Genomic DNA, 60,948 nt, shown 5'->3' with positions numbered 1-60,948 from the left:
ATGAAAGAAATAAAAGGATTTGTTTAATTATTGCACTCAGGCTTTAAAGTAAGAACTATATGATACAGTTTTTATTTATACATTTTATACTAAAGTTATTTATATAGTTCTTATATTTATTCTTTTACTTTTTAATTATACTTAGCTGTATTTTTTTAAACAATAAATAAAAAGAATATTTAAAGCGTGTGTATGAGGGACGGGGAGGGCAGAGAGAAAATACAAGCATGTCATGAACAGCTTCAGCATTGGGATTGGATTGGAATCTGCCGAGGAGTGTCCACTTCTTGTTTTGGGTACTTGTTACTAACTGTATTTCCTCAAAGTATAGTTTTTGTTTGTTTGTTTGTTTGTTTTGCGGTACACAGCCCTCTCACTGTTGTGGCCTCTCCCGTTGGGGAGCACAGGCTCCGGACGCGCAGGCTCAGCGGCCATGGCTCACGGGCCCAGCCGCTCCGCGGCATGTGGGGTCTTCCCGGACCGGGATACAAACTCGCGTCCCCTGCATCGGCAGGCGGACTCTCAACCACTGCGCCACCAGGGGACCCCAAAGTATAGTTTTATTAGTTTATATGTTCTGCAGAATCTTGGCTGCCTAGTGTATTAATTAAGAGGAATGATTGTGTCATGCTTCCCTTTTCCCTCACAAAAACATTTTATATATGTATTCTCTTCTGCAGCTGTACTCTTTTTGCTATGACCAATATTTGGTGTGTGGTAGGACTTTTTTTTTTTTTGTAGGACTTTTTAAAACCCCCTTTGCCCTGGAAAGTCACTTCTTCCACCATTGAGCCAGAGCTGAAAATATCTCTGTTGCATGGCACCCTAACATTTCCTGCAAAATTCCATTAAACATTCCCACCCTTTACCCAGCATTGACTTGTAGCATCACTGCTATTATTTGTGGAGTACAAATAGGGAAGATTATATTTTCATAGGACTTATCATGAGTGTGAATCCACTCTGTTTATAGAGAAGCAGGCTGCATTGCCCCCTACCCTTCTTCAAAAAAATAAAATAATTTAAATAAATAAATAAATAAAAAGAAAAACGTAATGGAAAAGAATGATCCAGAATTTGGGTCCCATCTTGCCAGGTAATCAGAGAGAAAATATAACAGCCACCTGTAGTTGATCCAAACTTCTTGTCGTAGAAAAAATATTTAAAAGTAAATTTAGAACCTGTGTTTGAGGACATTTCCCTTTGGATAATGAAGATGTGGTTTTAATGTGATCAAAAGAGGATTTATAAGCTGACAGAAGGTGAACTATATAGGTGATATTTGGGTATAGAGATTGGTCAAAACAGATCATATCAAAACATGTCAAGAAATAACATACTTGTTCATGATTTAGTTGTAAGCTTCTTGTTAGCATTCATTTGCACATTCTTTTCCCCTAAATGTTTATTTGTAAACAGATATGCAGTTCACTGTATCTCATACTTTAGAGAAAAAAACATTCCAATACTTTGTTCCAGTGAAGTCTTAGGCATAGGTCAAAGGAAGTGTTATGATGCTATTCAACAGAGATATTTTATGTTGATGGGGAAAAAAAACCAAAGTAGGGTTGAGGTATCTGAGACCCACCTCTCCCCACTTTGGCAGAGGTGGGCAGTGGGTGCCAGGGATGGTTAAATACAGGAGTTTGGAACTTCACAGTTTGAAAATCACTCATCTAAGTGATCTATAAGGTTCTTCGGAAAAGTGTTGTCTTTTGGTATCTTATATGAGATTGTTTAATGCCTGTGAGTGTAACTTAGTTTATTTAGTGAAAGAAATTGTAACTTCTGACATGTTCCCAAGTTACTTTCATTGCTTATCTTGTTAACTTTGTTTTTTCATGGTGACTTTTTGGAATAGTCGATGTCCTCCTTTTGCATGATGTAATATTGTGGTTTATGTGGTTGAAATGTTGTTTTCTGCTACCTGCAAAATTTTAAGAACTTCCAGAAGTTCATTGTCCCCAGACTTTGTCAAGTGAGTTCCTTCGTGGGATATAGTCATATCCAGGCAGAAAAAGTACATGTTGAAACCGTCACTTTAAGAATTTGAGGATCTGATGGGAGATTTGTCCAGGGTTCTCTCCAGCCCTGAGACCATAGGATTGACCGAAGAGGAGGAAGGGTGTACCCACAGGATGCTTAGGAGGAAGCAGCATCAGCATGAACACTGGAAAAGGCGCAGCTGGAGAGACCTAAAGAGTGGGTCTGTTGCTAGTGCTTTTTGGCTAAGCTCCTTACCTAACTTTTTACCTCAGTTTCCTCAACTGTGAAATAGAGATATCTATTAATTGGAGGTATAGTGTGGTGATTAAGGACGCTTTGAATCAAGACAGACCTGAGCTGGTTTTACCCCTTAGTACCTTGAGGCAGTTTCTTAACGTCATTCACCGTTACCTGTAAATGGGAGTAGAATAATGTCCTCGGGGAATTGTTTGAAAAGATCCCATAGATGATGGATTCAGTTGCTTAATAGGGGTCCCGGCAGTGCTAGTTACCCTCCATCATCAGCACCATCATGTTCCTCCTCAAATGGGTGGTTAGGAGAGCAGGGGATTAAAAAGGTATTTTGAAAAGTACAAAGTGTTCTGTAATTTTATTATCATTTCTCATATATTTGTGGGTTTCCTAGTCGTGATTTTGAAAGCGATGTAAAGTAACTTTCTCAAACACTGTTTTTCTTCTCAGATTAGGGTTTAGAAAGTATGTCTTCTATCCACCTCACTTTTTCTCACTTGTACCATGTGCTGTGTCCCCAGGTGAAGCAGGCAGAGCGCAGTGAGGTACCGGTCGCTGCCGCCATGCCGTTCCCATTTGGAAAATCTCACAAATCTCCTGCAGACATCGTGAAGAACCTGAAGGAGAGCATGGCCGTGCTGGAAAAGCAAGACATTTCTGACAAAAAAGCAGAAAAGGTATGTATTTGGCTTTATTTTATATTTTTAATCTTTTGATTAGGAGCAAATGTAAGACAAGTTATGAGGTGATTTCTAAAAATCAGTAAATCCCACTTTGGGTTTATTTGGGGTTTTTAAAATTTAGTCCTAAAGTGACATTTGCTGGTGCTTAAACACCACGTGTTTTCTCCTGTACTACCATCTAACAAATACATTTTTAACTTTTTTCTCAGTTTTTCATTTGAGGTTTTCAATTTTATTTAAATTTTTTTTTCATTGTTGATGTAGTTTATCTCATTTCTGAAATCAGTGTTTCTACTGGTAGTCCTCTTAGGGAGATAACCTCTCCTGATTTTCATCTTCTTCTACCCAGTCACCACAGTCCAAAACCTGACTTTCATACCAGTCTATCCCCCCCACAAAAAAATCATCTTTCAATAAATAGTATGAACCTCTACTTCCTAAGGGGTTTATGAACTGATCCCGACTTCCATTCCTACTTCACAAAAATTCTCATGACCTTTCTTATGGACCTCAGCGGTAGCCTCTTTAGGGCTCTTTCTGAAATATCTCCCCTGCTTTAAACCTTCAGTTCAGCCTTCTCGCATAGCACATGAGACCCTTTGTGACCTGGCCTGTGCTTCTCTAGGTGAATTTCACCCGCTTTCTCCCTTTTTCTGTACGCTCTAACAATCTCCGCTTGTCTCTGTTCATTGAAAGCAATTAATAGCAAACAATTAGCCATACTGTCTTTGTCTTGTTTTCACCCCTGCACCATTCTCCCCTCAGCCCCCATTCAGTTTTCAGAACCACCCAATTCATTTTTTTCCCGTATGGCTTCCCAGAATATTCCCTCTCCTGGCCTTACCCTTACCCTCTAGAATGAATCTACCATTTGGCCACCTCCTTTGGAAATGGCAGGAGTGCTGCCATCTTCAACATGATTTTATTTGTGCCATATTTTTGTCTTCCTTACTAGACCTTGAGCTCTTTGACCCATGTGTCATTTCTGGCCCACCTGTGCCCTCCACAGTACCTGTCTCCCATGGGCTGGATGCCTGATGATTCATTGGATGAGTGTTTGATTGGAACAGGATTTTCCATCCTATCTTTTATTTTAGCAGGTTGTTTTTGTTTTGAATTGACACTTAAACTGCTTAATTTCTACCATCTTTTTAAGTCTAAGACTGTGGTTTACCTGTATTCTTATAAAGAAAGGAATTTCACACTCATGGGATTAAGATTTGTAATTATAGGCTATTTAGTTGTATCTTTCTGTCATTGGAAGCAATCTACAATTAGTGAAATTTTCTATAATTCAACTTTACTTTAGATCTTCCATGGAAATTCTAGACAGTTTCTTGCATACCTTAGTAAGAGATGTAGATTAATGTTAATAATATGATGAAACTAACTTCTTTTAAAGATGGCTGTTATGTTATTTTGGTTGAAGTATATAAAGAAAATCTGGCCTCATACAGATGCATAATTGGAAAAGAGAGGAGTATTTTAATAGCCTTTCAGATAATTTTGAGTGTTTTTTGATACCACAGCAAAATTCAACAGTTGATAGTTTCTTGGGTGTAATAGACTCAAACTGTATAAATGAACTTTCCGTACTCAGTACTTTGAAAAGGTCCTTTATCCATGCATGACTTTGTAACATGCACTGGTCATTTAGAAACTATTGGATCACTGAGTTACATACATCTTCCAAACGTTGACACATTATCCAATATCAAAAATTCACATTTTAAAATATCACCACTGTGATCTCATCAGAAAAGTTTTGGAAAGTGGTCAAACTTACTTATGTTGTATTCAAATTTCAAAATTCAAATCTGGCAACAAATACTGTTTGTTGGTGGTTTTCCTTAAGAAGACAGGTTCACTTTGTTTATTTTTGAGAAAATGTCTGCCAAATATACAAGCCGGAATAATTTGTCAGTTTTTCTTTCAAGGAAAAGTGATGTTCCATAAAGAAAATAGTTTGTTCAGCTCATGACCCAAACATTATCATACAAGTACTTTTCTTCAAGACAAGCAGTCATACTTCAGTAAGGGGCAGAAGGTGCTTTATGTGTACTTCCTATTAATCACACCAAGTGTTAAAAAGTTGTATGTATACTCAGGTCAAAATTTAATAAAATGAATTTTTTTCCTGCTTTCTCATGACACTCTTAAGTGAAACCGTTTTTTTAAGCTGAGTGCGTGATGATGAAAACTACAACGATAACTACTACAGTTTGTTGTCACTGCCTTGACTCAGGCTAGAGGTCAACACTATCAGTGCAAATGGCAACAGTGGAAAAAGGCACATTATGTGTTTACATCGATATGAAAACAGTTTTGACCTCATGGACCCCTTGAAAGGGTCTCAGGGAACCTTTTTTGGTAACACAGAGTTTGAGAATTCCTGCTCTAAACCTAAGCAAGAATAGACCTCCTGCTAAATAAAGCAAAGAAAATTATGAATTTGAAAAATAAATTTTATTTCAAAGGAAGGGGACAACTCTGAAGATTGAAGAGCAATCAATGCAAATTACTTATCCTGAAATAGATTAGAAATAGGGAGGAACACCCTGAACTTTCTCATTTCACTGTCTTATCAAGATTCAGAAGGAAATAGTACTAATGCAAATGGTGAAGAGGGAATGAGACCTGAAAACAATGGAAGATGAAAATATAACCTCTAAATTAAAAACCATGAAAAGCAACTTCGACATCATACTTAAGACTGAAAACTTGAATGTAGTCCCATTAAAACCAGGGTGCTTGCTATGACTTTTTATCTAGAGTTCTGGAAATTCTAGGCAATGCATAAAGAAACAGTTTAGAAATAAAAAACACAGCTATTTCAAATAAAGAGGGGAAATTACAATGTTGAGATATTCATATATCTTTACAAAACACAAGAGAATCAGTGTGAAAATTAGAGTTCACTAGGGCAGCTAAATACAAAATTCACAGCTTCCCTAAATACCATCAAAACGATCTAGAAATTGTAATTAAAAAAAAAAGTTTTATTTACAGTAGCAACAAAAAAATAAGGTGTCTGGGAATACTTTCATCAGGAAGTATGCAGAACCTATATGAAGAGAACTATAAAACCTTATTCAGAGGTACAAAAGAATACTTGGTCCATGTTATTGGATGGAATATAGTTGAGATGCCATTTCTTATCAAATTAATTTTTAAGCTTAAAGCAGTTCCATTCAAATCACAGCAGGATCTTTTTGTACCTTGACAAAAAATGATTCTGAAGTTGTGGAAGAGTTAATAAAATAGCTACAAAGTTGTGCTGGAATTTAAGGAATATGAATTCTACTTTGTTTTGAAGCAAAACACACATTTCACACATCCACTCACAGTCTTTCCAATCATGGTTAATGATACGCCATCCTTCTAGTTGTTCAGGCCAAAAGTCTTGAGTCATCCGTGACTCCTTTCACACTTCCCAGATTCAATTCATGAGCAAATACATCCACTTTATTGCGGGGGGTGGGGGGGAAGGGGGATGTTAAAAAGCCAGACTCTAATGACCACTTCACCCTGTTTTCTTAGTTACCACCTGGGTCTGAGCTACCATTATCTTTGCTCTGGATTACTGCAGTATTCTTCTAACTGATCTCCCTTGCCTTTCCACAACCATAGTGATTCTTTCAAAACATGAGTCAAATAATATTTTCCTTAGAGTAAAAGTCAAAATCCTTAACAAGGGCTGAACTAAGTTCTACAGGTCAAATCCTGCCTAGGCCTGTTTTTGTAAGGCTCATGAGCTAAGAATGGTTTTTACATTTCTAAAGGGTTGGTTTAAAAAGCAAATCTTGAAGATTATGCAACAGAGACTTTATGTGGCCTATAAAGCTTAAAATATTTCCTGTCTGGTGGTTTTACCAAAAAATAAATGCCCACCCTTGCCCTGGTCAGTCAGGCCCGTGACCTCAATGGTCCCTTCTCCTAGTATTCCCCCCACATTGGCTTGCTTTTCCTTGTGTACTTCAGTCACACTCCTGCCTTGTGGCTTTTGCATTGGGCTGTCCCCTTTACCTAGAATGTTCTTTCCCCAACTCTCTGCTTGCTAACTCCCTTATTGCCTTCAAGTCTTTGCTTAAATGTCACTTTTCACCCAACCCCCTATTTAAAATGCAGCCTATTCCCCGGCATTCCTGTTCCCCTGGTCTTGCTCTGGTTTTCTGTGTATCACTTAACACCTTTAATATACTTAATGATTTTTTTTTTTTTTTTTACTAGTTCTTCCCTCTGTTAGAACATAAGCCTTCCAAAGACAGCTCAATAATTCTTTTTTATTTATTGAAAATGGAATACAGAGTTAACATAGTTCTGTCAAGGTAACTCTTCTAAACTCTTAATTTCTACTGAATAGGCTAAAACATGTATTACTGAGAGTGTTGTAATAATTTGTATGTTGAGTTTATGACCCAATAAGAGGGTATCCCAGCCAGATATCTTCTGAATTCTATGATGGTGGCCAAGTATCACATTCCCTTGTAGTGCTACCACCCACAGAAATAGTGAGATAAATGACCCTTCTCAAGAGGTCTACCCTTTTGGTCCTAGTATCTTCCATATAGTTTTGTGTTTATTAATTATCTTGCCCTGTAGTTCAGGATGCTTAGTGGACACTTTTCATGATTGGATGAATAATTATACCCAGTGGATATGATTAGTGGATAACTCTGAGCACCTAGGCAGGGTTTTGGTGATCTGTTGCAGGATACTGTCCCCAACTTTAAACTTTTAATAACATTTATTGTCACTGATTTATCTGAGGAGAATTAAAAGGTTTAATTAGCAGAGCTTGTGAATGATAAAAATTGGAGAAGGATAGAAAACTCTATAGGTGACTAAATCAGGCACCAAAGAAGGGTCAATTAGCTGGGGGTAGTGGGGCAGGAGTTGGAGGAAGGACATGATTGTAACTGATAAAATGCAGTAAAGATAAAAGTATAGCTCTGTACTAGGGTCTAAACAGATGAGATACCAAAGGAGAAAATACAACATAATCACTAAAAATATTTGCTTAAACCAAAAGAAGGCAGAAAAAGAGGGGAAAATGACTTTAAGGAACAGATGGAACAAATGGAAAACAAAAAGCAAGATGATAAACTCAAATGTACCATATCAATAATCACATTAAGTATAGATGGTCTGAACACCCCAATTAAAAGGCAGAGATTGTCAGGTTGGACAAAAAAGTCCTATCTGAATGGACCTAGAGATTATCATATTAAGTGAAGTAAGTCAGACAGAGAAAGACAAATATCATATGATATCACTTATGTGGAATCTAAAAAAAAATGATATAAATGAACTTATTTACAAAACAGAAATAGACTCACAAACATAGAAAACAAATTTATGGTTACCAAAGGGGTATAGCAGCGATAAATTAGGAGTTTGGGATTAACATACACACATTACTATATATAAAACAGATAAACAACAGGGACCTACTGTATAGCACAGAGAACTGTATTCAATATCTTATAATAACCTATAATGGAAAAGAATCTGAAAAGGAATATTATATATATGTATAACTGAATCACTTTGCTCTACACCTGAAACTAACACAACATTGTAAATGAACTATATTTCGATTTTTAAAAATGGTAAAAAAAAAAAAAAAAAAAAAGAAAAAATCCTAACTATATGTGCCTACAAGAAATGCACTTTAAAGACAATGACACAATTAGGTTACAAGTAAAAGGATGGAGAAAGATATACGATGTTAACACTTGTCAAAAGAAAACTGGAGGGGCTCTGTTAATATCAGACAAAAATAGATTTCAGAGCAAAGAATATTATCCAGGATACTTATTTCATGATAAAATAGGGGTCAGTTAATCCAAGGGACATAACAATCTTAAATGTTTATGCACCTAATAACAGCTTTAAAATAAAGCAAAATAAAACAAAGCAAAAACTGATAAAACTAGAAGATGAAACAGTCAAATCCACAATTATAATTGGAGATTTCAGTACCCCAATCTCAATGACTGATAGAAGAAGTAGGCAGAAAATCAGCTAGTAAAAGGCTAAATGTATGTGACGTATACCTGTGATCACAATGGAATTAAATTAGACATCAATAACAGAAAGAGCCTTGGAAATATTCCAAAATATTTAGAAACTAAATATCATACTTATAAATAACTCATGGATCAAAGTTATTTGAGTGGAATAAAAACATATCAGAGCTAGTGAGATGTTGCTAAAGCATTACTCAGAAATTTTATAGCACTAAATGCATATGATAGAAAAGAAGAGAGGTCTCAGCTTCTACCTTAAGAAAGTAGAAAAAGGAGAGCAAATTACAAAGTAAGGAGAAAGGACATAAATAAAGATCAAAGCAGAAATTAGTTAAATAAAAGCCAGAGAAAACAATAAAACCAAAACTGGTTCTATCAGAAGTTGAATAAAATTGATAAAATCTAGCTAAGACTCATCAGGAGAAAAAAACAATTACCAATATCTGGAATAAGAGAGCTGACATCACTACAGATTCCACAGGTATTAAAAGGGTAATAAGGAAATATTATGAACAACTATTTGCCAATAAATTTGACAACTTAGATGAAATAGGCAAATTCCTTGAAAGACACAAATGGCTCAGCTCAAGCTCACTCAAGAAAAAAAATAGATAACCTTAATAGCCCTGTATCTGTTAAAGTAATTCAAAATTTAGTTAATAATCTTCCCACAAAGAAAAATCTAGGCACAGATGGCTTCACTAGAGATTTCTACCAAACATTTAAGGGAAATATAACACAATTTCTACACAAACTTTTCCCAGAAAATTTATGAGGAAGAAATAGTTCTTAACTAATTCTGTGAGTCCACGATTATCCTGATACCCAAATCAAGGACATTACAAGAAAACGATAGACTAATATCCCTCATGAACATAGACGCAAAAATTCTAAACCAAATTTTAGCATTCCTGATAAAAACTCTGCAAACTAGGATAGAAGAGAACTTCCTTGACCTAGTAAAGGGCATCTATAAAAACCCTATGGGTAGAGAATGGACTTGAGGACAGGGGGAGTGGGAAGGGTAAGCTGCGATGAAGTGAGAGAGTGGCATGGACATACATACACTACCAAATGTAAAATAGCTAGTGGGAAGTAGGTGCATAGCACAGGGAGTTCAGCTCTGGGCTTTGTGACCACCTAGAGGGATGGGATAGGGAGGGTGGGAGGGAGACGCAAGATGGAGGTGATATGGGGATATACGTATATGTATAGCTGATTCACTTGTTATAAAGCAGAAACTAACACACCATTGTAAAGCAATTATACTCCAATAAAGATGTTAAAAAAAAAATCCTACGGGTAGCATTATACGTAATGGTGAAAGGCTCACTTATCTCTAAGATCACGAATAAGACAGGGATGTCCACTTTCACCTCTTCTATTCAACTTTGTACTTGGAGATTGCAGACTATGCAGTCAGGCAAGAAAAAGAAATAAAAGGCATGGAAAGAAAGAAGTAAAAACTGTATTGATGACATGATCACCTACTCAGAAATGCTGAAGGAATCTACAAGAAATGTAGTTGAGTTACTGTATGAGTTTAGCAAGGTTACAGGTTATAATATTGATATACAAAGAGCAGTTGTATTTCTCTATAGTAGCAATGACAAAACCAAAGTTGAAATTTAAGAGCATCATTTGGAATAGCATCAAAAAATATGAAACACTTGGAGATACTCTGACAAAAGAAATGAAAGACCTGCACGCTAAAAACTACAAAATATTGCTAAGAGATGAAAGACCTAAGTAAGCGAGAGATACACCATATTCATGGGTTGGAAGACTCAATATTGTTAAAATGTCAGTTCCCTCCCAAATGATTTATAACTTCATTGTAATCCCAGCAGACTTTTTAATAGAAATTGACAAGTTGGTTCTAAAATATATATGGAAATGCAAAAGACCTAGAATAAAACAGCTTGGAACAAAAAGTTGGAGGGTTCACACCATCTGATTTCAAGAATTATAAAGCTGAAATAATCAAAGCAGTGTGATATCAACATAAAGATATGTTAGATAGACAAATAGATCAGTAGAACAGAATAGAGAATCCAGAAAGAAACCTACACATGTATGGACAATTTTTGACAAAGGTGAGAATGCAATTCAGTGGAGAAAGGACAGTAGTTTCAACAATTGGTGCTGAAACAATTTGATAGCCACATGTGCAAAAAATATGTTGGACCCATGCCTCATACCATATACAAAAATTGATTGAAAATGGATTACACAACTAAATGTAAAACCTAAAATTATAAAGCTTCTAGAGAACAGGAGAAAAATCTTCACGACCTTGGGATAGGCAAAGAATTCTTAGATATGACACCAAAAGCATACTCAATAAAAGAAAAAAATAATAAATTGGAATTCACCAACACTAAAACCTTCAGCTCTTCAGAAGACACTGTTGAAAGCATGAAAAGACAAGTCACAGACTGAGGAAAATTTTTTTTGCAAAGCATATATTTGATAAAAGATTACATCGAGAATATGTGAAGAACTCTCAAAAAGAAAACAAACCAGTAAAAAAAAAATGGATTAAATATACAGTTCACCAAAGCTGATACACAGATTTCAGGTAAGCACTTCAAAAGATATTAACCTTAGGAAATTGCAAAGTAAAGCTATGATGAGATACCACTTCACACCTATCAGAATGGCTAAAATTGAAAATACTGGCTATATCAAATGCTGGTGGTTATGCAGAGCAACTGGAACTGCTGGTGGGAATGTAAGATAATACAACCACTTTGGAACAAAGTTTGGCCGTTTCTTGAAAAGCTAAACTTACATCTAGCCATTTCACTCCTAGGTATTTACCCAAGAGAACAAGAAATATATGTCCATACAAAGACTTCTACATAAATGTTCATAGCAACTTTATTTGGGATATCCAAAACAGGAAATTGCCCAGGTGTGTGAATAAATCAGTTGTGACACATCCATAGAATAGAATACAACTCAGCAATAAAAAGGAATGAACTATTGCTGTACACAACATGAATGAATCTCAAAATAATTGTGTTGAGTGAAAGAAGCCAGACTATAAAGAGTACATAATGTATAATTCTGTTTATACAAAACTCTGTGAATAGCCATAATGACAGAAAACAGATCAGTGTTTGCTTTGGGGTTGGCAGGGATGTATGTGGAGGGTTAGAGTGGGGTTGGTGGTATGAGGGGATTACAGTGGAATCATGGTGGTGATGGGCATGTTCACTGTCTCGAGGGCTTCAGAGGTGTGTACAAAAGACCAAAGTTATCAAATTGTACTCTTTAAATATGTGTGCTTTGTTGTATGTTAATTATAACTCAATGAAGAGAGAAAAAGACTATCTGTGTACCAACTGAGATATAGGTGGCTTAGAAACCACAGGTGTTTGCCCTGAGAATAAATAGATCATGTAATAAAGCACCTAAACAAGAGTATTGAAAACCTAGGTTGCAATAATAGAAAAACACTAAATTCAAAGTGATCATCTGCTCTGTGTAGATAAGTCCATATTTGAGGATGTAGAGAAACCAGAGTGTATTGAGAGGGGAGTGGCCGGGTTAGTACAGAAATTCAAAGTTCTGCCATAAGAAACAGTTGAATGAACTGGAGATGTGATGTAGAGAAAGAATAAAATTGGAGCCCTAGAGCTCTTAGTAAAATGTTTTTAGGGGATCATCTAATATTAGATAAGGGAAGCTTCCAGACAGTGACAGGAGATAGAATTAAGGCCCCGTGAGTGGAGGAAAAACAGGGAGTCCAGTTTCATCCTGATGTTAGGGAAAATAATAAGTAGAAGTTGGCTTCCATGGGAGATTGCAAGGTTCCTGTCTCTGGATGTGTATTGGTGTGGGCTAGGTGGTCACTTAGGTCTTTTAGAAGGAATTCAAGCTTTGTATGATTGACACACTGTTATATCCAACGCCATATTTTGCAAGGTGCCTTTGTAGAGAATAGGCCTCCGTCTTATTTTGAGGTAGAATTATTTGTTGTTATTATTCTCATGATCCACATGAAGAAAGCTCTTGTTTCCTAGGACACCTGTGATATTAGAATCAGAGGTGGTATTCACTCCTAGCTCTGCCAAACCCATGGTAAAGTTTTGTCTGTTTCTGCTTCATTCATTATATCTGTGGGCATTTTCTCATTCATTTCTTGTGATCTTGTAGACAAAATGATAAATATAACATTTGAGTGTTTCTTTCTTTCTTTGTAGTGTGTTGATGTTTTTACTTGTTCTGTATGGTGTACAGTTGCCATATTAAGACTTGTCTATAATACAAATAGATTACTCTCTTAGGGACTGTGCCGTACCTTTTCAAGAGAATTTGAAAACTACTTTCCTTATACTTTTAGAAAACACGGTTTATCTTACCATCCCTATTTTTAGATAATTGGGGCATGGGAGTGGGGTGGAGTGGAATTTGTTCTCTCATTGCTGATAGCCCCGTAGATCTGCATACATAATGACTGGTTCCACACTCTACCCACTGCATGCTGTGTAAAGAAGGTATAGCTGCCTTGCTCAGCTTATCCTTGGTTCCCTTCATCACTGTGAATGCATGTGTTCACAGTGTTGAATAGCTGTATTCACTCATTTCATGAGAGGAGTAAGTTTGCTGGCATATTTAAGAGGGGGGAAGGGAATAGCCTTTTCAGAGCATAGCCATTTAACAGTGACTCATGGTTACTAAACTTGTTTAGAGTAATCTTTGACACCAGAAGGTTATTAATAGGTTTTTTTTAGTCCATGATCTTTCAGCTTAGTATACTCAGACATTTTCTTTAGTAGAGATGCACATATATGTGTAGGATTTTTTTTTTAATTTAGAAATTAATATGATAATAGAATTGGTCTCATTATTAAGTATTTGGTACCAGCAATATTTCTCAGTTTACTTTTAGATTCCATCTCACATCCTTTATCTTAATTTACTTTAAGAACTTCCTTTTTTTAATGAGATCATCTAATCCCTTTTTGAGGATGAATTAATATTTAAGGCAGTAAAATAGATTGATATATATTTAGAGGACTTTGTTTAAAATGATTCTTTTGCTAAAGAGTGGGTATAAAGAAACTCAAAAAAAGAGAAGAATATAAGACAAAATAATAAATGATTTAAGCCCCCTCCTCCTCAAAAAATCTGGGTTCTTTGAGGCGTTTCTCAATAATTATAACTAGTTACATGTAAATTATACATGTAAATTATAAGTTACATGTAAATTATACACTTGATTGTGTAAACTAATAGGGAGCAGAAGCAAGGAAAATTCTGCTTAATCATTTCAAAATTGTTTCTAAAAAAGATGACTATAAAGAATGATTTGCATTTGAATTATGTTTCCTTATGCTGAGTTCCATCCTTACAGTAGTTAGTGGGACAGTTTTTTTTGCAGAAGATAACAATAGGAGTAATTACTGTCATCACTTTCATTGTCATGTTTTGCAGAAGATTCCCAACTTGATTGAATCCATAGACATTTTAGTGCCCTTATATATGTATATATGAGCAGATAGATGGACACGTGGATCAAGTTTTGTCCCTATTCTTAAGGAGTTTATAATCTAGTAGAGGAAATAGGTATGTAAAATAATATAGTGTAGAGATACTTGGAGGTATGAGTGAAATTCTGTGGGAACCAAGAGGATAAAGCAGTTACTACCTCTGTCAGAGACCGGGTACATTAGATAGCATTAGGTGACATTTGAAGTGGTTTAAAGGTGTTTGGCAGGCAGAGAGTGAGAGGGAACAGAGTGTGAAACAGACTAAAGCATGGCATATCCAGAAAGCAGTGACAAGTTTAGGGTGACTATAGGAGTTACTCGAGGAGAATGGTAGGAAGTGAAGCTAGAGATGTAGATTGTGGTAGATTGAAAAGCGCCTTATATACAACCTAAAGATAGACTGAGGGAGCTGAAGAAATCTGTGGTTGTTGTTGTTGTCCTGCTTTGTTTTAAATCTTTATTGTTAGATAATTTTTAATTCACAGGAAGGTGCAAAAAAGTATACAGGTACATGTACCTTATACATGTACCTTACACCCAGTTTCCCGCAGTGTTAGCATCTTACATAACTATATACAGTATCAAGACCAGGAAGTTGACATTGGTGTAGTCCACAGGCCTTATTCACATTTCACCAGCTTTACAGTTTTGTGAGTGTATGTGTGTAGCTCTGTGCAGTTTTATCACACGTCTAACCACTACCACAATCAAGATGCAGAGCTCTTCCATAACCGCAAGGCCCCCTCTTGCTATCCCTTTATAACCACACCCATCTCCTCTCCCCCATCTCTAACCCTTGCTGGCAACCACTAATCTGTTCTCCCAACCTATAATTTTGTTATTTCAAGAATGTTTTGTAAATAGAGTCCTACAGTATGTAACATTTTGAGATTGGCTTTTTTGCCCATTCAGCTTAATTCCCCATATATCTGTGCAAGTAGTTGTGAATATCAATAATTACTTTTGATTGCTGAGTAGTATTCCATTCCATGAAGGTACCATAGTGTGTACATAGGGTAAATGTTTAACTATTCACCCTTTGAAGGACATCTATACTGTTTCCAGTTTGGGCTGTTACAAATAAAGCTACTATGAATATTTTCATACAGGTTTTGTGTGAGCATAAGTTTTCCTTTCTGTAGGATAAATGCCCAAGAGTACAATTCTTGGGTAAGATCATGTTTAGTTTTATAAGAAACCCACCAACCTCTTTCCCATTACATTCCCACTAGTAATGTTTCAAAGTCAGAGATGGGGTGAGATTGGAAGTGTTGTAAAGATGGACATAATGGCAGAAGATTAACTTGATAAGAGGACTCTGATGACAAGGAAAGCTTAAGGGTAAGGAGGAGAAGCAAGATGTGAGACTAGATTTCTGAGGGAGGATTGAAAGGATTTGATGGGTGTCCACATTTAACTTCAGGTTCACATATCCTTTGGCCTTTCCTTCTACCCACCAGATATTTTTCAGAGCATGAGTGAATAAACTGTGGCCCAGGTCAGCCCATTACTTGATTTTGTAAATAAAGTTTTATTGGAACACAGCCATACCCATTCATTGACACATGGTCTGTGGCTGTTTTCCTGCTGCAGTGGCAGAGTTGAGTAGTTGTGACAAAGACCATATGACCCACAAAAAGAGAGCTACCTACATATCTAAAGAAACTTGATAAGATACTTCTTTTAAATTTTTATTTATTTATTTATTTAATTTTGACTGCGTTGGGTCTTGGTTGCAGTGTGCAGGCTTCTCATCGCAGTGGCTTCTCTTGTTGGGGAGCACAGGCTCTAGGCTCACAGGCTTCAGTAGTTGTGGTGTGTGGGCTCTAGAGCGCAGGCTCAGTAGTTGTGGCGCACGGGCTTAGTTGCTCTGCGGCATGTGGGATCTTCCCGGACCAGGGCTCGAACCCGTATCCCCTGCACTGGCAAGTGGATTCTTAACCACTGCACCACCAGAGAAGTCCTGATAAGATACTTTTGATGAGATAGATTATAGCAGGATTCTTATTTCATTAGAAATCGGGGGTGTGGTGTGCAAGGAAAGTGTTGTTTTGTGTTTGTTTTGCCTTGGTTTTTAAGGGTTTTTTTTTAACCATTTTTAAAAATTGAAGTATAGTTAATTTACAATGTCGTGTTACTTTCAGGTGTACAGCAGAGTGATTCAGATATATATATGTGTGTGTATATTCTTTTTCAGATTCTTTTCCATTATAGGTTATTACAAGATATTGAACATAGTTCCCTGTAGTGTACAGTAGATCCTTGTTGTTTATCTGTTTTATATATAGTAGTGTTTACGTGTTCATCCCAAACTCCCAACTTATTGCTCTTCCCTTCCCTGCACTGTCCCCTTTGGTGACCATAAGTTTGTTTTCTGTGTCCGTGAGTGTGTTTCTGTTTTGTAAATAAGTTCATTTATATCATTTTTTTAGATTCCACATAGAAGTGACATCATATGATATTTGTGTTTCTCTGTCTTACTTCACTTAGTATGATAATCTCTAGGTCCATCCATGTTGCTGCAAATGGCATTATTTCATTCTTTTTTATGGCTGAGTAATATTCTTGTTTTGCTTTTAAACTTAATGTTCCACAAACGTGCAAAGGGTGCTCTGGAGAAGCAGGCAGGCCATGGTTTCAGGTGTTCTTTCTCCCTTCATCCACTTTTTCAATTTTACCTTATCCTTGTTTGTATATTAGGGTTCTACACAAGATCTTTACTTTGAAAAATGATGGCAGCAGGATTAAGAAGTGTGATTATCAGTGGCCCCCAAAAGCACTTAAAAAAAACCCACTGATTTCGATGACCTCTGACATCTCTTCAACACTTAAGATCTTGTGATTCCATACTGAGGCATCCCTTCAGACTTAACATATTCAACTCAAAAATTTATTTTCTCTGCCCCAGAATTGGTCTCTCTATTCCTGACTGACTGGTTTAAGAAATATTGCCTTTCTGGCTCAAAACCTTAGAGTCATCAGATTCTTTCTCTTTACTTCAGTATCTTTTTGACGAAGTCCTGTTCGTTTGAAACCATTATGTGAGGGGAGAGGAGGCCGAAATTTGCAGCTTCTCCCTCTTTCCCTTTTTGTAAGCACTCTGTAGGTAATGTGGGAGCGCGGGTGTGTGGGTGCATATGTGTGTGCAAGAGATCTATGCTTCCTTCATCAAGCCTGATAGTTTTAATTGATTTCTATATTTCTATCTATATGAAGTGTTATGTGTTAGTAATACGTTCATTCCAAAAGTTCAGAAAATTCAGCAGAGTATAAAAGGCAAAATAAAGCTCATCCTAATCCCACTCCCACATGAAATGACTACTGTTAAGATAGTGCGATATCCTCACAGATTCTCATGCATATTCTAGCTCTCTCCCTGTCTTTCTGGGGCTGGTAAGTTACTAAACACGAGGTCCTGCTATTCTAGGTCCTGGTTTGTTTTTCAATTTTTAAAAAAATTATTTATTTTATTTTATTTATTTATTTTTGGCTGCATTGTGTCTTCGTTGCTGCGTGTGGCTTTCTCTAGTTGTGGCGAGCGGGGGCTACTCTTCGTTGCGGTGCGCGGGCTTCTCATTGCGGTGGCTTCTCTTATTGCAGAGCACGGGCTCTAGGCACGCGGGCTCAGTAGTTGTGGCGCACGGGCTTAGTTGCTCTGCAGCATGTGGGACCTTCCTACCAGGGATCGCACCCGTGTCCCCTACATTGGCAGGCGGATTCTTAACCACTGCGCCACCAGAGAAGTCCCTGTTTTTTAATTTTAATGTTAACATCTTTGCATGTCGGTATAGATGTACTTGTTTTTAAAGCTTGCCATAATCTTCCATTTTATGGGTACACCATGATTTAACCAGTTCAGTGGGATAACTTTTAGTTCTGATCCTTTGCTATTGTAAATGACACTGCTTGTACTTAACATCTTTGTGTAATTATCTGTTTCCCCAGGGTAAATTCCCTAGAAGTATAATGGGTGACTCAGAGATTGCAGCTTTTAAGGCTTTTTGATACATTTTGCTAAATTGCCCTCCAGTAAAGTTGTACCAATATATTTTTCCACTACCAGTATATCTTCTAGAAGTCTTTGCCTCTGATAGGAGGGGAAAAATGTTTCATCATTTTAAGTTAACATTATGATAAAGTAGAATATTTTCTTTTAAGGTTATTAGCCTTTTAATTTCTGAATTAGCCATATCTATACTTGAAACATTTTACTCTTGCTGTGTTTAAGTGTGCTTTATATATTGGTAAGTTAGGCTTAACAAGTAACTTTATCTATTAAAAATTGGGAGCCAAGGGGAGGGCAGGCCCAGTGTTGTACTCCAGCAGATAAACTCTGTACCTCCATCTGTGATTAGACACCTCCCACCATAAGACCAGTTTGGGATCTACTGAGTAGTTGGGCCTTGTTGGGTCCGGAAGAGGTGTGGGTGATAAGGGCTACGAGCACTTCAGGGATGTGGTCTGGAAGCATTAGTAGGTGAGTGAGTAGCTCCTCTGGTCTTCTAAAAATGTATTTTTGTATCACAACTTGGTATCTGAGTGGTTGCCACTGATGACGGTAAAATGGTACAGGGATGGGTACTGTGGAAACATTGGGTTTAAGGCAAGAGATTTAGTATGAAATCTGAATTCTTGGAAGTCTTGAAATAGGCCACTTGTACAAATGTTTGGCTTGCTAGTTGCTTTTTTTTCCACCTCGTATTTTTTTTAAAGAGAAAACAGGCAGTGGGAAGTCTCATAGCCTTAGTTCTAATTAGGGAAGTCATTATGGGCACGACACTTAAAATTTTGAAGTAGTTACTTGTCTCCTCACCCTGGGAGGGGAAGAAGTATAGTTCTGATATTGTTGCTAGTGAGGTGAGAGTAGTAGGTGTGAACTTTGGAGTATTGGTTACTGCTTAAGTAGATCCTGTACCTTAAATTGTTTAATTTTTAAGTATTTTTTAAAGATACTAAGTAGAAATAAAGTCGTTACCAACTGGTTGTTTGTGGAAGACAGTGAGGCTTCATGGCACAGGATTAATATGCCTGCCCCGCACCCTACCCCGGCCTTGACTCTGAGAAGCTCTGCCAAACCTCAGACTCTTTCCTCCGTGACTCTGCTCAACTGGGTGTCCCCAGACTCCCACTATATATGTGGCTGCTTAGTAGAATCATACAGGGTAAACCACTTCTCAAAAGCTGCAAGAAAACAATCAGGAACTTAAAATTCTGTGTCTCTCGCCTAGACGAGTCAGCAGTGTGTGAGTTAGTGAGGCACAGTCCACATCATTTTCCAGTCAAGTGAATGGGCTGATCCTGAGGGGGGTGCTTCTCTCACATGTTTCTCTTCATTACCATGTATTTATAAAAACAGTTGGCTACTGTTAGTAGACTGTACCCATGAAACATAATATGAGGCTCACTGGCCACATAAGTGTAGCGTCTGTGTCTCAGAACACCATGTTCTCCTGACGAAATGTCCTAGACAATTCAGTCATTTAACAAAATCGTGAAGTCAGACCGTGTGTAAATCACTGTCTCGGTCACATTGGAGGGAGGAGGGTGTACAGAAGTGTAAGCAGTCCCTTTCTAAAGCCCTTGAATGTATGTTAGGGAAATGAGAGGTGCAGATGAGGGGAGAGAGCACTGCAAGGCCGGGGGCTGAGACGAGGTAGCAGCTGCTGTGGCATCAGGAGGAGAATGGCAGGAGGCGGGAATGGGCTGAGAGGGGAGAGGAGTGGTGTGAGCATTTGCGGTCACGTGAGAAGAGACAAAGCCTCCAGGGCGAGAGAGTGAGAGTAGATGACGGGGCAGAAGAGAATTGGGAGAACCTTTATTTGGAATTCGAGATCTTGAGAAATGGAATAGATCCCACCAGGCGTCGGGCCCAGCAACCTTGCATGAGGCCACACAACTGGCAAAATTGCAAGGGGGGACTTGAGGCAAGGCCAGCCTCCTTTTCATGTAGGGGCCCTTTCCCCAGCACACATACGTAGAGCCATCAGCCTGGGGATTATGGAGCGCTGCCTCTTACCTGTGAAGTAAAGCAAAATAAGGGGATTGATTAGCTTTTAAGACTGATAAAATGATTGCAAAAGAGTGCCCTTCACCCTGCTTCCCCAGATGTTAATATTTTATGTAGCCACGGTGCAATGATCAAATCAGGAAGCTAACATTGATACAATACTGTTGACTAATCCACAGACCTTTTTCAAATTTCCACAGTGTCTGCTGATGTCCTTTTTCTGGACCAAGATCCAATTCAGGATCACACATTGCTTTTAGCTGTAACATCTACTTAGTCTCCTTTAATCAGGAACAGTTTCTCTGTCTGTCTTTGACATTCATGACCTTGACACTTTGGAAAAATACTGGCCACTTATTTTGTAGAATGTTCCTTAATTTGGGTTTGGCTGATGTTTCCTCATGATTCAATGCAGGTGATGCCTTTTTGGCAAGAAAGACCACAGAAGTGATGCCGTGCCCTTTGCAGCGGGTCCTTTCAGGAGGCTCACGAGGCCAGTAGCCTCAGTACCATTTGTGATGATCACATGGTTAAGTGGCGTCTCCCTGTAAAAGTACTATTTTTCTTTTGTCATTTACTAAGTCTCTTAGGGGAGTGAGCATCTTTGTTTAAAATTTCCCCAGGTGATTCTGGTGTATCTCCAGGGTCGAGACAGAGGATGGCAGAAATACATCAAGGTGGCTCAAAGAAGTTGAAGATGTTTTCACTAGAAAGTCTTATTTCAGTATGGGGGAGGTGAAGCTAGATGTTTGGATGCGGAACAGAGAAAGATAACTAAGTTCTGTTGTGGAAAGTGGAGCAGTTTTGAAGTATTTGCTGCTGGGAGTAACTGGCTGAAAAATCAATCCAGTTTGAAGGAATGTTTCTGGCTGGAGTGAAAGCAGTTGAACAGCATGAATTTTAGTGAACCAGGTGTGCACAGGTTCTGTCACTTGCTCTACCCTGGGGGCTGAAGTAGAGAAAGTCTTCAGTAAAGGACATCCCACATTGTTTAGGGGAGCAGGAGACCTGGAGCTGTGAGCATGGGCAGCCCTGAAACTTTGACTTCACAGGACAGGTCCCACGGTCATTAAGGAGCCCAGTGGATTAGGTGTCATGATGATCTCAGCAGCTTGACCATGGTACAGCGTGTGAGGAGCTGTAAGTGTGAACAGCTTACTTAGTAGGTGTGAGGAGACAAGCAGGGAGGCGGCAGATAAGGAGGATGTGGTCAGAGAGGCAGAGGACGTGCTGACATAGTGCAGGCTGGCCAGGGTCACTAATGTGAATGCTGATGCAGGGAACCAAGTGAAATCTAAACAAGGACAGCCAAGTTTATTCATTCTGTATGTGGTGTCTTCATTCAGTAAATTCTTGCTGCATCACCTTTTCTGCTGAATCACTTAATTTCATAAGCTTTTCTGATCATCTTTTAGTAATATTTCATCATGTTTATTTCTTTTTCAAGCTTTTTTAAAATCAACTTGTAATTGTGTTCAACTTGTAATGGGGAACAGAACTCACACAAATGGTTGAAATATACATAAAATTAGAAGTCATCAATTGAAATATGAACTTGATTGCTCTCATGTATCAGGACTGTTAATAAACAATAAAGTTGATGAATTTTAGTTTTTCTTTTATATCACGCTGCTGATTATCCTGTGTTGATGGTAACTAACCATGGAAATAACCAGGTTTGGAAGTCACTTGTCCCCAATGCCATTCTCTACTTCTCAGTAGTTTGAGTAGCCTTTTATCTGTTAAGCCCAATTCTAGTCTTTAGCTTTCTATCTGGCAGTGTTTGTGGCACTGGTTTTCAAGGCGTGGTTGGTAGACCTATTTACATGTGTAGACCTATACACGATACTTAGTTATTTGTTAGAAATCTTAAAAATTTAGGGGGGATGTGTGGGGAGGAGTGAAAGGAGGAAAACAGAAGCAGAACTTAGATAAGCCAATTGTTACCAACTTAGTAAACACTTTGATCTATTTCTCTCATTCCCTTTGTCATTTTGCTCTTAAAAAAATTAAAATATGAACTGTAAAACATTCAAACAAATCTGAAATACACAAAGTGCAAAGTGAAAGTATTCTTCTTGCCCCTCCCCATAGGCATATTGTACTCAGTTTGGTGTGTATCCTTCCAGACTGTTTTCTCTGAGGAAACAGGGAGTTAGTTTCCTTGCTCACCACTGAAACTCTGTCAGGTAGATTCCCTTAACTTTTCTTGGTGAGGTGTTGCAGAGTGTCCTTCCTTCAGGTCCCTGTATCTGCGCTACTTTTTTAGAGGAATTCCTTGACTTTATGGTGTGAGAACATCACATTTCCCTACATCCAGTGTTCATCTGGATTTTATATCCCAGTGATCACATATACTCATGTTCAGCCACTCATCAAGCATGTATGGAGCACCTGCAAGCACTGGGCTACTAATGGAGCAGAAGGAAACAGACATTAATTAGAAATACAAGGAAAAGCAGAGTTATATACAACTGTGAAAAACACTGTGAAGCAGTACCAGGTAGTAGGAGAATGTATGATAGAATTGACTTAGAAAGACTTCTCTGAGGAGGTGATCATTGAGCTGAGCAGTGAAGGAAGAGTGGGAGTTGGCCGGGAGGTGGGGCGGAATGTGAGCACGAAGAGCAATGTGGGCATAGGCGCCCACATGTGCAGGGGCCCGAAAGGAGCCCAGTGTGACCAGGGCATTGGTGTATAGATAGTAGGGGAGGAATTGCAGTGCAGGGTAAGGTCAGAGAGGTAGGGTCAGACCATGCAGGGTTTTATGGGCCATGTTAAAAGGGAATTTTCTCCATCCTAAGAGCAGTAGGTAATTGAAGCATTTTAAACACAAAAATTTAAGCATTTTAAGACAAAGGATTTAAGCACAAATCTTAATCATATTTGTGTTATGAAAAGATCATTCTAATTGTGATGTGGAAAACGGACTGTAGGGAATTCAAGGAAACCAGTCAGTAGGCTCCTTAGTAGTCCAGACAAGAGTTATGGGGACTTGCGTGGTGATGGTGGAGTATAAGTGGATGGATTTTGGAGACTTGGTGATGGATTAGCTATTGGGGCAGGGTGAGGAAGAGGGAAGAGTCGAGGATGAATCCTAAGTTTCTGACACATTATAAGAGCATCAATAGTGGCATCTCATTCCCAGAAATAGGGAACAAGGGAAGAACATAGGCTTTGGGGCAAGAGCGTGAGTTCTGTTGTAGATGCATTACGTTTGAGATACCTTGAGACATCCAAGTAGAGACACTTCTAGCAGGTTGCTTAATATACTAGTAAGAGAACTGGATTAGAGATAGGAATCTGTGAGGCATCTGCATTTAGGTGTTCATTAAAGTTGTGGGTGTGGATGAGGTCACCTAGGGAGAGATGATAGAATGAGAAGAAGAGGGCCCTGTACTCTGCCTGGAGGAATTCCCAGTATTTAAATGGCCCACTCAAGGAGGATGAGCCTAAAAGGAGACAGAAGGAGCAACCAGGGAGACAGGAAGAAAAAAAGTAGGGTGTTGGTAAGTCACAGAGGACAGGGAGGAGCGGTTTTAAAAGCAGCGTGTAGCCAACTTCAAATGACGCCGAGAGCTCACGCGTGATGAAGGCTAGAAGTTGTCTTTATGGTAGGCAGGTCGTTGGTGACTGTCTAAAAGCTATAAAGTACTGGCTGTAGAAGCCTCATGGGACTGGGCTGAAGAGTGAATAGGAAAGAGATGTGGACTGTAACAGACACAGGGAGGTGTTCTGAGAGGCTTAATTATGGCGGGCAGTAGCTGGGAGGGGGTTATGGAGTCAAAGGAGAGATTGTTTAGTTTTGTAAGTAGGAATCTAACAGACCATATTTAAATTGGAGTTTGGGGGAATCAAGTAAGAGGAGAGTCGACTATATGAGGAGATGAGATAACAGACAGGATGAGGTCCTGAGAAGGCAGGAGATGAGTGGAATTCAGAAGCAAGGAGGGTTAATAGAGGTAGGTGAGTATAATGGTTATAGCAGAGGAGAGGATTCGGTGGTGTTTTCCTCCCCACTTGAAATGTAGGTGACAGTGTCGTCTGCTCAAAGGGAAGAAGAGGGCTTCATGTGTGAATCCAGGGTGCCTTTCATCTTAGAAGCACCATAGGTAGCTTTCTGTTTCCTTGCTTCTCTCCTCCATTTTTTTTTTTTTTTTTTGCATTACGTGGGCTTCTCACTGCTGTGGCCTCTCCCGTTGCGGAGCACAGGCTCTGGACGCGCAGGCCCAGCAGCCATGGCTCACGGGCCTAGCCGCTCCGCGGCATGTGGGATCTTCCCAGACCGGGGCACGAACCCGTGTCCCCTGCATCGGCAGGCGGACTCTCAACCACTGCGCCACCAGGGAAGCCCTCTCCTCCATTTTTTAAAAAGAGCTTTTTTGAGATGCAGCTTCCATATCATATAGTTCACCCATCTAAAGTGTACAATTCAGTAGTTCGTAGTTTATTCACCGATAATGTGCAACCACAAACAACACAATTTTTAAAATTCCATCTCCTCAAAAAGAAACCCCATACTTCAGCTGTCACTCCCCTTCCCCCCAACATGGTGAGCACTTCTTCTTCATCCTCTGCTATCAGGAAGCATAGAGTATGGTCTGATCTCAGATTTAAAATCATATCACGATTTCAAAGCAGAGTATAAACTGAGACACATGAAGGGTTATTAAGAACCTCAAAACTTTGATCTAGTCAGAGAAGCAGGCGGGGCTAAGGTCTATGACGTAGGGTCACTGAGTAAATTCAGCAGACAGTATACTCAGAAAACCTACTAAATGTCAGCTTCTTCCCGGTCAAAGAGAATCATCTTAAGAATAGAGATTAATAAAATGAAATTGAAAAGGCAACACATGTAATTAGATTATAAGAGAACATTTACTGTTGATAAATGATTCTTATCTCCTGGCCCAGAAAAAGTAACATTCTGGGGTACTTAAAGTTTATATATGGGATGACAACAAACTGCTGTCAGAAATCTAAGACATTAACAGAATAGGGTAGTAACAGCAGACTCAAAGAGGTAAAGATTCTGCTTACATTGATACTGAATAAGGTTTCATAATGGGATTATTAGGAAGATACTTTGTAAGCATGTAGAAAAGAAAGCAGTAGTCAGTAGAAATCAGCATAGACTTAAGTAAAACGGTCGTACCAAATTAACTTTATTTCATTTCCTTATATTCAGGAAATGTGGAGGAAATAGTATATTCTTATTTTATCAAAGTATTTAACAAAAGCCTTTTGAATATCATTTGGAAATAAGTGTATATGTAAGTGGCTGAGCAGCCATGCCCAAAGATTATTTATAGATCGTTACTGAAAAGAGCATGATGATTCAAAGGCATAACGTTAGGCTCCATTCAGTTACTTCCTTTTCGGCATTTTGGTTAATGATTGAGGCCATGGGAGGCATACCTACCTATCAGATTTCAGACGATACAAATATGGGTACAATAGCTGGCATTTTGGATGTCCTTCAGAATTCAGAAATACCTCCACAGTGTTGAATGATGGGCTATTAATGAGATTAAATTAAATAGTGAGAAGAGTTAAAGCCATCATTGCAGTATTTATTCTGGCTTTGAATGAATTATATGATATAATTGCAAAAATTCTTAAAGGTAGCCCTGAGCTACATTAAATTTGCAACATTTGCAGGGAAATGGTGGTCCGGTGTCTTGTGCATCATTCCATCTGGATAGAGTTGAAACATTAATCCTGTCTTTCTTAGGAGGATAGTTAAAGTAGCTGAGAGGAGGTTTTTCTGGAGAAGACTATTTAGGGAAGAGAGGCAAGCTGTTTTCAATGAGGAGCCTTTATGTGGAAGAGAAGTTAAGATACTGCCTTACCTGCAGTGCAGACCCAGGACCAGCCGACACTATAGTGAGGCAATGTTTGTTTCACTATGAAATTTTCTAACAGCTGTCTGGTTCTGAAGTCTGCTAATCCTGCATTACTGGACACTGGAAATATTTAAGGTGGAGCAGTGTGATCATTTGGTAGAAGGTTTAGAAGGTTGTAGAAGGGAATACCTGGATGATTCTTTAGGTACCGTTAAAGGCTGATGTCCTCTGAATCTGTGCTCAGTAATCTCCCTGAAGTAATTTCTGGTCATAAATATTTCCGTTTATTTAGCTTTTTATAGCCTTTATGTTTTTCACATATCTTTAGTATTCTACTTTGTTGGCTTATTAGCTATAACTGTTTTGGTTTTTTTAGTGGTTCTTTTAGGACTTACAGTGTATGCCTTTTAACTTGTGGTTTGTCTTCAAGAAATATTATACTGCTTCATGTATAAAAACCTTAGCACTGCCCCCCCTTGGAGCTATTGTTGCCACATATTCTTGTTCTACATATGGCATAACCCCAAAATACAGTTATTTATGCTTTAAACAGCCAGTTGTCTTTTAGAGACTTTTTTTTTAATAATGGAAAAATCTTTTCCATTTATCCATATTTCTGTCTCCAGTGCTCTTCATTCTTTTCTGTATACACAGATTTTCATCTTGAATTCTCCTCCTACCTGTAGGACCTCCTTAAACGTTTCCTATAGTGCAGGTCTGCTGGTGACAAAATCTTCCAGCTTTTCTGTGTCTTAAAAATTCTTATTTCACCTTCATTTTTGTATAATATTTTTACTAGGTATAGAATTCTACAGTGACAGTTTAGTTTTGTTTTATCCCCAGAATTTTAATGATGTTCCTCCACTATCTTTTGACTTGCATCATTTCTGTCAAGAAGTCTGTTACTTTTTGATTCTTTGTCTGTAATGTTTTTCCCCCCTCTGGTTGCTTTTAGGATTTTCTCTTCACTGAATTTAAGCAATTTGATTATTCTATGGCTTGGCATAGTTTTCTTCCTGTTTCTTGTGCTTAGGATTTTTTTGAACTTCTTGGCTCCATGGGATTATAGTTTTCATCAAATTTGGAAATTTTTCAGCCATTATGTCTTCACATATTTGTCTGTCCTTCCCCCTCCTTTGGGGACTGCAGTTACACATGTATTAGACTGCTTACAGTCATCCTGTAGCTCACTGCTGTGCTGTCTTTTTTCTCCCTCTCTTTGTGTTTCATTTTGAATAGCTTTTATTGCTCTGTCTTCATATTTACTAACCATTTCTTCTGCACTGTCTGCTCTGCTGTTGATCCCATCCAGTGTAATTTTTATTTCATAAATTTTAGTTTTTAAGTGTTTGATTTTGGTGGGGTTTTTTTATGTCTTCCATACCTTTACTTAACATGCTCGTTTTTTCCCTGAACGTACTGACTATAGTTATAGTAACTTTTAATGTCCTTGTTTGATTTCTACCATCTGTGTCACTTTGCAGGGCTGTTACTGTTGACTGTTTTTCCTCCTCATTATTGGTTGTGTTTTCCAGTTTTGATTCTTTCCAGGCTTGCTTTTAAGCTTTTTGGAGAGCAGAGTTTAGTCCAGGGCTAATTTTTTATAACAGCAGAGACAAAATCCTTTGAGAGCTCTGCTTTATGCCTGTGAATATGAGGTTTTCCATCAGGTTGATGGGAGCCTTGTGTGAGCTCCATGGCTCTCTTCCCTGGCCTTGGGTAGTTACTCACATGCATGTGCTTACCAGTACTCAGATAGAGTAGCAAGTGAGTCTTTGCAGGTCTCTAACACTCTCTTCAGTGTAGCTGTCTCCTCTCTGGTACTTTGCCCTGCAAAAGTACCAAGTCTCCTTGGCCTCCATAGATTCCCAGCTCCGTCTCCTCACGTGGAGATTGCCTGTTCTGCCTGGCTTCCCTCTCCCTGTGATGTGGCCTGTAAGTTTTCTCCGGGCAGGCAGTAAGCTAGGGCAATTGTGAGGTTCGCTTCATCTGTTTCCCTTCTCTCAGGTATCACTCTCCTGTGCTGCCTGAAGTTCAGTGTTTAAAATTCATTGTTTCAAATATTTTCCTCCAATTTTTGGTCTTTTCATGGGGGAAGGTAAATCTGACCCTTGTTTTTCATCTTGCCAGAAGTGGAAGCTTTTTAGTGACTTTTTATTTATTGCTAATATTTTAGCTTTGCATTCAAAGCCTCTTTCAGCTTCATTTCTTCTGTCACTCCCTTATTCCCTCCACACCTTTTCTCTGACAGGCCCTGTGCTGCTTCTCTCCCTCATCCCCAGTTCATGCCATTCGTTCCCCTCAGTCTCCTTCTCCCCAGCCAGTTCTTGCTTGTCAGTGTCCCTCCATTCTCATGGTCAGCTCAGGTGCCTCTTCCATGTTGTTTCCCTCCCATTTGAGCAGAACTGAACTTTTTCTCCCTGTTCTGTTTCTACTACAACAACATTGTTTTGAGCGTTCAGGTATACAGGTTGTGAATCTGCTGGCCTTTGCTGTCAAGCACATATGTCAGTCCCCACATGTGCACACATGCAGTTTTTGACTCCTGAGGGCCAGGATGGGGCTTGCCCACCTTTGTGTCTTGTACAGGGATCTGGGGGTATGTAATATATAGAGAAGGTATTTAGCAAGTGTAGGTATGTTATATATGTTTGTGAAAATGAATTTTCTCCTCTCCCCCAAAATCAGGCTACAGAAGAAGTTTCCAAAAATCTGGTTGCCATGAAAGAAATTCTGTATGGCACAAATGAAAAAGAGCCACAGACAGAAGCGGTGGCACAGCTCGCTCAAGAACTGTATAATAGTGGGCTCCTTAGCACCCTAGTAGCTGATTTACAGCTCATTGACTTTGAGGTAAGAAATCAATTTTTTATTTTTCAAAAACATTAACTATTCATAGTCATTTTCCGTATGTTCTCTCCTCTGAAACATTTTAAGATTCCTGTTGGGCTCTTGGCTCAGGGGTACTGACCTGTAAGCATACCCGGGCTGCCTGCCTAATTAGCGGGGCCAATGTAGGAACTCAAGGGTATCTCGGACTTAGGCCAGGTTTTTTCCCCCTCTTTCACTACATCGTATATGAAGTTTTTTAGGTATTTGTTATGCCCTTTCATTTAGGCTGTATTTAATAAACAGCTGCTGGTTTACATAATTCACTGGTTCTTGGCTCTCAAGGAATAAACAATCTAAAGAAGACGATAGAGTGTTAGAATTTTTGAGGTAGATGAGATCTTAGAGAACATCTAGGTTTTTTTTGTTTGTTTGTTTTTAACCTGCTGAGAACTCACTGCAGTCGAGATTATATGTGTTTTGTTTGCTTGGCACTGCTTTTAAATATTTAAATGAGGATAACATTAAAACAGCAGGAGATTTTATACACAATTTTGAATTTCTGGCTTCCCTTGGAAAATTTGGCAACATTGGGCCTTGTAGTCTTGTGTGGCCCCTCAGCCCGTGACGTTGGCATCCACACTTGGGTGTGCCACAGACGGCACAGCTTGTTTTTTCTACCTCGGCCTGCTGCGCTCATTTGCATTTCCTGCTCGTCCCTGGTAGGCGTTTGAAATTGGTGCCCAGGCTTATACAGCCAGATCATCCCATGTTGGATATTTAGCGCATTTATTAGTGAGAAGAATGGTCCTTGATACCAGTCTGAATAAACTAGTCTGAGAAGTGTGTAATGAAGGGCTCTGGCAGGGTCATGAGCAGTCTCCTCTTTGACTCTTTGTTATGGCTGTGCTTTGTTTAAGCCCCAGTGCTTATCGTCCTGAGGGATTGTATGTCTATTCAGGTACTTGGAAAACCAGGGGAGAAAATGACAGACACCTGTAGCCAGATTCAGTTTTAGAGAAGGGTGGGGAAGATGTGGTTCATAGGTTACTTGAATGTATTATCAATAGATAATAAAAGAGAATGAAAATTTATTTCTATCTTTTAGAACAGACCGAACTTAATAGAGTGTCAAATTCCAACAACAAGGATTTTTATCTCCACTGCAAAGGTGGGAGTGCACTGGACCATCCAGTTCCTTCTCCTTCGTCTTCCCACCCCACTCCCCAACCTGGGCCTTGAACTTAATATTCATTTGGGACTTTAGAGACATAAATTTAATTTAAAAGAAATGTGTGCCCTTGAGACTGGTTCTTCTAGATCGCCATTACTACTCCTGACCTAGCATAGGCCCCAGGGTGATCTCTAGTGCTGGAATGCTAGCGTTTCACTCTCCTGCAGACTTGCCAGCCTTATAAAGTGGCAGTTCTGAAACACCTCTTGGGGTCTACTTCTCCATTTGTTACTTTCTTGTGCAGCTTTCTGATGATAAGTTTCACTGTATTGTGTTAACATCTACCTGTTTTGTTTAGTGAAGTACAGTGGTGTAACTCTGATCTCTGAACTATTGCATCATGTGATACTTAGTACCTTAATTATCTATATATAAAGGTTTTCCCAAGTACACCTAGTTTAGTAGGAGGATATGTCTACTTGCCATTAAAGCTCAACTTCTTACAGAATTCTTTCATTTTTATTACACTAACAATACAGTTTCTCCTCCTTCCATCACTACAAAAGGAAGCTATATGTATTGTTTACAATACAAGCATCCTATTTGAAGCTGCTTGGGTGGGAAGCAGATCCCTGAACAATGTAAGCATATAGCAAGGTTTTGTTTTTCATATCTGAGTCAGCATGATTCTGAGAGTTAGAAATCATTGAAATTATATATAGTAAGATTTCACTTTGTCAACACGTTATTCATGTCAAAAATACTTTACTGTTAAAACTTAGGGACTTGCCTGGTGGTCCAGTGGTTATGAATTCACCTTCTAGTGCAGGGGGTGTGGGTTCGATCCCTGGTCGGGGAGCTAAGATCCCACATGCCTCGAGGCCAAAGAAACAAAACATAAAACAGAAGCAATATTGTGACAAATTCAATAAAGACTTTAAAAAAATGGTCCACATCAAAAAAATCTTTAAAAAAATTCACTATTAAAACTTAGAATTTGAAATTACGAAGGAAGAAATAAAAAAGAAAATTTAATGTCTGTGAACATTTTAAAGTCAGATAATCAGTCATAATTATAAATATACAGTACCTAGATTTGAGTTTATTTAGGGCATTTTGGCATTTAGTCAGGCATTTTGATATTTTTGTCTTCCTTAATAGGGCAAGAAAGACGTGGCTCAGATTTTCAACAATATTCTCAGAAGACAAATTGGTACAAGAACTCCTACTGTTGAATACATCTGCACCCAACAGAATATTTTGTTCATGTTATTGAAAGGGTATGTATAAAGTATAATATAATAAGATTTATATTTTTGACTTGAGAAATAAAAAGGAAAGATGGTCTTGGGCAAAAACAGGATGGTGAATGTCAGAAAGCATTTCCTTTGTAGTTTCATCAGCTCATTTTCCCGTAGTTCTGGAACACATTTCCCTCCTTAAAATTTAACCTGTGCGCTAAACTGAATTTGAAAATGCCCATGGGGTTTTAAAGTTAGGTGAAATGTGAGCCTTTATATTCTCAAACCATACATGACTGAAGGAAAAAATAAGTCCTCTGGGGCTTCCCTGGTGGCACAGTGGTTGAGAGTCCGCCTGCCGATGCAGGGGACCCGCGCGGGTTCATGCCCCGGTCTGGGAGGATCCCACATGCCGCGGAGCAGCTGGGCCCGTGAGCCATGGCTGCTGGGCCTGCGCGTCCGGAGCCTGTGCTCCGTGGCGGGAGGGGCCACAGTGGTGAGAGGCCCGTGTACCTCAAAAATAAATAAATAAATAAATAAATAAAAATAAGTCCTTTGTGTCTTATTTCTGTTCTCTAAGATGTAAAAACCTTAGTTGTTGAAATATCAGCTAAATCATGTGTTTAAAGACATCTTCTTTGGACGTACATGCACACTGTACTGCAGTAAAGGCTTCCCAGTAAATGGAGCTTGGATGCTATATAGCTTAACCTTGTTCAGTCAACCGTCAACAAGGTACATGTTTATGACGTACTTCCCTTTGCTTTTCACCTGTGTGTGTCCACTCACTAACCCACTTAATTTGGTAATTCACAGTGCATCTTCCTGGAATTACTGTTGGACTAAGCAGGCATTTATCTTTGGGTAGCCTGTCAGTTTCAAAAAAAAACAAAAAAACAAAAACAAAAACCAAAAAAGCCTTAAAACTAAAAGTTAAAAAAAAAAAAATCCTCTTCTCCCTCATCACTGATTGGCAAGGTAACTCCTGTTGTTTCACACCAGAGTTGTTTGCCGGCTCTGGGTGCGTGTGCACTGGTGGTGTTCTGTTAAATTGGCGGGCCGCTGTTCTATTGGCATGACTGGTGGCGTGAATCAGCTCGCTCTCCCGCCCCAGCTTTACAGCTTGCCTCACTCTGATGCATATCTCTGTGGTTTAACACTTCCCCCAAGTTCAAACTCGTTTAGACAAAGCATGAGTCAGTGCATGTGTTGGATGCCAGCATTCTATTTCCTTCTTTCTAGTTCTAACTATCTATGTTGCGTCTTCAGATGTTGCCATACGGAATTTTTGGCATCTGATTTTTTGTTGTATCAATCCAGAGCTGCGTGTATGAACATGTAGTGAGTAGTCTGAAATTTTAGTGTTCTTAGAGCAGCTGCCAGATGCCTTTGTGTATTTTTAAAGCCAGTCTTCCTTTTTGCATAGAAAGCAGCGGTTGTTAAAATCTATGAATTAGTTAACTCTGCCTGTGTTTTCACTTTAGAGTGGCCAGGGGTATGATATGAATGTTGTTTAATGTCATGTAAAGTAAGACTTTTGAGGTAATATTTAAAGAAAGGTTTCAAGCTCTCAGCTGAGCTGACCAGAGCAGAAGCCTCAGCTTAGGGAGGCGAGGAGAAGCCACTGGTGTTGGGATCCCACAGAAGCCGTCCCCCCACCCCTTACAACCCCTTTCCTACCTGTCACCAGGCTTCAACAATTACTAACACTTATTAACATTCTTGTTTCATCTATTCCTTGCCTCCTGTTTCTCCTCCTCAAACATAACATCACTTCAGTATGCACCCCTAGTACATAATAAAGGATTCTTCAACATAACCATAATATCATTTAAAAACCTAATATTATCTAATGCCCAGTCACTGTTCAGATTTCCTTGATTTTCACCAAAAATGTCATTTTTCATTTTGTTTAAATCAGTTTTCAAGCAAGGTCCACAAACTGAATTTGGTTGATATGACTCTTAACTCTCTGTTAATCTATAATAGTTCCTGCCCCCTTCTTTTAACACCACTTATTTGTTGAAGCAACTGGGTCATTTGTTTTGCAGGAAAACCACATGTTTGGGATTTGCATTCTGTGGTTTCACCTGTAACCATGTTCCTCTATCCTCTATTCTTTCAAGTTAGTTTGATTAGATTCAGCTTCAGTTTGGGGGGGGGTGGGCAGGAGTTCTTCATGAATGGGATTGTGATGGGATTGCTTCCTGTTGGGCAACGCAGGTTGTCCTACTTCTGGTGATACTTAGATTGATCAATGGATGTAGGCGTTGTCAGTCTGTCCATTATAAAGTTCTCCATCAACCCTTCACCTAATGGTTTTAGTATCCACTGAGGATCATTGTCTAGGTTCAAAATGGTGATTTCCTAATTCTGTTATTCCTTCTCTGTATATTAAATGTGTTTCGTTCCTCAGCAGTGACTTCTATAGGAAAGACAGAATAGATGCTTGATTTTTTCCACTGTATCATTTTTTAGTATAATCAATTGGTGCCCTAGCCACTTCCTTAGATGAGCAATGAGTATGTTATTGTCTTAAACACCATTATGACCTCAAGTTTTAGGGGGTTTTAAAATATATTTGATGTGTCTCAATCCATTGCAGTCATTATGACCAAATTTTTATGTCCAAATTGCCCCGTCTTGGGCTATTGAGAGCTCCTTCAAATTGGCTCCTATGTCCTTTTGGCAAGACCCCATTCATCTTTGATGGCTTCCTTGCTGTCTGGCACAAAATGTCCCTTGCTCATTTTGTACAGATCCTGCCTCAGACCCGGAAACAGCCATTTCTTCCAGGGACCCTGTTGAAACTACCAGTTTAAGATGTTTCTGCTTTTTTGGGAATTCCCTGACAATCCAGTAGTTAGGACTCGACGCTTTCACTGCTGAGGGCCCAGGTTCAATCACTGGTTGGGGAACTAAGATACTGCAAGCCATGCAGCGTGGCCAAAAAAATAAAAAATAAAAAGATTTTTCTGCTTTTGTTGATTAATTAGTTTGGACTACTTTAACGCAATGTGATTATCCACTCAGGCTATAAGTATTGGCACTTTGATGTTAGACATTTGGCAGAGTTATGCTAACAATATTAGTGCATTTGAAAATAATCCTGTTGCTAGTGTTCGTCTAAATCTGGAGCGGTCATTCTTCCACTGGCGATTGAAATGTTAACGTGCTAACAGGTTGTGCAGTGTAACTGTTTACCTTGTACTCACTGGTTTACATTTAATCGTTTAAGACAAGCTTGACAAACTGCCATCAAAACCTGCCCAACTTGTTGTGCCAAAGTGTCTTACCCTTGTCTTTCTAGTCTCCTGCCTGTTACAGATCAGCAGAGATGAATTGTATGATCAGCCATGTTGTGAGCAGACATTTTAATCACCTAAGAGCCAGTAAGCATTCTAGCTGCCATGCCATAAGTGATACAAAGGAACGTGGTTTTGATCTTGTTGAGGATCTGTGATAAACATATGTACGACAGAAGGATAATTCTACTAGATAACACTACTAGTGGATTTCAGGGGATAAAATGTGGGTTTAGTCAATAAGGCAAGAGTTGGTAACAGAGATAGACTTAGGATTGAGGTTCCAGTTAGTTTCAAATTTGCATAGGCAGAAAAAAGAGTGGGTACAAGGGCAGGAATGAACACAGTGATTGACAACAGGAAGGAGATAGTCGGAGTATTTTATGGCATAGTGGGAGAGGAGTTGTACCAGAGGAGTAGCTATGATGTGGGGAAGCCTGGACATCAAAAGCCCAGACGTTTGTCTATTTGATTAACAAGAAGAAATCATTATAAGCTCCTAAGCTGGAAAGGCTATTGATAACACTGGTCGTCAGGTAGATTTGTTAAGACAGAGCTTGAACAGAGGTGCTGGTTAGGGGTCACTTGAGTGACTAGGTGTGACTTCATGCAGCACTGGGAATGGATAAAAGAAAATGAAACAGATATTGCAAAGAAGTATTTAAAAGGAGTAGTGATATTGAGGATGGGAAGGTTGGGAGTAGGTAAAGAGGGGAAGGTTTAGAACTGTGCTGTTCAATACTGTACCTACTGACAACACGTAATTATTTAATTTTAAATTAATTTAAATTAAATGCCATTTAAAATTCAGTCCCTCAGTCATACTAGCCAGATTTCAAGTGCTCAGTAGACGACATAGTTACAGAACATTTCCATTATCAAAGAAAGTTCTGTTAAACCTGTTTTAGACCCAGGTATCTGAAGCAAAATAGTGATGCCATATTAGACTTGTAGAGTTTATGGTAGGCCTTTAACTGAAGTTGTCCAGAAGCAACAGAAAATGCCTAACTACAGCCCAGGGTAGATCTGAGCTGGGGCAATTTAGGAGCCATGGAGGGAACCATGAGATCGTAGGAGCGTTCACTAGCAGGCCAGAGGCAACAGAGGAAAGACCTCAGCCAGGCGAGAAATAGAAACAGAGGAGGCAGAAAGGAGAGCTAGGAGAACTTTTCTTTTTTTAAAGAGAGAGATGCAAAGATCTGCATTGTCAGGAAATTAAATAGCAGAATTGATGAGAAAAGACCATTTGTTTTAGCGAAGCGGAGGCATTTACTCGTAAAATGTTAGGAAATGGATTCGATGGCAGGAAACTAGAGGACACTGAGTGGGGAGGAGATTAAGCCTGTGTGTGCAGCTTGAAAGCAGGTGGAGGAACAGAGTGCTGTGTTTGAGCAGAACGGCAGAGTCCAGTCCGAGGGGTTTGATGTACATCAGAATGGAAGAGTCTGCTGGGCTGAGAGGAAAACAAGGTTCTCTTTCTGATCACGGGGAAGGAAGAGGCCAGAGACATTGAGATGGGTGTAGAGGAAGGCTGTGCGGAAAGCTGATGAGGGATGCCGTGGAGTCCCCTGTGTCCACTGCGAGAGCCCTCGGGCCATCCCTGACTAGGCACTTGGTGACATCCTTTGTAGCATTTATGTGTTGCTGCCAGCGGTCTTGAAAGTACTATTTTGAGTACTGAATTGAAGCAATGAAGTATAAATGCGGTATATTTGATAGACCCGTTTAGATACTATGAACTTTAGGAGACTATTTTGCTTATTTCATATTGTTTTTTCATTCAGCTTTTGGTTTTTCTGAAGTGATGAGAGCACCACATGTAAAACGAAACCCTATTTGAAGGTGTGACCCTGCAGACGTCTCTTCAGATCTTTTAGCTCTCACAGCTGTTATTTTTCTTTGGGTTGAAGCAGTCACCACCAAGTAATGTGTGTGTGCCCTCTAGACTGAATCCCTCTGAGCACGTATTCTACTCTGAGAGAGATGCATTTCGTAACCTGCTCTGTCACTTAATTAGGACACGTCTGAAACTTCCTGTTCTAAAAATTGGAACTGTTAGAGTTTTTAAAAGAACAGTGATGGGGGAAAAAGCAGTCATCTTTGTCTTTTCTTTTTGCAGATATGAGTCTCCAGAAATAGCTCTGAATTGTGGAATAATGTTAAGAGAATGCATCAGACATGAACCACTTGCAAAAATCATTTTGTGGTCAGAACAGTTTTATGATTTCTTCAGATATGTCGAAATGTCAACATTTGATATAGCTTCAGATGCATTTGCCACATTCAAGGTAACATAAAAGCTATAATATTCTAAGTATACATACAAGTGAGATTAACAGGTGTGCTGTTTTTCCTAAACCTTCTCTACCCTCCAAGTCTATACATGGCTGCCCTCTAGCGGGAAGAGAGAAGATATATTTAAATGTGTATTGTGACTCAGGTATACGCAGTAGAGTCACAGCTTAAAAAGGGTAGAAAAGGGCTTCCCTGGTGGCGCAGTGGTTGAGAGTCCGCCTGCCGATGCAGGGGACACGGGTTCGTGCCCCGGTCCGGGAAGATCCCACATGCCGCGGAGGGGCTGGGCCCGTGAGCCATGGCCGCTGAGCCTGTGCGTCCGGAGCCTGTGCTCCACAACGGGAGAGGCCACAACGGTGAGAGGCCCGTGTACCGCAAAAAAAAAAAAAAAAAAAAAAAAGGGTAGAAAAGTTAGATTCTAAAGTCTGTCTAAAAGGAAAAAGTCCTGTACGGTCAGAAGTACACTATTCTGTTAAATTACCCATCAAGTACAGTATATAGATATGCAGTACATATGAAAATCAGATTTTTCTCCTGTGTTGGAACATGCTGCAGCAGTTTCTTTGATTAAGCATCAGACAAAGTAGTTGGCTTCTGTTCAGGGCTGTTGTTAATTTGCAGTATACTAGAACCACACTCAGGAAAGAGATTTCCCTATTGTGGACAGGCCCAAGGGCACAGTGGACTTCTCTCTCCCATCTCCTGCTCAGGCCAGAGCTTGTTTATTAAACACAAGGGGTGGGGGTGCAGAATCACCAGCACTACTCCTCCCCCCCGCCGCCTACCTTGTCTCCCTGTTGTGTGTTTGTGTAAATTAAATACACAGATGATATACCACTGTACAACGTGCACATTTTTGTTTTGAATTGCAAAGTTCTGTGCTATTTAAGGTATGTAGATAAAGCAGTAATGTTTATTAGTGTTTTTCACAATGAGAGCAAGCCTTTATACGTTATATTCCCTTATGTAAAATGTCTGACCTCATAAGTGAATATTTAGAACTGTAATTTTAATATAATCAGAATTTAATATACTAACCTGCAGACTACTGTGCTCAGAAACCATGAACACTGTTATGGTGAGAAGTGGCCACTGTTTTTGTGAAGGTTCACTTTTATGTATAAAGAGCCATTGAGATAATGAGCACGTGTCTTGGTCTCTGAATAAAATTTGTCCCTCAGAGCGAATGAACACCCTCAAAATGGGATGAAAGCCTGGGAACCTGGCCGCCTAGGGATTATTAGAGAGGATGTCAGAAGACCTCAGATATTTATACATTAATGTACAAAGCAAAATGAAATGAATTTGAGATTATAACATAGAGTGGAAATATGACATCTTAGGTATCACTGCACTTGGTGGGATGGGACTCATGACCTGGGATATACTGATGGAAGGGGATGCCCCATTCAAAAGTAGCAGACCTGTTAGGAAGGGAGATGTAGCAGCACCATGTGTCAAGAAGGGGTACTCCTGGGTGGGAAGAAAGCCAGAAGCCTGAGCGTGGGACACTCTGGGAGGAGGAGGGTGAGGGCAGAGGAGAGAAGCAGCAGTGGGGTCGGAGAGTGCAGCCAGGCCGCCTAACCAAGAAGAGGACACAGGTCACACGCTCTTGGCACAGGTGGCTCAGAGGTGAGAGAGATGTGCCACAGATGTGAGTCCCTGATTGGCCTTGCTGATAATTCCATCTCAGGATTGCTTCTTTGAATGAGATTCTCACCAAGAAGAAAACGATGGTGATGGAATCACTGTGGGTAGAGCAACCCTGTCGGGTCATGGTAGCCAGAGAGGGAAGGATTAGGCAGAGTCAGGCAGGTATTCCCTACCTGAAGAGGGGAAACTTTACAACCAGGTAGGATTCTAAGGATGAGCTCTAGAAGAGAGAGCAGTGAGGAGCGAGCGTGGCTTCTGTATCTCAGCCGCTCCTGATGACTCAGAAGGGCAGAGCTAGTTAAAGAGCCTCCTGAGTGGAGAGCTCTGCAAGAAGCAGAGTTACGTGGAGCCCCGAACTGAGACAGTGTAGGAGAGGCGCAGACCCACCAAACACACCGAAGGTGCCACCCACCCCTCCTTCAAAAGTCTGGTCGGCTCTGGTCTCACCTGCACACCAGAGGTGCTGACAGGAAGGGAGAGAGGACCGCTCCTCTTCTGTTTGCTAATGTCTTCTTTGCAAAGAGCATTTTTATAGCAGAAAAGAATAGACGGTTCGTGCTCTCCTTCGAGACTATGACCAGAGCTACCTTCCCAGAAAGTGCACTCTACATACAAAAACTTTGAAACAGGGCTTCCCTGGTGGCGCAGTGGTTGAGAGTCCGCCTGCCGATGCAGGGGACACGGGTTCCTGCCCCGGTCCGGGAAGATCCCACATGCCGTGGAGCGGCTGGGCCCGTGAGCCATGGCCGCTGAGCCTGCGCGTCCGGAGCCTGTGCTCCGCAACGGGAGAGGCCACAACAGTGAGAGGCCCACATGCCACAAGAAAAGAACAAAAAAAACAAAAAAAACAACTTTGAAACAAATGCAGCTTATCCATAACCCTGGATTTAAAGTCCAAGGAACAGGTGCTGAGTCTTAAAAGGAAATTAAAACTACCTGCGTGAAACATGTTTAAGATTCATAGCTTGAACGAATGGGGTTCTGAGATGGTAAATCAGTGGCCACATATTTTTTTTTGAGGAATTAAGGAGATGGGGAGGGACATCAGAAGGCCAACAAATATATTTCCAATTTTCCAGAGTAAAAGAAGGTAGACTCCCCAGAGAGGCTGGTGGAGCTCGATATTATACCTGTGTAAGGTACTAGAAAGTATTGCTAAAGAGATGATTTCTGAGCATTTTGGAAAGGAAACCGTGTACCCACAGCCAGCATGGATTCACTAAGAGTAAGTTCAGTCATATTAATCTCATAGACGCCAGTAGATCAGGGGGCTAAGGGCGTGGCTGCCTGGATTCAGTTCCCAGCTCTTCTGCTGATTTAACCTCAGTCTTTTCATCTGTCAAAATGTAGGTAATACTAGTATGTCAGGGTTATTGTGTCTTCACATAGTATGTATGCAGTGAACAGTAGCTATTAGAATTATTTCTTTATGACAATGTGGATATATTAGATGTTGAATAATTGTACAGGTCTGTTTTCATGGAAACAATGAAAAGGTAGGAGCTAGATGGAGTTTCAGGGTAGCAATCATAATTAATTGAACGCCATATCCATAAGGAGCCAGAAAATGGACTGCCACCCTCTTGGGGCAGAATTCTTAGTGGATTTGTCTTTACTCAGCACAGCTGAACATTTTTATTAAAGACTTACAATGTATACCATGAAGGGATAGAAAGCAGATAACAGAGATCCTGAAATAAGTCTCATAAAGATCCAGAGAGGCCAGAGGATAGCGGGCTGAAATTAAATATGGATGAACTGAGGTCTTCCTCCTGAGGACTCAGCTCTGTTGATATGAGATGTGGGAGTCAGGCATAATAGTAATAGGTAATGCTAGGTGTAATCGCTACAGAGTGTGATAATGACTAAAAGGCAGGTAACGTCATATCATGCTCAACCCTATGAAGGAGATGCTGTTATTATCTCCTTTACAGATGAGGAAACTGAAGCCTAGAAATGTTGGGGGAAGTCAGACCATAAATGGGGAAGCCAGAGTTTGAACCCAGGCAGTGTGACTAGAGAGCCCACCCTGAGTAAACAAAATTCTGAGTACGTCCAGTCAAATTAAACAGTATGATGCTGCTGCCCTGCCCCTAAGCTACCTGTGACCACATAACGTGTGACCTAAGGAGCTGTCGATGGTCTCACCCCACTATAAGCTTATAAGGTAACAACACATAAATGTGTTCCATTCCAGGCGCTACACTTTAAGAGGCACATAGACAAATAGATGACTTTCAGAAGACAGTAGATGGTGAGGGGGACTGAGAACCTGTCATTCGAGGAGTGGTTAAAGGAACTGGACGTATTTAGCCTGAAGAAGAGGAGACTCGGTAGGGACTTGCGTGAGAGCACTGCTTGGATTTAAAGTGGGTCCTAGAGAAAATGTACTAAACCTAGTTCTGTTGACTCTGACAGTTTTCTGGAAATAACCTGGGGATAGGTTTTGACTCTCTAGCACAGGAGGAACTTTCTGACTTTCAGAGCTCCAAAGGTGAACCACACAGTTGGAAGAACTGAGTCTCTTGTCCTTGGACATAGACAGTCATCAAGTACGAAATTGGGCCACATGACTTGCCAAGCCTCTGTGAAAATAGCCCCCGGGTGAGCAGCATTTCTTCAGGGATTCCAGGGCTGTCTTTGTGACATGATGTTTGGGACCCAAACTCACATAACTTTTAGGAATCTTTTTAATTCAGCCCACCCTAAAAGTTGGCTGCTCAATCTGCTGGACTTGGGAGATGACCCCTGACCTTCCTCCAGGTAATGCCAGGGTCTCGGCTATACTGGAATTTAACAGGTTGGGAAGTCAGAAATCATGTTCTTTCTGTCCCCCTGCTGGCTGGCCCAGCAGCTCTGCTGATCTGGGACCACGTGCATCCTGTCCGCTCTGGGGGTCGCTTGCCAGATGCTGGCTGCATGACCACCTGCCTTCGTTTTCTGATTTGTCGGTTTCTGCCCCCCCAACCCCCACCCCAGCCTGGTTTGAGTTCTCCAGAGCTCTCGGCTCTAGTTCCAAGGGTAAGGTCTTTTCCCATCTCTCAGGAGACAGAGGCTCTGCACAAGTTCCCACTTCCTCTCTTCCCAGCTTAGTATCGGCCTTTTTACTCTGTGCCCACTCCCAGCAATTGTTCCTTCCCTGCTAATGTTTTACTCTCCTTAAAGAAGGGCTGCTTTAGCAGCCTCAGCACCCCTTTCCAGTCTCTCCTACCCCAAGGCCATGGAGATGTGATTCCTAGATTGGCAGTGGTTTCCTGAGCCTCCTGGTCTCTTTAAACCAGATGATAACAAGTAGAATCTCTGATGGGGAGATGTTTGAGGTTCCCCCTTGTCATGTGTGGCCCAACTGTGAGCCTCTTGCTGCTGCTGGAGATACAGCTTTCAAGGTAAATAGTCACCTTACTCAGACCTAAAGAAAAAAACTCTGGCACAGCATATTTAGGATCTTTGCTTTTCAGAGTAATACTTTCTACCTACCTGTTCCTAAGAAACCAACCCCAGTGGAGAGCTGTTGTCTCTGAGACCCCTTCCCTTGGCATTCTCTGTCGTCATATCATGACAGAGCGGTGAGCACCTGGCTCCCGGCTCTGTACTTCCTCACAGTGGCCTTCAGAAAGACCCAGCCACAAAAAAGTAGATGTGGCACTCAGTCATGCATGGATCTAGCCACAGCAGTCCTTAAATTCACTTTTTCATTGTTCATTCAGTTCATTCCACAAGTCTCTGAGTGCCTGCTCGTGTCTTTAGGTCCTGAGGTTCAGCAGTGATCTCTTTTTTTTTTTTTTTTTGCCCACACTGCACGGCTTGTGGGATCTTAGTTCCCTGACCAAGGGCCCCCTGCAGTGGAAGTGCAGAGTCCTAACCACTGGACTGCCAGGGAATTCCCAGTTCAGCAGTGATCTGTCCAGACAAATGCCTGCCCTTGAGGCTCCTAACTCAAGGGAGACCGTCATAGACCACACAGTAGCGTGTTAGAGGCGGGACACACTCTTTAACAAGCATGCTTGATACATTGCCTTAAAGTTCTCATGTTCCTGTCTCCCTCACATCTCAACCCATGGACCAATAGATAATATAAATTCTTCTAGCCCTGCCATCTCCTCCTTCCCATACGGGGAAGCCTCATAGCATTTCTTTCCAGATGCTTGAAGGTACTCAAACTCCAGGTTTTCTAATTTTGCCTGTTTAATCCCCAAGGGGGATTTGGGAAAAATTGGGTAGACCTTCCATGGGCGTAGGACACATACCCCATCCAGCAGTTTGAACACCTGTAAGTCTTTGGGGTGGAGTTAGAAGCCTTCTTAAAAGCATACTTTGAAGATTGCTTAATGTGCTGTTTTCCCAAACATGTTCCCTGATTCTGTTGGTTCATTCATTTATTTATTAAATATTAAGCTCTTACTATGTGCTGGATACTGCATAGGTGCTGGGGATTCAGAAATTAGTAAAAATAGACATGACCCTTGTATTTATAGACTTTACAGCCTATCATGAGAGAGACATTAATAAAATCATCCCACAGATGTCAAGTCATAACTGTGACCATGCTTTGGTGCCAGTGACCAGTCAGGAAGGGTCCCCCATGGAGGTGATGTTTGAGTCGAGGTCCAAAGGTTGGAAGTAACTAGGCCAGGGGAAAGCCTGTGCAAAGGAGGCCTTTCAGGGAAGGGTGCTAACAAGCAGGCAGCAAAAGAGCTCCCTGCAAAATCTCTTGAAACCTGATGGATCCCCATGAGGGAACCAGAGCTGTAGCATTTTCCTCATTCATTGACCCTGGAGCATTCCTTCAAGCATTTCTCGGGACATACTTCAGGAAACACTAGTTCATTGTAACCTGGGTAAGTTCAACGTACACAGCAAAGAAAACAAGTTAAAGGAAAGTTGGTTTGGAGAAAGGGGATTATTGGCAGTGACCTCTCCAGTGGGCAGCTCTAAAGGAATTTAATTCATTAATTCACCAAAGATGAATTGGCTGTTCCTGCTGTCACGTGTTTCCATTCTTGTTCCCACCTGGTGAGACCAAGGCTAGTTCATTGCTAACTTCTATGTCCTTGAAGGCAAGGACCATATCTTTTTGTCTTTGTAGCCCCAGCACCTAGAACTTTATCTGGCACATAGTAGGTGTTTTCTGAATGAATGATCCTTGAGTTGTTTCCAGGGAAATTCATGGGGTGAGGCATAAGCTCTATTTCATAGGGGTGCACAATTGGACTCTAGGTCATACTAACTTTTGGTGCTACATGTTTGCAGCATTAGTCTGCTTACTTAGGAGCTGATGTTTATAATATGATGGGGCTTTTAAAAACCATTCTACCTCTGAAAAAGATTGCATTCAATATGAAACTGAATGTAACTGAATTTAGGAGGAAGAAGATGGAACCTCCAGTACTTTTTCTAATAAAAGAAATGTCCTCTTTTGCCACCAGGAGCAGTATACTATTTGACATTTTATCACAACCGTTTACTTTTATTTCATTTCAATTCTTGATTCCCTTTCTTTGAGTTTTTATCTCCATTGCCTTATCAATTTTTTTAAAATTTTTCCTTCTAAGAGCTGTAGACCTGTGACACTCAATCATTACAATCACAATTTGATTATTAATGATTTTATTTGCTCTTACATAGAATCAACATTTTCAGTACAATTCATGCTCAAATGTTTTTAAGTATAGTAATTTTTAACAACAGTTTTTATCAGGTAAAATGGCGTGGAATGTTTAGGATTCTCTTTTCTAAAAGAATTTGAATGCCAAACAACTGTAAAAAGTGTATTTTCTTTTTCTAGGATTTACTTACAAGACATAAATTGCTCAGCGCAGAATTTTTGGAACAACATTATGATAGAGTAAGTACATGAAACACTATTTTAAAATAGCACGTTGTAAGTTTTGTTACCAGAAATGAAAGATTTTAATTAGATTTTCTACCAGAGTATGTATTTTGGAAATACAGTGTTTTTAATTGGTGCTGTAATCACTTCTCTACTAAAACGAGGTATAGAGCGTTATGTGGTCAGAAACAGAATTTTATCTTTTTGACGACACACTGCCCTTTGCATCTTTTTTCGCTTTAGAAGAGGAAAATAAAGCACTTTGCTGCTGAATGATAATATACAGTTAAGATAAAAAGAAAATTACTGTCTGGCTTCTTATCTTCCCCTTACTTTCCGTTAGTTGCTCACATTCCTGCTGCTTACAAGTAGAGAGGAAGGGGGACAGCAGCGGGTAGATGGGCAGAACTCTAGCCTAGAGGACTCAGCAGCCAGTTGTGCCCTTGCTCTGCTTCTAACTCCTTGTGCCCAAGACCAAGGCCCGCTGGGGGACTCAGAAGTCTGTCCTTATTTGTAAAAGGAGGACAATGGATTAGCCCAGCCTTAAGGCCCGCCCCCCAGATTGAGCTAGTAGTAGAACCCCCAGAAGTTTGTGAATAGTGCTGGGTGCTCTGATAACCTGGTTGCCCTTGATCATCACAGCAGTAGTGTCATGTGTTCTCTCCCACCATGTGTCATCTCTGCTCTCCACGATTCCCACGAGCGCTTCCTTATGCCATACTAGTTTAATGTAGGCATTGTCCAAGATCTCATAGGTGCTCCTGGAGAAGTTATGATAGTAACAATCCACTTAAAATTTCTGTCTCTCCCCCAAGATTTGGCTTAGGTTTTCATTCTTCCACTAGTTGTTTGAATTTTTAAAATCCTAGGTATTGTTAATACTTCATTGTTCACTGTGCCATTGAACTAAATTAGAAGATTCTTGGAGGCAAAACCTATCTATGCTTTCTAATTCTCTTGTGTTCCTTTTCCCGTCTTTCCCTCCCACTCCCAGTAACATCATAACACAGTGCTGAGTACATAGTAATTCCTTCATAAATAGCCTCATCAATGGCTTAAACATAGCTGGTCATTTTTTTTTTTCTGCCCGTGTACATTGGGATGTGGGTGTGTTTTTTTTTCTTCCTGTGCATTTGTTGGTTTAAATTGGAAGCACAGTCATTTTGTTGGTGCCTTTTACAGTAGTTAGAAGCGTGGGCTTTGGCACCAGACTGCGCGGAGTTTGGCTTCAAGTCCCAGCTCCACCGTGTGCTTCCAGCTCTTGGGCAGCAACCTTCATTCACCCTCTGTGCCTTTAGGATCTTCAGCTCTAAAAGAAGGCTCATAATAGCACCTTCTTACTACTGGGTTGCTGTGAGGATTAGATAAGAATGTGTGTGTCAAATGCAAGACACAGTGCCTGGAACACAGTAAGCATTTAATAAACATTAGCATTATTATTTCTATTACCACACGGTCTCAAAGGTTTTTTTTTAATTAAACATATGAGTAGCTTAATTTAAAACCTACCAAAGATAAAAACTAATTTCCCAGAAATTTGCTGCTGGCAATGATGTCGCTTTAATTTTGCAATAAAATATTTTCCTATATGTTATTAATGGGTGACATTGGTTAACAGGATTTTAGCAAATTTATGTGCGGCAGCTGACAGAAATATGCATGCAGTGCAGTCAGATCCAAGGAGGAGAAGGAAATGGGGAGGTGCAGGCAATTTAAATTAAGCCGAGGTGGAGTTACTGTGCAAAAATACATGCTCTAAAACCTGTACACTTGACTCTGCGCTTTCTAATAATTAAAGCATAGAGGGAAACACAACCAAGGAAGAGCTCACAGTTTCTGTAAAGCTTGTTCAAAAGAAACAGCCTTTTCTAGCACTGGGACCTGGAACAAATTTCTCCCATCGACATTCTTAGACGGGAATTGAATTACAGTGTCATGTAGTGGACGCAGTCACCAAGCGTGCCTCTGCAGTAAATAGAATGCTGAACTAAAGTGCGCTCACGGAGAGCAAATCTTTGAGGGGCCCAAACAGTGCCTGACCTCTGTCTCTCCTAGTCCTTTATTGCTGGCCCAGGGATAAAATCTAACCAGGCAGTTCTCCTTGAGAATAATTTCTTGCAACCAAGCTTACCCTAAAAATTATGCAGCAGAAAATCTTAACTTGCATTTTCTGTCGAGAACTTGAGGTGTTCCTGTTTCTGCGTTATTGATTAAAGGCAGACCCAATTGTTTGATCATTGGCTTGACGATCATTTGAGAGAAGGTAGGGTTAACAGTCATCTCTGAAGAGAGAAGTTTTAGGTGCTTGCATACTAAATAGATGGCCATCCCACCTCTGCCTAGAGATAAGCAACAGAATGAATGCATAGGCAGTTCTGGTTAGCTCTAAACTAAGGGCTGGAAAACCTTTTCTCTAAAGGGCCACCCAGATAGTAAATATTTGAGGCTTCATAGCCATGCAGTCTCTGTCAGCTCTCCTGTCTGTTCTACTGCAAAAGCAGCCATAAAGAGTTCATAAACTGAATGTATTTACCATACACAAATGAACATGGCTGCGTTCCAATAAAACTTATATAAAAACAGACAGTGGGTTGGATTTAGCCCATGAGCTATAGTTTGCCAACCCCTGCTCTAAACCACAGATGAATGGCTGATGAGAACCCATCATAAAGAAAAGGTAGAAACAGTTTTAGCATGGACAAATTACAAAGCAGGCATCCTCTACCACCCACCACAACCAAGGAAAGGTCTCAGTAAAGCACTGATACCCAGCGGAGTCATACTAGTACTGCAAAATTTTGGAACTTTTAAAACCTGTCTATAGTTAAAACAAAGAGCTAACTGGCCTTCTCTTCTAACTTTTGGGAAGTGTGGCCCTAGCCCTTGTGTGCCCCTCACTTCTGTTTCCCACCTCCCTGCTTTCCTCTGCTTCTGCTCCTTACCATTCCAGGGACACTGGTCTTGTTAGGGAGCACCATTTTGTAAATCTAGCGGACGCTCGTCAGCTCTTAAATCTGCTTCATTTTGCACTTTCCAGGTCTTCGCTCATGCTGTGTTCTTCCCTTTTTATCCCCCAAGAGTATCTTCTTCTCCTCCCCATTTCTGAACGAAATCTCTCCCATTAGTCAAGTTTGAGCTCAAGTCCTACCTTCTATGGGACACCTACCTATTTAAAAGTGCTGAATTTCTTCTCTCTTCTATTTTTAATTAGTTTCTCTTCTTGCTTTGAAAGAACAGGCAACTTTTCTCTTTGTGCTTGTGCTTTGGACTAGTTGAGTTGTAAAACATAGGAATTTTCTAATCTAACACCAGGAAATGAGAGCTGACTCAACAGTGAGAAAACAGTGGGGGGAAAGGGAGTTATGTTGTGTGCATATGGAGTTTGGACAGAAGAGGACCAGATTTAAGCTATGTGCGCACCTGGCTAGAGCTGGGAAGGGGGCCAGGAGCCTTCTTTGTGGAGGTAACCAGTGGGTATCACCTTGAGGACAGGTGTGAAGCAGACAGGAGGGGCTGAGCTTGGGCAGCGATTGGCCTTTGTGCTGTTAGAAGTTTGTACTCAAGCTTTTTAATGTTATTACTGGTCTTTAAAAAAATAACTGATACGTGTTTTCTTGTCTTTTAGTTCTTCAGTGAATATGAGAAGTTACTTCATTCAGAAAATTATGTGACAAAAAGACAGTCACTCAAGGTATGACAGATTATTGAAGTAGTTCATTTCTCTCCACCCCTTATTTGAAATGTGTGTTTGGGGAAAGGGAGATATGGTGCTATGGGTTCTAGACCTTTGCAGGGAAAATACATTTTCCCATGGTCAAGATTTTTGTGGAAAGGAGCGGGCGGGGTTCAGCAGTGGTTCACGCAGGGCAGCTGCCCCTGCTCACCTCCTCATGTGTTAGAGACACCAAAATGGAACGTGCAGAATTTTGAAGAGGATTTAATCACTTAGTAATGAGGTATTTTAGATTTGGGAGTCTGTGGTTAAAACTTAGAATTGTATCACCGAATTGAAGGCGCTGCAGGTGTTTTGTTCCCCAGAGTGCTGCCCAGATGGCACAAGCTTGCTGTGTGAGGGGAGGGGAGTGGCCGTGAGCAGTGACACTGTGAACCATAGATGAGTTTGGCTGCTTTGTATCAAAATAGGTTGTGGACAGTTCCATTTGAAACTTAAATAAAGATTTAAAACTCTAGAACAGGGTTTGGCAAACTACCAAATCCAGCCCACTGTGTATTTTTGTGAATAAAGTTTTATTGGAACACAGATGCATTCTTTTATTTACATATGGTCTGTGGCTGTTTCGGCTACAGCAGCAGATTTGAATTGTTGCCCCAGAGATACTGTATGGCTAGCAAAGGAATGGATATGAAGCAAACCTTTCATTCCTACAGTTTCTCATGAACACATGGAGAAATTTTAAGGACCAGTGGTACTCTAAAAATGTATTTTAATTTATACTCTCTTTTTTACTGCCACATTGGCATTTATTTATCCCTATATTTATTTTACCAGCAAATTTGTATTTCCTGTACCAAGCTTCAATTTTATTTATTTGTTTGTTTGTTTTTCTTTGTTTGTTTATTTTTGGCCCCACTGCATGGCTTATGGGATCTTAGTTCTAAGACCAGGGAATGAACCCTGGCCCTCGGCAGTGACAGCGTGGAGTCCTAACCACTGGACCGCCAGGGAATTCCCCCAATTTTTTATTTTTATGTCCAAAGAAATTCTTTAAATTACTGGTCATCCTTCTCTAGATAATCACATTGAAATGAGTCATTTTCCGTATTTCTTTGGTTTCTGTGACAGAAAATGAACACCCAATAAGTTTATACATACTTAATACTATCTTTTGAGCCTCTGTAAGAGTAAATACTGGGCTTCTTACTTTGAAAGTTGTATATTTTGTGATTCAGATTTGACGTGAAACCTATCTCAGCTTTTGAATTCTTCCTCTAAATTCTTTATAAATCCTAAGTAGAATAAATTTGTTTTCTTGCACATCAGGTTATTTTTGATTTACTGTGATGGCATGTTATTTATCTAGAGATCAGTTATCTGGAAACTTCAAGTATCCAGAACATAGCCAGGAACCCAGAAAGGAATTAATAACAGCAAGTAAACCATGGCAGAGTAGCTCTGTCCATGCGTTTGCCTTCCCTTAGACCTCACTCCATGTCTCTTATTAGACTCGGGTCCAACATGCTTTGCATGTATTCATGCTTTTACTTCTCACTATACTCTCATAAGATAGAGGTACCATTATCCACTCCCATTGTACAGATGATAAAACTGAGGCACAGAGAAGTTACATAACATTCTCAAGGTTACAGAACTCACAGGGAGCAGGGAGTCAGGACTGGAACCCAGGCAGGCTGGTGCCGGGGGCCACGCTCTCCACTGCTCCGCTTCTGCCTGGGTCCACAAGGACCGCAGCTTGGTCCCTGTCCCCAGGCAGGTTATACCGCCTGCACACTAGTCCTTGACTAGAAGTTGGCACCCTGACAGCATGAAGAGGTGACTGCTGGCTTCAGAAAAAGAGAAATCCAGAACAAACAGGGACGATTTTAAAATTAAGGGCTGATACGGTATAGTCAACTCCATAGAACTCAGGAAGCACAGACTTAGCAGAAGGCACGGACTTTTTTTTAGCTTAATTAATGTCATTTTTAGTAACGAGGAGTCACTAAGAAAAGCTTAGAGTATCTTCAGGATACCTTGCGTAAGAAGGAACAGAAAAGTATTTGTTTTTATAAACCTTTCTGAATCAGATAAGATAAAATGATAAGTTTGGTGTGTTTAGGGGTAAGTATGTGGAAAACTTTGTACATGAAACCCTTTGTCCTGTAAAGTTCAGATAAATAAAATAAAAAATAATAAAATTATTTTTAAATTAAGCTAAGGTATATAGTTATTCAGTAACTTATCGTCTGACCAGTTTCTTTTACTGAGATAACACAAATGCATATTTAAAGAATAGGTTCTGACAGTCTCAGATTCTGGGCCAAATGTGACTTGAAAGTCCTCTTCAGAGAGCAGAGAGCACCATAGGTTTAAACCCCAGAAGAAAAGGTAGGTGTTCAAACAAATAGGAGGCACTCGTTAGCTTTAGGTCAGAATTCAGTTCAGTTCATCAGTCTTTTGAGTGCCTCCTAGTATTCTGTGCTTAATAATGATGTTTATTTAATGAATTGTTTTTAAAGCTTTGGTTTTACTTCAAATCTTAAATGGTAACGGAAGAGTAATTGTTTGTCTTCTCAGCTCCTTGGTGAGCTACTATTAGACAGACACAACTTCACAATTATGACAAAATACATCAGTAAACCTGAGAACCTCAAGTTAATGATGAACCTTCTACGAGACAAAAGCCGTAACATCCAGTTTGAGGCCTTCCACGTTTTTAAGGTAGAGTACTAAAAGCATAAACACTAGTTGTTCATCCCATTTCATTTACAAATTACTGAAGTTTTATTAGGTTCATTTTGGTAATCTCAGTGACCCAGCTCAGTTCAGTCAATTTTCATAGTTGTGTGATACAACATTTAAACAAAAATAGACCCAGAAACAGGGTATATACCATTTGCATTTGGGAACAAGGAAAGTTTATTTGTAGAGGGGTGTCATTTATCTTTGGCATAGAAGATTATTAATCACTAAAGGGTAATCCATTTCTTAATGCTTTCCATGGAGCTTTTTGTTCTTAAAATCCATTCTGACCTCCTCTGCCCAGAAATAACTCCTGCTCATTTTATTCTACAATCAAAGTCTATATTTAATACCAACTGCTGAGTTTCAGAGCATGAGTGAATATGTCAGTCCTTTTTGTGCTAAAACATGTAATTCTCCCCCTTTTTTAAATTGTAAAATAAGGTCTTCCAAAGCGAACACCTCTGAATTAATAATCCTGGCTTCAGCACAGGCCCCAGGGAAGCATTGGATGGGTATAGCATGTGCTCTGCTAAGTAAGTGCAGCATAGATGTCCCCGTGTCTTGTTCCTTCCCTGTGGCTGATGTTGATTTTTCTCTGTGCAGGTGTTTGTAGCCAATCCTAACAAGACGCAGCCCATCCTAGACATCCTCCTCAAGAACCAGACCAAACTTATAGAGTTCCTCAGCAAGTTCCAGAATGACAGGACCGAGGATGAACAGTTTAACGATGAGAAGACCTATTTAGTTAAACAGATCAGGGATTTGAAGAGACCAGCTCAGCAAGAAGCCTAATTTCCTATAAACATCAAAAATATTAAATCCAAATTCAGCATTTGCTGTTAGCTATTCAGCATCAGGCACTGTTATCGATTCATGAGGAACATTACTGCTAATCTGCTGTTAAGTGAACGGTTTTCATTTTACCTTGTTTGTTTTTTTTAGTCCAAGTTGGAGAACGTAGCTGCTGCTTTCTTGCACACTAGAGCACACGTGGACTTTTTCTTGATCTTTGTGTCATTTCAGAATTCAAAGACTTCGTTTGCTGTAGAAGTTCTGAACATGGCTAGGTTCATGAAGTCAAATGCATAGATGATAGTGTGTGTTAGGGGAAGAGGGCACTGATATTATCAGAGCAACCTGCTTGTTTGCATTTATCTTTGTTAAAGATCTGGGTGTGGATTCTTGGTAAGATTATATGCCTTCACTAATGGAAGATCGTGCAGAGCTTTATTTGAAATCATAGGGGAACTATATCCAAGATGTGAGCTTCTTGGGTGGATAAAGTTGACACACGAATAAATTGATACTGAAACTTAGCAGCTTCTCAAAATTGTGAAGCTTCGTAAGGTCATAAGGAAAATGTATATATGCTTTTCACAGCTTTCTAGAATTTTTTGACATTTGATTTTCTTGAGACTTGTAAACCTGGATATGTTGAAGGGTATTTGTTAATTTTACTTTTTGAAGGTATTTTAAAACAGTAGAGCTAGCAACGACACCTCGCATTTCATTTCAACAATGCTTACAGTTTCCTTTTGTATATAATTCTTAGAATGCTCATTTCTTTTAAATGATTTAATTTGTACAGCAGAGGAATGTTATTGTATTAGTATGTAACTATTACCTAATATTGAGTTTTTGCAAAAAATGAATGCTCATATGTAATTGAAATACTTCAGATCACCTGAAAATGCTGATTTAACATTTAAGTATCACAGCATTAAAAGAAAAAGTAAACCAATCCTTTGTATTCAGTTATCCAATGGGGTGCCATCAGTAGGCTACAATACAGACTTGGAACTCAGTCAGCTACACTTTCCTGCATACTATTGGCCTTATTCACTTAAAATGAGTCATGAGTTCTCCAGATCGATGAATGATACCGATTATGCTAAATTAACGCCGATTCTTTGTGTGTGTGGGAGACCTCTGTAGAGAGCACCTTTTCTTTCTTAAAGTAATCCAGTACAATAGTTGTGAAACTGAGTAATTAAAGCTTTGGCTTCTCTTAGGAAAAGAAGAGTTCCTAGTCATAGGTGTCTTATGGGGAAATTTATTTTTTTTAATGTCCTGTTCCTTAATGCTGCAAATTATCAGTATTTATAAAGTAACTGATTTTGCACCACTTTTTTGTTACTGTGACCACAGCAGAACAACGTCTCCTAGAATATATCTATGTAAAGTTATTAGAATGGTATCTGTTCATCTTAGTGATATGAAGATCACAACTAACAACTTACAAATCAGAGTTTGCCAGTTCGAATTCAGCATGGCTGTAGCTGATTAAGAAACTTATATAATTATTCTTTGCTAGCCTCTCTTACTAATTGAATTATTTATCAGCCAGTAAAGTGAGACTCCCAATTGATGTTTCAGCAGGCTTTAAGATCTCCTTCTAGGAGCACCAGTTAGGAAAACAGCTCCAGAAAACATAGATGTATTTTATTCTGTTTAATTGAAATGGCAGTCTACACTTATAATTGGTTTTCCTGAGGCTGTCTTTACCAAAATCTGTGTAAAATAATTCATGTTTTTCTATCGGAACTAGAGAAAGCAATCCAAGCTCCTTGAAATGAAAATATCCAAGATGTTTAGGAAGGCAGACTTGGCTGCGATGCATCATTCTGGTTCTCGTGGTCCAGTGCTGGGTATCTGGATTCCGTGTGCAAACATTAATTACACCAAGTGGAAGAAAGGTTTCCTTGCCAAGCTGGTTCTTAGAACTTGAAACAACAGCTTCCACTTTGGCAATGCTGTCATAGTACTAGAGCCTTTGTGTGGAAGACAGGGGTGCAGCGTGTCAGAGAAAACACTGATGTGTTACTATCGCATTGGAATCTGGGGATAGTTAAGACTTTTGGTTTTTTGTTTTTAAACAAAAATGTGAAAACATTCAAAGTTGAAAAGTTGCATTTGAAGTTATGATCATTTAATATATTCATATTACCAAAACTATTATGCTGGAAGTGGTTTCTTTTTGTGTTATAAAGGTTTCATTTTACATAAGTCAGTTACTCAATGTGATTTTTAACCCTTAAAAAAGGTGGAGATGTATACAATTGTTAACAATGCCATGGAAGCATTTCCTTTCTCTTGAGGAAAGGTAAATTTCTTATCAGATTACCTGGCTGGCCCTGTAATTTAAATTAAAATAAAAATTTGGAGAAACAGCATTGTTGGTTTTTTGGTTTTATGATGTCATAGATAAATTCATTTGTGTCACTGAACAACACCATCAGGAGACACACTAGCACAAACTTTGTCACAAACTGTACCCAGGAACAGTTAATACACAAGTCTCTAAGTCTTTTTTTTCCCCCTTCGAGGTTTTATTTTTGTTGTCAAAAATGTGGTTTTCATTTAGGTCATAGCTCCCTGGCCCTTCCTTTCACAGTTTAAGCCTTATACAAGCGTTGCTTCTTAGACCGTAGCATTTGGGGAGTAGATCTTGTCTCTGGTTCTGTGATTATTAATACGCTAAGATAAAAGTGAGCACTTGGCAGGGCTATTTATAAATTACTTGAGTGAAATTATATTTTCTTTCTTTTTTGGGGGTGTGTGTGTGTTGGGTCTTAGTTGCTGCCTTGAGGTGCGGGAGCTCAGTAGTGGCCCTGCGTGGGCTTAGCTGCCTAGCAGCACGTGGGAGCACGTGGGACCTTAGTTCCCCCACCAGGGATTGAACCCGAGTCCCCTGCATTGGAAGGTGGATTCTCTACCATGGGACCACGGGCGAAGTCCCTTGAGTGAAACTATAATGAAGGTTGAAAGAACTATGGAAGGAAGCACAGTGTTAAACGGCACCTGCAAGGAGGTGCGTCCTCCAGGCCACCTGCTAAGACGTGGCACACAGCCCTGCCCTCGAGGTTTATTGTAATCCTTGTCAGCGGATGGGGTCTTCATCCTCCCCGACGTGTTCTTGCCAAAAGCACTTATCTGAAATCCGAGTAACAGCGTTTTGCTTGTTATAATCTCTTATTGGTAGTTCAACCCACGTGTCTTGTCGCGCTTCTCCAAAGATGACGGCGGGACCAGGGGACGCTGCCCCTCCTGAGGGTGAGCGGTGGCGTCACGCGGAAGGAGGGTCCACACCGAGGCCTGGATTCGGGCTCTCACGCGAGTTCCACTTCCTCCTTCAGCCCCCCGCCCCGCCCCCCGTCCCCACGCCCGCAGCTGAAGTTACCCGGCCTCTCCCTTCTTCATCTGTGAGGGTCAAACAGACCGTGGTGGCGAAGGCTCGCGGAGGGCGGCCGCGCTCACGCGCTTGTTCTGGAAGCGGGAGCCGCCGGAGACCGTGAGTCCCGGAGACCGTGAGTCCCCGCGCCCAGCGCGCCCCGCAGAGGCCCCGAGGCGGGGCACCGGCCACTCCTGTGTCCTCCCCACACCTCACCACCCTCCCACCAGAGAGGTGAAGGCACGAAGGACGAGGTGAGACCACCACAGTCTCGAGGTGCTCCCTCCCGCCGAGCGGCGACCCCACTTCCGCCACCAGCAAGCACTTCCGGTCCCTCGCAGCCGCCGGGCATGCAGGCCCAGACGGTTAACGCGACCAGAGACTTGCAGCTTCTCGCACGCACTGCCGCCTCCCGGAGTTCACGCTTTCCGGGGCGCCGGCTGTCGCTGCACGGGCTGCGCGGCCCCGCGCTTGCACGAGGCCCCACAGTGACCCTCGGGGGATGGCGCAGCCCGGGCCCCCGCGTGGCCGTCGGGCGGGGGCCTCACACCGGGCCTCGGCTCCCGTCCCCGCTGCGGCGGGAGGGTGCCGCGCGTGCACGGAAGGCCAGTGTCCGCGCGCTGCCCGGGGACCCTCCCTCGGTCCCCAAGCGTGGCGAGCAGCGGTGTCTGCGCAGGAGGTCGTGTGCTCTGAGATTATGGAACACGTTTCTAGGTAGCGCTTCAGGAAGACAGGCACCAAGATTTGGGGGAAGGTTTCTGTTTTTCACCATCCTCCGCAAGATGAGCTGCAGCCCGTGAGCATTCCTGTTTCTTGGCGATAACAGTTGTATCACCTGCATACTCGCTGTTCCGTGCGAGCAGCACGGTTCTGCTCCGCTTTTCAGTAGCTGGGTCCTCTATTCGTTGGAGATTCGAGCGCGTGCGGAGGCGGCGGGCAGGGCCCAGGGAAGCTTCCTAAAAGGCGGCGGGCAGCCGGCTCCCTCTGCTTCCTCCCCGGTGGGCCTCCCTGCAACCCGCCCCCCCTACACGCCCCTCCTTGCAGCTCCCCACCTTACACAGTCTCCCCCGTGTGCAGGAGGCGGCCAGGGTCCCAGAGGCGCCGCTCCGAGCCCGACAGCGCCTGGTCCTGCTGGGCTGAGGCCGCCCGGGACCAACTCCCTGGGGCTGAGTAGGTGGGGGCCGGTGGCGACCCCCATCACACGGACACACCAAGAGGACCTGGCAGGGCCTCACCCCAGTCCCTTGGCACCCCCTTCTGCTCTCCGGAAGCTGCTTGCTGTGGCCCCGGGCACCAGAAGTACAGCAGTTACTGTCGCCAGAAGCTGCCCTCACCCAGCGCCCGGCCCCTCAGCCGGGGTGGGTGCTCCCCAGCAGCACTCGGCTCGAAGCCGCCGCGTCCATGGTTTGCTGACACACCTTTTATTGGATGCTTTCCCTCCTCTGGCTCACGTCCCGCTCGGTACGGGGTTTCCTGGGATTGAGACCCAAGGAAATGACTAGCATTTGAACCTGGTCCCAGGCTCTGCTTACAGGGACACCCCACTAAGACGTGCTTGCTGTGTTCCTTCTAACCCCTGGGCATGAACTGCCACGCCTGCGGGCGGCCAGGTGAGGGGCCTCCCTCAAAAAAGGAGGCCTGGGACGGCGGAGCACTGCCGCCCGCCCTCGGGAAGCTCCCTTCCGGTCCCACTCGCCTCGGTATTCGGGAGAGAACGTGGCCGGCACAGCGAGGCCACTCAGGACCATCGCTGCTGCTGCTGCCGGAGGGGGCGGCTGGACAGGCACACCCACGGCCCCACAATTGTTCTCCACGGTCGTCATAACTGCTAGCAAAACAAACTCCCAATCCCCTCATGCTTTGCCCCCTTCCAAAAGAGTTTTTTTCTTTTTTTTTAGAAAAGTATAGTATAACCCTACAAAATGATTGCACAGTTGGGAATCGGGGCCAGAGTTAGGCAATGTCCGGGTCTACATTAGAATTGAGATGGGGATCAGTGGGGAAGGGACTAGGGTGGAATCAGCTCTGGGCCTCCTCCCTGTTTTCCTGCACTCAACGCTTTACTTTTAAAGATCCACTAGGTGACAGTAGAGCTCTTTGTTTTCAGCAGCTGCTAAGCCTGGGGCATGGGGCATCCAGAGAGCAAATCCAGCCTAACAAATGTGAAGGGACCCAGAGATGCTGTGGCAGTTGGGTGCCGGCAGGTCCCGGGCTTCCTGAGTGCCGTTTTGAGCAAAAAGCAAGAGGTAGTCAAGCGCGGCTGTTAAAAAAAAAAAAAAAAAAAAGGATGGAGCAGATGTGTGATAAAGATGTGAAGTGTGATAAGGATAGTAAAGTGTGAAGGGTAGGATTTACATGATGGGTATATGGTGGTTGTGTTTTTTAAGAAATGTTACTTTTTAGAAGCGTTTTAGTTTTACAGAAAAAAAATTGCAAAGATAGTATAGAGAGTTCCCTTATACCCCACACCTGGTTTCTCTATTATTAACATCTTAAATTAGTATGGGACATTTGTCACAATTAATGAACAAATACTTACGTGTTATTATCAACTAAAGTCCATACTTTATGCAGGTACCCTTCCTTTTCCCCTAATGTCTTTTCTTCTCTGCCAGGATCCCATCCAGGATCCCACATGACATTTAGTCATCATTGTCCCCGGAGGCTCCTCTTGGCTGTGCAGTCTCTCAGACTTTCCTTGTTTTTGATGACAGTTTTGAGGAGCACTGGTCAGGCATTTTGTAGAATCTCCCGTAGGTGGGATTTGTCTGATGTTTTCCTCATGATTCGAATGAGATTATGGGTTTAGGGGAGGAAGACAAGTAAAGTGCCATCCTCATCACAGCATATCAAGGATGCACAGTATCACCAGGACCTATTCCTGTCGATGCTGACCTTGATCTCCTGGCTGAGCTAGTGTTGTCAGGTTTCTCCAATGCAGAGCTGCTCTCTCATCTTCCCTCTTTCAATTCTGTCCTCTTAGGAAGCAGTCGATATAAGCAGCCCACACTCAAGGGGTGGGGGTTAGGCTCCATCTCCTTAGAAGCAAGTATCTACATATATTTCTTGGAATTTTTCTGCATGGGAGCTTTGACTCTCCTCCCCCATTATATCGTTCTCCCCTGTAAAATCCTTTCAGTTTTCTGCCTGAAACGTTTTGTGCTTGAAACGTTTCGTAATAAAATGAAACAAAATCACTGATGCAAAAAATGGCTGAGGGTGGGGTGTGGTATTCACCCAGCATGTGTGGCTGAATGCAAGGTGAAAGGCCACTCCGGTTTTCAGGATGTGAGGGGACGGAGCAGCACAGGCAGCATCTTCACCGCTGCACGTGTATGTCCAACATATGGACCAGGTCCAAACCAGAACTCGTGCAGGCCTCCCACCCTCCAGGCTCAGGGCTCTGGTTGCTTAAATCAACAGTCATCCTCGATTCCTTGCCTTGTCTCCCACCATCTCCTCCCATCCAGTCAACAGCAAATCCTGTTTGTTCTGCCTCCAAATGCTGTGGTCTCAAGGTTTCGAGTCAGATGTCCTTGCAACAATTATAACAAGACTTCTAAAATTGTACGAAAGCTTTTTTTCCCTTCTTAGGAAACAGACTTAGAAATTTAATTGTATGATGATGCAATACAGAATAAGTATCAACTTTATTTTTGTGGTAACTAGTAGGTAAATATTGGGCTGGCCAAAAACTAAGATGTTATGGAAAACCCAAACGAACATTTTGGCCTGCCCAATATTTGCTAACCGTCTCCATCTAAATCTTCCTAAAGCGCCCATGTCAATATTCTTTCAAGGTTCTTCATTAACTGCCAACAATCCTCATTAATACTGACTGAGCGGCTTCCCTGGTGGCGCAGTGGTTGAGAGTCTGCCTGCCGATGAAGGGGACACGGGTTCGTGCCCCCGTCCGGGAAGACCCCACATGCAGTGGAGCGGCTGGGCCCGTGAGACATGGCCGCTGAGCCTGCGCGTCCGGAGCCTGTGCTCCGCAACGGGAGAGGCCACAACAGTGAGAGGCCCGCGTACTGCAAAAAAAAAAAAAAAATTGTATTTTTTTTCTATTGCCTAAATATAATCCATTGGGAAATAAAGTAGTAATTGATAATGCACTTTTTCTAGTACAAAGTCATGGTAAAATATCATTGTAATATGGACATAAAGAAGAATAATTTCTATTTTACCAAAAAAAATTTTAATGAAGGTGAAATAAAGACATTTCCAGAAAAATTACAGCTGAGAGAATTCATAGCCTGCAGACTCGCTGTACAAGAGATGCTAAAGGGAGCTCATTAGGCTGAAGAGAAATGATACCAGATGGAAATGCAGATCTAATAGAAAGGAATAAAGAGTGCCAGAAATGCAAATATACGGGTAAACATAGAAGGCTATTTTCTCTCTTTCCTAATTTCTTTAAAAGGCAGTTGACTTTTCAAAGCAAAAATAATGCTGTATTGTGGAGTTTATAACATATATAGAAGCACGGTATGACCCAGGTGAAAGACAAGAGAGGAGTAATTATATCGTTGCAAGTTTCTTGTGTTATGCAGAAGTTCCTTAATACTAATTAAACATACACTGTAAGAATACATGCTTTATTTAATCTCTGAAGCAACCACTAAAAAATTCAAATAAATGAAAATTAAGAAAATACAGCTGCAAAATCAATAATAGAATACTACAACATACCTGATTCATTCAAAAGAAGACGGAAAAAGAGAAACCAGGAACAAAGATCAGATAGGATAAATAGAAAACAAACAGCAAGATAATGGACTGAAACTCAACCATATAAATACTTACATTAAATGTATTAATAGTCAGACTGCATAAAATTAAAAATTAATTGTCGGACTGAATAGAAAAGCAAGACCTAACTGCATGCTGTTTATAATAGGTGCACTATAAATATAAAGATACAGGTAACTTAAAAGTAAAAGGATGAAAAAATTACAATGCAAACAGTAATTACAAGAAAGCTGATGTAACCGTATTAATATCAATAAAGTAGACTTTGAGGCAAGAAGTATTACCAGAGATAAAGAGGGATATTTCTTAATAATTAATAGGTCCATTCATCAAGATGACATAACAATCCTAAATATGTCTGTGCCTATTAACAGAGTTTCAAAATACGTGAAATGAAAACTGACAGAACTAAGTGGGAAATAGTTAAATTCACAATCATTGTTGGATAGGGAACTCCCCCGTGGTAAGATTGCCTCCAAAGACAGCCAATACCAATTCCTTCATCCTCCAACCATGTGCCATGCCTTCCAACATGAGATGGAGCTATTTTCCTGCTCCTTCAACCCGGACTGTCGTGACTTGCTTTCATCGACTGAATTTAGCAGAAGTGACACTATATCAATTCCAGCCCAAGTCCTTAAGAGGCATGGAAGATTCTCTTTCACTCTCTTGGACTAGACTATTGAATATGACAGACAGGGAAGCCACTTGGAGAACAGCTCTTGCATCCTAGGCAACAACAAGTACCAAGGCCTCAGACATGTGAGTGAGTCTTCCAGATGGTTGCAACTGTACAGGTGACACCAGCTAACACCTCAACTAGAAGAAATGCCCAGTAGACCCACAGAATCATGGGGAACAATGAGTTGTTTTAAGCCATGAAGTTGTGGGGTGGTTCGTTATGCAGCAATCCATCATTGAAACACACCTTTCGTAGTTGGTGGAACCAGCAGACAAAAGCCAGTGA

At 40.9% G+C, this 60,948-nt stretch overlaps 1 protein-coding gene across 3 annotated transcripts; it reads left to right on the top strand.

Moving 5' to 3' along the window:
• Positions 1-2,801: 2,801 nt before the first annotated feature.
• CAB39 (calcium binding protein 39) lies at positions 2,802-51,850 on the top strand (the record flags this gene model as incomplete). 3 transcript variants are annotated; one of them, XM_079709634.1, is made up of 8 exons in its annotated part: positions 2,802-2,915; positions 28,996-29,160; positions 31,472-31,590; positions 36,976-37,144; positions 44,590-44,649; positions 48,260-48,325; positions 50,891-51,034; positions 51,662-51,850. In XM_079709634.1, 8 exons carry the CDS (start codon positions 2,802-2,804, stop codon positions 51,848-51,850), a joined length of 1,026 nt encoding a protein of 341 aa, XP_079565760.1. The 3 variants fall into 3 exon arrangements, with proteins under 3 accessions (XP_079565760.1, XP_079565762.1, XP_079565761.1); XM_079709636.1 differs by lacking the exons at positions 31,472-31,590; positions 36,976-37,144; XM_079709635.1 differs by lacking the exons at positions 44,590-44,649; positions 48,260-48,325.
• Positions 51,851-60,948: the final 9,098 nt, after the last annotated feature.

This window comes from Hyperoodon ampullatus (genome assembly GCF_949752795.1).
Source record: "Hyperoodon ampullatus genome assembly, chromosome: 8".
Taxonomy (NCBI): Eukaryota; Metazoa; Chordata; class Mammalia; order Artiodactyla; family Ziphiidae; genus Hyperoodon; species Hyperoodon ampullatus.
Note: the sequence above shows the minus strand (reverse complement) of the source record. Positions and strands in the feature narration are given on the sequence as shown.